This window comes from Hyla sarda, unplaced genomic scaffold (assembly GCF_029499605.1).
Source record: "Hyla sarda isolate aHylSar1 unplaced genomic scaffold, aHylSar1.hap1 scaffold_376, whole genome shotgun sequence".
Taxonomy (NCBI): domain Eukaryota; kingdom Metazoa; phylum Chordata; class Amphibia; order Anura; family Hylidae; genus Hyla; species Hyla sarda.
The window spans coordinates 1-56,907 of record NW_026610395.1 but is presented as its reverse complement, the minus strand read 5'-3'; the positions used below and the strand labels follow the sequence as shown (position 1 = coordinate 56,907).

General features: G+C 45.3%; 22 non-coding genes and 1 pseudogene across 22 annotated transcripts; all 23 read right to left on the bottom strand.

The window, feature by feature from the left end:
* Positions 1 to 416: 416 nt before the first annotated feature.
* LOC130332323 (U2 spliceosomal RNA) lies at positions 417 to 607 on the bottom strand. Its single transcript, XR_008875031.1, has one exon. It is a non-coding gene; the product is annotated as a U2 spliceosomal RNA (small nuclear RNA).
* Positions 608 to 2,701: 2,094 nt separating this feature from the next.
* Positions 2,702 to 2,892, bottom strand: LOC130332418 (U2 spliceosomal RNA). Its single transcript, XR_008875112.1, has one exon. It is a non-coding gene; the product is annotated as a U2 spliceosomal RNA (small nuclear RNA).
* Positions 2,893 to 4,981: 2,089 nt separating this feature from the next.
* On the bottom strand, positions 4,982 to 5,172 carry LOC130332417 (U2 spliceosomal RNA). The gene has a single exon (XR_008875111.1). It is a non-coding gene; the product is annotated as a U2 spliceosomal RNA (small nuclear RNA).
* A 2,092-nt stretch (positions 5,173 to 7,264) lies between these two features.
* On the bottom strand, positions 7,265 to 7,455 carry LOC130332416 (U2 spliceosomal RNA). The gene has a single exon (XR_008875110.1). It is a non-coding gene; the product is annotated as a U2 spliceosomal RNA (small nuclear RNA).
* Positions 7,456 to 9,547: 2,092 nt separating this feature from the next.
* On the bottom strand, positions 9,548 to 9,738 carry LOC130332415 (U2 spliceosomal RNA). Its single transcript, XR_008875109.1, has one exon. It is a non-coding gene; the product is annotated as a U2 spliceosomal RNA (small nuclear RNA).
* A 2,076-nt stretch (positions 9,739 to 11,814) lies between these two features.
* On the bottom strand, positions 11,815 to 11,990 carry LOC130332397 (U2 spliceosomal RNA; annotated as a pseudogene).
* A 6,797-nt stretch (positions 11,991 to 18,787) lies between these two features.
* Positions 18,788 to 18,978, bottom strand: LOC130332413 (U2 spliceosomal RNA). The gene has a single exon (XR_008875108.1). It is a non-coding gene; the product is annotated as a U2 spliceosomal RNA (small nuclear RNA).
* Positions 18,979 to 21,075: 2,097 nt separating this feature from the next.
* Positions 21,076 to 21,266, bottom strand: LOC130332412 (U2 spliceosomal RNA). Its single transcript, XR_008875107.1, has one exon. It is a non-coding gene; the product is annotated as a U2 spliceosomal RNA (small nuclear RNA).
* A 2,080-nt stretch (positions 21,267 to 23,346) lies between these two features.
* Positions 23,347 to 23,537, bottom strand: LOC130332411 (U2 spliceosomal RNA). The gene has a single exon (XR_008875106.1). It is a non-coding gene; the product is annotated as a U2 spliceosomal RNA (small nuclear RNA).
* Positions 23,538 to 25,632: 2,095 nt separating this feature from the next.
* On the bottom strand, positions 25,633 to 25,823 carry LOC130332409 (U2 spliceosomal RNA). The gene has a single exon (XR_008875104.1). It is a non-coding gene; the product is annotated as a U2 spliceosomal RNA (small nuclear RNA).
* A 2,082-nt stretch (positions 25,824 to 27,905) lies between these two features.
* On the bottom strand, positions 27,906 to 28,096 carry LOC130332408 (U2 spliceosomal RNA). Its single transcript, XR_008875103.1, has one exon. It is a non-coding gene; the product is annotated as a U2 spliceosomal RNA (small nuclear RNA).
* A 2,082-nt stretch (positions 28,097 to 30,178) lies between these two features.
* On the bottom strand, positions 30,179 to 30,369 carry LOC130332407 (U2 spliceosomal RNA). The gene has a single exon (XR_008875102.1). It is a non-coding gene; the product is annotated as a U2 spliceosomal RNA (small nuclear RNA).
* Positions 30,370 to 32,441: 2,072 nt separating this feature from the next.
* On the bottom strand, positions 32,442 to 32,632 carry LOC130332404 (U2 spliceosomal RNA). Its single transcript, XR_008875101.1, has one exon. It is a non-coding gene; the product is annotated as a U2 spliceosomal RNA (small nuclear RNA).
* Positions 32,633 to 34,718: 2,086 nt separating this feature from the next.
* On the bottom strand, positions 34,719 to 34,909 carry LOC130332391 (U2 spliceosomal RNA). Its single transcript, XR_008875092.1, has one exon. It is a non-coding gene; the product is annotated as a U2 spliceosomal RNA (small nuclear RNA).
* Positions 34,910 to 36,994: 2,085 nt separating this feature from the next.
* Positions 36,995 to 37,185, bottom strand: LOC130332379 (U2 spliceosomal RNA). Its single transcript, XR_008875081.1, has one exon. It is a non-coding gene; the product is annotated as a U2 spliceosomal RNA (small nuclear RNA).
* Positions 37,186 to 39,259: 2,074 nt separating this feature from the next.
* LOC130332367 (U2 spliceosomal RNA) lies at positions 39,260 to 39,450 on the bottom strand. The gene has a single exon (XR_008875070.1). It is a non-coding gene; the product is annotated as a U2 spliceosomal RNA (small nuclear RNA).
* A 2,094-nt stretch (positions 39,451 to 41,544) lies between these two features.
* Positions 41,545 to 41,735, bottom strand: LOC130332355 (U2 spliceosomal RNA). The gene has a single exon (XR_008875059.1). It is a non-coding gene; the product is annotated as a U2 spliceosomal RNA (small nuclear RNA).
* A 2,085-nt stretch (positions 41,736 to 43,820) lies between these two features.
* LOC130332390 (U2 spliceosomal RNA) lies at positions 43,821 to 44,011 on the bottom strand. The gene has a single exon (XR_008875091.1). It is a non-coding gene; the product is annotated as a U2 spliceosomal RNA (small nuclear RNA).
* A 2,091-nt stretch (positions 44,012 to 46,102) lies between these two features.
* On the bottom strand, positions 46,103 to 46,293 carry LOC130332343 (U2 spliceosomal RNA). Its single transcript, XR_008875048.1, has one exon. It is a non-coding gene; the product is annotated as a U2 spliceosomal RNA (small nuclear RNA).
* A 2,088-nt stretch (positions 46,294 to 48,381) lies between these two features.
* Positions 48,382 to 48,572, bottom strand: LOC130332330 (U2 spliceosomal RNA). Its single transcript, XR_008875037.1, has one exon. It is a non-coding gene; the product is annotated as a U2 spliceosomal RNA (small nuclear RNA).
* A 2,079-nt stretch (positions 48,573 to 50,651) lies between these two features.
* Positions 50,652 to 50,842, bottom strand: LOC130332446 (U2 spliceosomal RNA). Its single transcript, XR_008875138.1, has one exon. It is a non-coding gene; the product is annotated as a U2 spliceosomal RNA (small nuclear RNA).
* A 2,084-nt stretch (positions 50,843 to 52,926) lies between these two features.
* LOC130332434 (U2 spliceosomal RNA) lies at positions 52,927 to 53,117 on the bottom strand. The gene has a single exon (XR_008875127.1). It is a non-coding gene; the product is annotated as a U2 spliceosomal RNA (small nuclear RNA).
* Positions 53,118 to 55,194: 2,077 nt separating this feature from the next.
* Positions 55,195 to 55,385, bottom strand: LOC130332422 (U2 spliceosomal RNA). Its single transcript, XR_008875116.1, has one exon. It is a non-coding gene; the product is annotated as a U2 spliceosomal RNA (small nuclear RNA).
* Between the last annotated feature and the right edge of the window lie 1,522 nt (positions 55,386 to 56,907).

Here is a 56,907-nt window from a genome sequence, read left to right as displayed (position 1 = left end):
TCCATCAAGTTCAACCAGGGAATTAAGGGGTAGGGGTGTGGCGCGATATTGGGGAAGGGATGAGATTTTATATTTCTTCATAAGCATTAATCTTATTTTGTCAATTAGGAACATTCAGCACCCACCCGCTATCAAGGCAGCTGCCTATCATGTCATGCCCTACCTGCACAGGTGTGCTGGCTACTCAAATGATCCAATTAAGGAGGCCATTTAGTCAGCAGCAGCAGAAGTCCTGTGCCTGGACGCTCCAACAGCGGCCAGACACAAGCAGAAGCAGCAGAAGCAGCAGCAGCACCACCTTTTGTTTTTTGGCTGCAGCAGCAGCAGCAGCAGCAAGGCCCACAGGGCTGGCTAGCTGGCTAGCCAGCAAGCAGGTAGCAATGAAAGTAGGAATCTTTCTTTTTAACCCTGTAAGGGGGTGGTGCACTGTACCCGAAGATACTGCCATATCGGGTCAATGCATAGGGCGACGGAAGCAAGCTTCGAAATTGGCCCCCGTTCTCAAAAATCCATTTAATATATGGTCCCCAGATAGGGGACGTATCAGATATTAAACTGATAAGAACAGATACTACACTTGATCTTAGCCAAAAGGCCGAGAAGCGATAACCGTGAAAGGGGCGGGCCCAACAAGGTCCCCTTCATGGGCACTATCACTGCTTGCTGTCAGGGAGGCTGCCAGACAATTTTCCATGCACACTCTGGGCTGGGGGGCAGTCAACCACCAGTACACACAGCAGAACCTAAACCCATACCATTATTGCTAAGCAGCAAGACAGGGGCCCATTGCACTCCCACGGGGCCTTTTTAAATGCAATCCATAACCCGGATTTGCCAGGAACCCTTCTTACTCCTCCTACTTGCATGTGACACTGGGCTTAGGATCTGCATAGGAAACACACACACAAGCACACACCTACCTTTGTTGCCTGCAGATGCCTCCTTGGCTGTCCCCAAACGGTATCAAACCAACACCCACGGGAAGCTGTAAGCATAGAGGACATGCCTGCACCCCATTGGACTTACCTGTGTGGGTTAAATCCGGGTTATTTGACAACCTATGGCGGTGATGGTTCTGCTCAGGCAGAGCAGTGCTGATGCTCCTCATAAAGCTGTCGCTGCTGTGAAGGTTCTAGGTGACATCACAATCCCTATGGTTACATACACAACAAAGCTGGGTTGTTGTTGTTTACACTCTGCAAGGCCTGTGGAAGTGAGTGACATCATAGCACTGTAGTTCTGAGGGTTCTAGATGGATGCAACAATCTCCTGTTGCTTCTATGAAGGCCATAATAGACGACATCACCAAACAGCTCCATAGTCACATACACAGCAAAGGAGAGATGTTGTTTACACCTAGTGATGTCAGTGGTATTGAGTGACATCACAGCACAGTGCTAAGGCTCCTGGGCCTGGACACAGCAGCGGCTGCAATATCTCAACGGAGAATACGTTTATATATATGTGTGTGTGTGCGCGTATATATATATATATATATATATATATATATATATATATATATATATATATATATATATTTCTCCGCCGAAATCACTTTTAAACCCATTTCCACCTTTTTTTCCCTTCTCTTCCTCTTACTTTTTTTTCACGTTTTTTTACGTTTTTCTCCTTTTCGCCTCTTTTCTGGGCGTATTATTCTTCTTTTTCTTCTTTTTTTTCGTCTAATGCATACCCCATCAGTGCAGCAATGCTTATTCAATACCGCCAGCAGATGGAGACACTGGGGGATAATTTTCTAAGGATTTATACTGATTTTTCCTGTCTGAATTTGTCGCACAGAAAGTTGCAGGCCAAATATGTGTGACATTTCTGCGACTTTAGCTTCTAGAGCATTTTTACAACATTATACATAGGTGCTGAATACATAAAAAGCGACTGTTCAGCGACAGACAAGTCGCATCGGCTGAAAGTAGGCCAGAATGTCAGTCCATGTTGGAGCAGGTTTAGATACAGTCTAAAGCATAGATCTCAAAGTCTGTGCACAGAATTTAGCAAGGGCCTCGCACCTTCTGATGCATCAGGTAGGTGCACTATAGCATAGCCTAACCCTCTGTACTTTGGTCTATATTGATGCGGGACATAGACAGCCAGCTGATGACCAATCCATTAGTGCAATGGATGGCTGGAAGCATTTGTCTTTGCCTTTGCAATACCACAGAAGCAATGCATGGTCAATGTACAGCAATGACACACCTGTGTGAACAGCCAGGAGACCCCCCCATGTTATGTTACATAGTTACATAGTTAGTACGGTCGAAAAAAGACATATGTCCATCAAGTTCAACCAGGGAATTAAGGGGTAGGGGTGTGGCGCGATATTGGGGAAGGGATGAGATTTTATATTTCTTCATAAGCATTAATCTTATTTTGTCAATTAGGAACATTCAGCACCCACCCGCTATCAAGGCAGCTGCCTATCATGTCATGCCCTACCTGCACAGGTGTGCTGGCTACTCAAATGATCCAATTAAGGAGGCCATTTAGTCAGCAGCAGCAGAAGTCCTGTGCCTGGACGCTCCAACAGCGGCCAGACACAAGCAGAAGCAGCAGAAGCAGCAGCAGCACCACCTTTTGTTTTTTGGCTGCAGCAGCAGCAGCAAGGCCCACAGGGCTGGCTAGCTGGCTAGCCAGCAAGCAGGTAGCAATGAAAGTAGGAATCTTTCTTTTTAACCCTGTAAGGGGGTGGTGCACTGTACCCGAAGATACTGCCATATCGGGTCAATGCATAGGGCGACGGAAGCAAGCTTCGAAATCGGCCCCCGTTCTCAAAAATCCATTTAATATATGGTCCCCAGATAGGGGACGTATCAGATATTAAACTGATAAGAACAGATACTACACTTGATCTTAGCCAAAAGGCCGAGAAGCGATAACCGTGAAAGGGGCGGGCCCAACAAGGTCCCCTTCATGGGCACTATCACTGCTTGCTGTCAGGGAGGCTGCCAGACAATTTTCCATGCACACTCTGGGCTGGGGGGCAGTCAACCACCAGTACACACAGCAGAACCTAAACCCATACCATTATTGCTAAGCAGCAAGACAGGGGCCCATTGCACTCCCACGGGGCCTTTTTAAATGCAATCCATAACCCGGATTTGCCAGGAACCCTTCTTACTCCTCCTACTTGCATGTGACACTGGGCTTAGGATCTGCATAGGAAACACACACACAAGCACACACCTACCTTTGTTGCCTGCAGATGCCTCCTTGGCTGTCCCCAAACGGTATCAAACCAACACCCACGGGAAGCTGTAAGCATAGAGGACATGCCTGCACCCCATTGGACTTACCTGTGTGGGTTAAATCCGGGTTATTTGACAACCTATGGCGGTGATGGTTCTGCTCAGGCAGAGCAGTGCTGATGCTCCTCATAAAGCTGTCGCTGCTGTGAAGGTTCTAGGTGACATCACAATCCCTATGGTTACATACACAACAAAGCTGGGTTGTTGTTGTTTACACTCTGCAAGGCCTGTGGAAGTGAGTGACATCATAGCACTGTAGTTCTGAGGGTTCTAGATGGATGCAACAATCTCCTGTTGCTTCTATGAAGGCCATAATAGACGACATCACCAAACAGCTCCATAGTCACATACACAGCAAAGGAGAGATGTTGTTTACACCTAGTGATGTCAGTGGTATTGAGTGACATCACAGCACAGTGCTAAGGCTCCTGGGCCTGGACACAGCAGCGGCTGCAATATCTCAACGGAGAATACGTTTATATATATGTGTGTGTGTGCGCGTATATATATATATATATATATATATATATATATATATATATATATTTCTCCGCCGAAATCACTTTTAAACCCATTTCCACCTTTTTTTCCCTTCTCTTCCTCTTACTTTTTTTTCACGTTTTTTTACGTTTTTCTCCTTTTCGCCTCTTTTCTGGGCGTATTATTCTTCTTTTTCTTCTTTTTTTTCGTCTAATGCATACCCCATCAGTGCAGCAATGCTTATTCAATACCGCCAGCAGATGGAGACACTGGGGGATAATTTTCTAAGGATTTATACTGATTTTTCCTGTCTGAATTTGTCGCACAGAAAGTTGCAGGCCAAATATGTGTGACATTTCTGCGACTTTAGCTTCTAGAGCATTTTTACAACATTATACATAGGTGCTGAATACATAAAAAGCGACTGTTCAGCGACAGACAAGTCGCATCGGCTGAAAGTAGGCCAGAATGTCAGTCCATGTTGGAGCAGGTTTAGATACAGTCTAAAGCATAGATCTCAAAGTCTGTGCACAGAATTTAGCAAGGGCCTCGCACCTTCTGATGCATCAGGTAGGTGCACTATAGCATAGCCTAACCCTCTGTACTTTGGTCTATATTGATGCGGGACATAGACAGCCAGCTGATGACCAATCCATTAGTGCAATGGATGGCTGGAAGCATTTGTCTTTGCCTTTGCAATACCACAGAAGCAATGCATGGTCAATGTACAGCAATGACACACCTGTGTGAACAGCCAGGAGACCCCCCCATGTTATGTTACATAGTTACATAGTTAGTACGGTCGAAAAAAGACATATGTCCATCAAGTTCAACCAGGGAATTAAGGGGTAGGGGTGTGGCGCGATATTGGGGAAGGGATGAGATTTTATATTTCTTCATAAGCATTAATCTTATTTTGTCAATTAGGAACATTCAGCACCCACCCGCTATCAAGGCAGCTGCCTATCATGTCATGCCCTACCTGCACAGGTGTGCTGGCTACTCAAATGATCCAATTAAGGAGGCCATTTAGTCAGCAGCAGCAGAAGTCCTGTGCCTGGACGCTCCAACAGCGGCCAGACACAAGCAGAAGCAGCAGAAGCAGCAGCAGCACCACCTTTTGTTTTTTGGCTGCAGCAGCAGCAGCAGCAGCAGCAAGGCCCACAGGGCTGGCTAGCTGGCTAGCCAGCAAGCAGGTAGCAATGAAAGTAGGAATCTTTCTTTTTAACCCTGTAAGGGGGTGGTGCACTGTACCCGAAGATACTGCCATATCGGGTCAATGCATAGGGCGACGGAAGCAAGCTTCGAAATCGGCCCCCGTTCTCAAAAATCCATTTAATATATGGTCCCCAGATAGGGGACGTATCAGATATTAAACTGATAAGAACAGATACTACACTTGATCTTAGCCAAAAGGCCGAGAAGCGATAACCGTGAAAGGGGCGGGCCCAACAAGGTCCCCTTCATGGGCACTATCACTGCTTGCTGTCAGGGAGGCTGCCAGACAATTTTCCATGCACACTCTGGGCTGGGGGGCAGTCAACCACCAGTACACACAGCAGAACCTAAACCCATACCATTATTGCTAAGCAGCAAGACAGGGGCCCATTGCACTCCCACGGGGCCTTTTTAAATGCAATCCATAACCCGGATTTGCCAGGAACCCTTCTTACTCCTCCTACTTGCATGTGACACTGGGCTTAGGATCTGCATAGGAAACACACACACAAGCACACACCTACCTTTGTTGCCTGCAGATGCCTCCTTGGCTGTCCCCAAACGGTATCAAACCAACACCCACGGGAAGCTGTAAGCATAGAGGACATGCCTGCACCCCATTGGACTTACCTGTGTGGGTTAAATCCGGGTTATTTGACAACCTATGGCGGTGATGGTTCTGCTCAGGCAGAGCAGTGCTGATGCTCCTCATAAAGCTGTCGCTGCTGTGAAGGTTCTAGGTGACATCACAATCCCTATGGTTACATACACAACAAAGCTGGGTTGTTGTTGTTTACACTCTGCAAGGCCTGTGGAAGTGAGTGACATCATAGCACTGTAGTTCTGAGGGTTCTAGATGGATGCAACAATCTCCTGTTGCTTCTATGAAGGCCATAATAGACGACATCACCAAACAGCTCCATAGTCACATACACAGCAAAGGAGAGATGTTGTTTACACCTAGTGATGTCAGTGGTATTGAGTGACATCACAGCACAGTGCTAAGGCTCCTGGGCCTGGACACAGCAGCGGCTGCAATATCTCAACGGAGAATACGTTTATATATATGTGTGTGTGTGCGCGTATATATATATATATATATATATATATATATATATATATATATATATTTCTCCGCCGAAATCACTTTTAAACCCATTTCCACCTTTTTTTCCCTTCTCTTCCTCTTACTTTTTTTTCACGTTTTTTTTACGTTTTTCTCCTTTTCGCCTCTTTTCTGGGCGTATTATTCTTCTTTTTCTTCTTTTTTTTCGTCTAATGCATACCCCATCAGTGCAGCAATGCTTATTCAATACCGCCAGCAGATGGAGACACTGGGGGATAATTTTCTAAGGATTTATACTGATTTTTCCTGTCTGAATTTGTCGCACAGAAAGTTGCAGGCCAAATATGTGTGACATTTCTGCGACTTTAGCTTCTAGAGCATTTTTACAACATTATACATAGGTGCTGAATACATAAAAAGCGACTGTTCAGCGACAGACAAGTCGCATCGGCTGAAAGTAGGCCAGAATGTCAGTCCATGTTGGAGCAGGTTTAGATACAGTCTAAAGCATAGATCTCAAAGTCTGTGCACAGAATTTAGCAAGGGCCTCGCACCTTCTGATGCATCAGGTAGGTGCACTATAGCATAGCCTAACCCTCTGTACTTTGGTCTATATTGATGCGGGACATAGACAGCCAGCTGATGACCAATCCATTAGTGCAATGGATGGCTGGAAGCATTTGTCTTTGCCTTTGCAATACCACAGAAGCAATGCATGGTCAATGTACAGCAATGACACACCTGTGTGAACAGCCAGGAGACCCCCCCATGTTATGTTACATAGTTACATAGTTAGTACGGTCGAAAAAAGACATATGTCCATCAAGTTCAACCAGGGAATTAAGGGGTAGGGGTGTGGCGCGATATTGGGGAAGGGATGAGATTTTATATTTCTTCATAAGCATTAATCTTATTTTGTCAATTAGGAACATTCAGCACCCACCCGCTATCAAGGCAGCTGCCTATCATGTCATGCCCTACCTGCACAGGTGTGCTGGCTACTCAAATGATCCAATTAAGGAGGCCATTTAGTCAGCAGCAGCAGAAGTCCTGTGCCTGGACGCTCCAACAGCGGCCAGACACAAGCAGAAGCAGCAGAAGCAGCAGCAGCACCACCTTTTGTTTTTTGGCTGCAGCAGCAGCAGCAGCAGCAGCAAGGCCCACAGGGCTGGCTAGCTGGCTAGCCAGCAAGCAGGTAGCAATGAAAGTAGGAATCTTTCTTTTTAACCCTGTAAGGGGGTGGTGCACTGTACCCGAAGATACTGCCATATCGGGTCAATGCATAGGGCGACGGAAGCAAGCTTCGAAATCGGCCCCCGTTCTCAAAAATCCATTTAATATATGGTCCCCAGATAGGGGACGTATCAGATATTAAACTGATAAGAACAGATACTACACTTGATCTTAGCCAAAAGGCCGAGAAGCGATAACCGTGAAAGGGGCGGGCCCAACAAGGTCCCCTTCATGGGCACTATCACTGCTTGCTGTCAGGGAGGCTGCCAGACAATTTTCCATGCACACTCTGGGCTGGGGGGCAGTCAACCACCAGTACACACAGCAGAACCTAAACCCATACCATTATTGCTAAGCAGCAAGACAGGGGCCCATTGCACTCCCACGGGGCCTTTTTAAATGCAATCCATAACCCGGATTTGCCAGGAACCCTTCTTACTCCTCCTACTTGCATGTGACACTGGGCTTAGGATCTGCATAGGAAACACACACACAAGCACACACCTACCTTTGTTGCCTGCAGATGCCTCCTTGGCTGTCCCCAAACGGTATCAAACCAACACCCACGGGAAGCTGTAAGCATAGAGGACATGCCTGCACCCCATTGGACTTACCTGTGTGGGTTAAATCCGGGTTATTTGACAACCTATGGCGGTGATGGTTCTGCTCAGGCAGAGCAGTGCTGATGCTCCTCATAAAGCTGTCGCTGCTGTGAAGGTTCTAGGTGACATCACAATCCCTATGGTTACATACACAACAAAGCTGGGTTGTTGTTGTTTACACTCTGCAAGGCCTGTGGAAGTGAGTGACATCATAGCACTGTAGTTCTGAGGGTTCTAGATGGATGCAACAATCTCCTGTTGCTTCTATGAAGGCCATAATAGACGACATCACCAAACAGCTCCATAGTCACATACACAGCAAAGGAGAGATGTTGTTTACACCTAGTGATGTCAGTGGTATTGAGTGACATCACAGCACAGTGCTAAGGCTCCTGGGCCTGGACACAGCAGCGGCTGCAATATCTCAACGGAGAATACGTTTATATATATGTGTGTGTGTGCGCGTATATATATATATATATATATATATATATATATATATATATATATATATATTTCTCCGCCGAAATCACTTTTAAACCCATTTCCACCTTTTTTTCCCTTCTCTTCCTCTTACTTTTTTTTCACGTTTTTTTACGTTTTTCTCCTTTTCGCCTCTTTTCTGGGCGTATTATTCTTCTTTTTCTTCTTTTTTTTCGTCTAATGCATACCCCATCAGTGCAGCAATGCTTATTCAATACCGCCAGCAGATGGAGACACTGGGGGATAATTTTCTAAGGATTTATACTGATTTTTCCTGTCTGAATTTGTCGCACAGAAAGTTGCAGGCCAAATATGTGTGACATTTCTGCGACTTTAGCTTCTAGAGCATTTTTACAACATTATACATAGGTGCTGAATACATAAAAAGCGACTGTTCAGCGACAGACAAGTCGCATCGGCTGAAAGTAGGCCAGAATGTCAGTCCATGTTGGAGCAGGTTTAGATACAGTCTAAAGCATAGATCTCAAAGTCTGTGCACAGAATTTAGCAAGGGCCTCGCACCTTCTGATGCATCAGGTAGGTGCACTATAGCATAGCCTAACCCTCTGTACTTTGGTCTATATTGATGCGGGACATAGACAGCCAGCTGATGACCAATCCATTAGTGCAATGGATGGCTGGAAGCATTTGTCTTTGCCTTTGCAATACCACAGAAGCAATGCATGGTCAGTGTACAGCAATGACACACCTGTGTGAACAGCCAGGAGACCCCCCCATGTTATGTTACATAGTTACATAGTTAGTACGGTCGAAAAAAGACATATGTCCATCAAGTTCAACCAGGGAATTAAGGGGTAGGGGTGTGGCGCGATATTGGGGAAGGGATGAGATTTTATATTTCTTCATAAGCATTAATCTTATTTTGTCAATTAGGAACATTCAGCACCCACCCGCTATCAAGGCAGCTGCCTATCATGTCATGCCCTACCTGCACAGGTGTGCTGGCTACTCAAATGATCCAATTAAGGAGGCCATTTAGTCAGCAGCAGCAGAAGTCCTGTGCCTGGACGCTCCAACAGCGGCCAGACACAAGCAGAAGCAGCAGAAGCAGCAGCAGCACCACCTTTTGTTTTTTGGCTGCAGCAGCAGCAGCAGCAGCAAGGCCCACAGGGCTGGCTAGCTGGCTAGCCAGCAAGCAGGTAGCAATGAAAGTAGGAATCTTTCTTTTTAACCCTGTAAGGGGGTGGTGCACTGTACCCGAAGATACTGCCATATCGGGTCAATGCATAGGGCGACGGAAGCAAGCTTCGAAATCGGCCCCCGTTCTCAAAAATCCATTTAATATATGGTCCCCAGATAGGGGACGTATCAGATATTAAACTGATAAGAACAGATACTACACTTGATCTTAGCCAAAAGGCCGAGAAGCGATAACCGTGAAAGGGGCGGGCCCAACAAGGTCCCCTTCATGGGCACTATCACTGCTTGCTGTCAGGGAGGCTGCCAGACAATTTTCCATGCACACTCTGGGCTGGGGGGCAGTCAACCACCAGTACACACAGCAGAACCTAAACCCATACCATTATTGCTAAGCAGCAAGACAGGGGCCCATTGCACTCCCACGGGGCCTTTTTAAATGCAATCCATAACCCGGATTTGCCAGGAACCCTTCTTACTCCTCCTACTTGCATGTGACACTGGGCTTAGGATCTGCATAGGAAACACACACACAAGCACACACCTACCTTTGTTGCCTGCAGATGCCTCCTTGGCTGTCCCCAAACGGTATCAAACCAACACCCACGGGAAGCTGTAAGCATAGAGGACATGCCTGCACCCCATTGGACTTACCTGTGTGGGTTAAATCCGGGTTATTTGACAACCTATGGCGGTGATGGTTCTGCTCAGGCAGAGCAGTGCTGATGCTCCTCATAAAGCTGTCGCTGCTGTGAAGGTTCTAGGTGACATCACAATCCCTATGGTTACATACACAACAAAGCTGGGTTGTTGTTGTTTACACTCTGCAAGGCCTGTGGAAGTGAGTGACATCATAGCACTGTAGTTCTGAGGGTTCTAGATGGATGCAACAATCTCCTGTTGCTTCTATGAAGGCCATAATAGACGACATCACCAAACAGCTCCATAGTCACATACACAGCAAAGGAGAGATGTTGTTTACACCTAGTGATGTCAGTGGTATTGAGTGACATCACAGCACAGTGCTAAGGCTCCTGGGCCTGGACACAGCAGCGGCTGCAATATCTCAACGGAGAATACGTTTATATATATGTGTGTGTGTGCGCGTATATATATATATATATATATATATATATATATATTTCTCCGCCGAAATCACTTTTAAACCCATTTCCACCTTTTTTTCCCTTCTCTTCCTCTTACTTTTTTTTCACGTTTTTTTACGTTTTTCTCCTTTTCGCCTCTTTTCTGGGCGTATTATTCTTCTTTTTCTTCTTTTTTTTCGTCTAATGCATACCCCATCAGTGCAGCAATGCTTATTCAATACCGCCAGCAGATGGAGACACTGGGGGATAATTTTCTAAGGATTTATACTGATTTTTCCTGTCTGAATTTGTCGCACAGAAAGTTGCAGGCCAAATATGTGTGACATTTCTGCGACTTTAGCTTCTAGAGCATTTTTACAACATTATACATAGGTGCTGAATACATAAAAAGCGACTGTTCAGCGACAGACAAGTCGCATCGGCTGAAAGTAGGCCAGAATGTCAGTCCATGTTGGAGCAGGTTTAGATACAGTCTAAAGCATAGATCTCAAAGTCTGTGCACAGAATTTAGCAAGGGCCTCGCACCTTCTGATGCATCAGGTAGGTGCACTATAGCATAGCCTAACCCTCTGTACTTTGGTCTATATTGATGCGGGACATAGACAGCCAGCTGATGACCAATCCATTAGTGCAATGGATGGCTGGAAGCATTTGTCTTTGCCTTTGCAATACCACAGAAGCAATGCATGGTCAATGTACAGCAATGACACACCTGTGTGAACAGCCAGGAGACCCCCCCATGTTATGTTACATAGTTACATAGTTAGTACGGTCGAAAAAAGACATATGTCCATCAAGTTCAACCAGGGAATTAAGGGGTAGGGGTGTGGCGCGATATTGGGGAAGGGATGAGATTTTATATTTCTTCATAAGCATTAATCTTATTTTGTCAATTAGGAACATTCAGCACCCACCCGCTATCAAGGCAGCTGCCTATCATGTCATGCCCTACCTGCACAGGTGTGCTGGCTACTCAAATGATCCAATTAAGGAGGCCATTTAGTCAGCACAAGCAGAAGTCCTGTGCCTGGACGCTCCAACAGCGGCCAGACACAAGCAGAAGCAGCAGAAGCAGCAGCAGCACCACCTTTTGTTTTTTGGCTGCAGCAGCAGCAGCAGCAGCAAGGCCCACAGGGCTGGCTAGCTGGCTAGCCAGCAAGCAGGTAGCAATGAAAGTAGGAATCTTTCTTTTTAACCCTGTAAGGGGGTGGTGCACTGTACCCGAAGATACTGCCATATCGGGTCAATGCATAGGGCGACGGAAGCAAGCTTCGAAATCGGCCCCCGTTCTCAAAAATCCATTTAATATATGGTCCCCAGATAGGGGACGTATCAGATATTAAACTGATAAGAACAGATTTTTTACTTTTAGATATAATATTCTTAGACTAAAAGACCTTACGCAGTCCAGATTATACTTAGTCTGCTAAAAGCATATTCCACAGATGTAGATTCCAAAGACTTTTAGCCACTTTGTGACCTAATCTTTTTTTATCCAATAAATAGAAAACATACATCTCACTAAGAGCTAGGCGAACACAATCTTTAGAGGTAATAGTGTCTCTTTTAAAAAGAAGAATATTCCTCGTCTTCCATAGTGCAATTTTAATACAATTTATACTAATCCACAAAACCCGAGACTTTTCCACAGATAAAACATTATAAAATCCATATAAAATAACTTCATGATTTAAAAAATTAAGATCAGAAATGAATTTTAGTAAGGGTCCTATCAAATGCCATATCTCTTGGGCGTAAAAACAGTTCCAAAAAAGGTGTAAAACTGTTTCCTCACTAGGACACCCCATTCTCGGGCACTTTGCACTACGACACAATCCTCTTCTGTGTTGGAATTCTCTGGTAGGCAAACATTGATGTGCTATCTGCCAGGCCAGATCTTTTAAGTCATTAGATAAGAATCCCATATTCACCATCCTCCAAACTCTTAGAGATTTCTCAGTGGAATAATTAGATATTAAGCAAATCTGTTCTATCTTCCTGATTTCAGGAACTAATTTTCGTGCATTACTACAAATTTCTTGACTAAAATTAGCAATGCCATAAATACGAATAATCTTTTCTAAAACCACATAGTGCGCTGGGGGAATAAATAAGATTGGGGACGTTAAAGGTAAGGTTATCCACTTTCTTTTTCTAAAAATGTGACCTGCAGCATATTTTAAAAAATAAGACCAATAACAGTTTCTTTGCAAGCCATTAAAACACATAGAAAAAAAGTGAATATATAAAAACCTTTTTAAATCAGGCACATCCTTACCCCCCAATTTCTTTGTCTTCATCATTACATCTCTCCTGAGTTTATCCATTTTAGACCCCCATAAAAAATGAAAGCAAATCTTGTTTAAAAACTTTAAGGTGCGTTCACTCGGTGGGAAAACCAAGCTTAAATATAGCATGATAGGTAGCAACAAAGCTTTCATTATCAGTACTTTTCCTTCTATTGTTAATTTCCTCATTTTCCAAAAACTTATTTTCTTTTGCACTTTCTCTTTGACGATGGACCAGCTTTCCTCTCCATTATTTTCATTGTCAAAGATGACACCCAAGATTTTGATTTTATCATATTGCACATTCACCTCCGTATTGCCCCAATTCCCTATTGCAAAGCAATCACATTTATTTTTATTTAATTTGAAGCCAGAGCCCTCACAAAAAAATTCTGTCTGTCTGATAGCACGTTTCAGGGATGGTTCATCTGGACATAGAATATTAACATCATCCATGTATGCTATCGTCTTTACGCTCTGTCCTCCACTTCCAGGGATTGGCACTCCTCTAATGAGCTTATCTTTTCTCAAAACATTCAACAGAGGTTCTATTGCACATATGAAAAGAATGGGTGATAGGGGGCACCCCTGTTTCACCCCAGACTGTAAACATACCTCTTGGGATAAAAAACCGTTAATTAAAATACGACTAAAACAGTTTTTATATAAAAGTGCAATTTTTCCAACAATAAAATCAGGAAAATTCATTTTCTTTAAAACCAACCATAAAAAATCATGAGAAACACGGTCATAAGCCTTTTGAAAATCCAAGGATAAAATTGCCAATTTCTGATCACATTGTTTCTGATACCATAAAACATCTTTTACAAGGTTTAGATGATCACTTATTTTCCTTCCAGGTACTCCGCATACTTGGTCACTGTGTATAACCTTAGAAATTACCTGCTTGAGCCTATTTGCTAAAATTTTTGCTAAAACCTTATAGTCTGTATTTAGCAGGGTAATAGGCCTCCAATTTTCTAATTTAGAGATGTCTCCTTTTTTAAAAATCAGAGTAACAACACCATCTCTCCAGGACGCAGGTAAAATCTCAGATTTAAAAGCACAGTTAAAAATACCTAAAAGATCATCTTTTAAAATGGACCAAAAACACAGATAAAATTCAACTGGCAACCCATCCGAACCAGGTGTTTTACCATTTAAAAAACTCTTAAAAGTGCTTAAAAGTTCAGGTAAAAAGATTTCATCACAAAGGCTCTCTTGGTCAGTTTTGTCAAGTTTTGAATCCAAGGTATCTAAAACATCATTAGTAAAGGAAATATCAATATCTTTTTTATTAAAAAGCTCCTGATAAAATACTTGTGCTTCTCGCAACATCTCTTCATTAGTTATCTTCCCTTCTATTACAGATATCATTTCTTTCTTTCCCACCACCTTCTTAAAAAAGAATCTCGAACACTTTTCATCATTCTCCAGACATTGCACCTTGCTGTTAAAAATCATTTCTTTTCCTTTTTGACTAATGGCATTTTTTATTTCATTCTTTGTCTGAGCAATAACATCATCCATCTCAAGCCCGGCTTGCTTTAGTTTATAATATGTTTGGATTTTAGTGTTTAACATTTTAAACCATAACTTTTTCTCCTTAGCCTTTTGGATGCCCACACGGATAAAAAACAGTTTAGTCCACTTTTTAACATCCTCCCACCAATCCAAAATATTTTTATATTGGGATTGACGCAATCTCCATTTGTTATAAGCAGCAATAAAATCATTTTTTGTTTTCATGTCCTCTAATAAAGTAGTGTTGAGCTTCCAAACGCCTCTGCCTTTCTCTAGGCCAGGTAAAGTGACATGTGCATGTAATAACTTATGATCAGAGAAAATATTCGATAAAAGAGAAACCTCAACTAGATTAAAACTTTCCGATAAAAAAATAAAATCAATCCTGGATTTGCAGACATTATTTTCCCATGTGTAACCAGGGTCGTCTGGGTATTTTCTCCTCCAGACATCGGTAAAGTTAAAATCCTCAGTCATACTCTTAATCTGTTTCTCTGTTTTATCCACTCTGACATGCACACTTCCACTCTCACGATGATCACCACTCATACAACAATTAAAATCTCCAGCCATTAAAATAGGTGTTGAACCTGGGATAAAAGCCTGAATATCATTAATCAAGTCGGCTCTCTCATTTTTTTCAGGAGAAGCATAGATGTTAAAAAGCTTAATCTCTGAGCCATTGTACTTAATATTAACTAATAGCGCTCTACCAGGTATAATTTCTAAGAAGGACAAAACTTGTACATCTGAACCTCTAAACAAGATCCCAACACCTGAAGATCTGTTCAGATTGTCACCCGACCAGACCGATGGTCCCAAAGTCCAGCTACGACAAAGGTCCTCATAATTTGGACTATGTTCAATTCCACATTCTTGTAAAAAGAACAGAGAACAGTCCAAGGTCTCTAAAAAACTAAACAAAGCAGCCCTTCTCGTAGGGCTCTTTAGACCTCTCACATTAAGAGAGGAGCACTTTAAGGAAGCTATTCGCTACTGGAGTTTGAGTCCGATATGAAACCCACAGGTGACTCCGGGCTTTCGAACTCTTTGATATTTTTTGGATCGGACGCTGATCTTATAGAAGGCCTCCATGCATGTTGACTGTCCTCACATTCGTCTGAGCTTTTTTTGACAGGCCGTTTAATGCCAAGTTGTGGCTCATCTCCAAGTTCCTTCTTCCGCTTGATCTCCTTCACGCCAACCTCCATGGCTTCACTGCTCACTAGTGACCCTCCACCACCAGAACCCTCCACAGAAGGTCTCCCCTCTGTCTCAGGCACAGCAGAAAGGTCCATAAGCTCCGCCACGACATGAGAAGTTACAGCCGGCTTTTCTGAAGGCGCCTCAGACCGCTGGGGTGCTTTCGCAGGTGGTACTTCAGCTTGCACTACACCCACTCTCCCCGCTACACGGTCAGCCCACGATCTAGCTACACTGGAACGGAGACTGCAATCTTTAAAGGCATGGCCTTCTTCACCACAAATGTTGCAGACGATTTTAGCACAGTCCTTAGAAACATGGCCTTCTTGATTGCACCGACCACAGCGAACTGTAGTGTCCGTGCAAACTTCCATAGTATGTCCGAATTTCTTACATTTCCTACAAAAAGTAGGCATCTCGGGATAAAACAAATAGCCCTTATCCCGACCGATAGAAAAGTTGGAGGGTGGATGACACAACCCTCCAATGCCAGTAGCATCCTCCTTCATTTTCACAAAAAACTTATGTTTCCCCGTCCATAGGTCTTCTGAATTCATCACCTTATGGGAATACTTAACAGAACTGCAGTATTTCCCCAAAAAGAGCTCAATATGGGACACAGTCACAAAGGGATTGTGCATACACACAACTAGAGGAATATCGCCTCCAGTATACAACACTGTGACCGTGATCCCATCAAGCTCAGCAAGGTCTTGATTGCTTTTCAGCTTCTCAAAAAGATTCTGGCATGCATAAGCAGAGTCCAGAGTTAGGATGAAGCTGCCCTTCCGAGGATCTCTGAGACAGACGATGTTCTCTTTCTTCACCCCAAGAAGCTTGTAGAGAGTTTCTTTCACAAAATAAGAAAGTTGGACGAGTTCTTGCTTGTCTTCATCAACATCAAAGCGAAAGGAAAAACGAATCCGCGTTTCACCGGATGTAAGGTAACGGATGCGAACACCCATCTTGTCGATCGCCTTTTCGGTTCCTCGTAGCAGCCCCCCTTGGAAAAGGTAGGACAAACTCCCAGGATCCTCCTGACCAGACACTTGATCTAGCCAAAAGGCCGAGAAGCGATAACCGTGAAAGGGGCGGGCCCAACAAGGTCCCCTTCATGGGCACTATCACTGCTTGCTGTCAGGGAGGCTGCCAGACAATTTTCCATGCACACTCTGGGCTGGGGGGCAGTCAACCACCAGTACACACAGCAGAACCTAAACCCATACCATTATTGCTAAGCAGCAAGACAGGGGCCCATTGCACTCCCACGGGGCCTTTTTAAATGCAATCCATAACCCGGATTTGCCAGGAACCCTTCTTACTCCTCCTACTTGCATGTGACACTGGGCTTAGGATCTGCATAGGAAACACACACACAAGCACACACCTACCTTTGTTGCCTGCAGATGCCTCCTTGGCTGTCCCCAAACGGTATCAAACCAACACCCACGGGAAGCTGTAAGCATAGAGGACATGCCTGCACCCCATTGGACTTACCTGTGTGGGTTAAATCCGGGTTATTTGACAACCTATGGCGGTGATGGTTCTGCTCAGGCAGAGCAGTGCTGATGCTCCTCATAAAGCTGTCGCTGCTGTGAAGGTTCTAGGTGACATCACAATCCCTATGGTTACATACACAACAAAGCTGGGTTGTTGTTGTTTACACTCTGCAAGGCCTGTGGAAGTGAGTGACATCATAGCACTGTAGTTCTGAGGGTTCTAGATGGATGCAACAATCTCCTGTTGCTTCTATGAAGGCCATAATAGACGACATCACCAAACAGCTCCATAGTCACATACACAGCAAAGGAGAGATGTTGTTTACACCTAGTGATGTCAGTGGTATTGAGTGACATCACAGCACAGTGCTAAGGCTCCTGGGCCTGGACACAGCAGCGGCTGCAATATCTCAACGGAGAATACGTTTATATATATGTGTGTGTGTGCGCGTATATATATATATATATATATATATATATATATATATATATATTTCTCCGCCGAAATCACTTTTAAACCCATTTCCACCTTTTTTTCCCTTCTCTTCCTCTTACTTTTTTTTCACGTTTTTTTTACGTTTTTCTCCTTTTCGCCTCTTTTCTGGGCGTATTATTCTTCTTTTTCTTCTTTTTTTTCGTCTAATGCATACCCCATCAGTGCAGCAATGCTTATTCAATACCGCCAGCAGATGGAGACACTGGGGGATAATTTTCTAAGGATTTATACTGATTTTTCCTGTCTGAATTTGTCGCACAGAAAGTTGCAGGCCAAATATGTGTGACATTTCTGCGACTTTAGCTTCTAGAGCATTTTTACAACATTATACATAGGTGCTGAATACATAAAAAGCGACTGTTCAGCGACAGACAAGTCGCATCGGCTGAAAGTAGGCCAGAATGTCAGTCCATGTTGGAGCAGGTTTAGATACAGTCTAAAGCATAGATCTCAAAGTCTGTGCACAGAATTTAGCAAGGGCCTCGCACCTTCTGATGCATCAGGTAGGTGCACTATAGCATAGCCTAACCCTCTGTACTTTGGTCTATATTGATGCGGGACATAGACAGCCAGCTGATGACCAATCCATTAGTGCAATGGATGGCTGGAAGCATTTGTCTTTGCCTTTGCAATACCACAGAAGCAATGCATGGTCAATGTACAGCAATGACACACCTGTGTGAACAGCCAGGAGACCCCCCCATGTTATGTTACATAGTTACATAGTTAGTACGGTCGAAAAAAGACATATGTCCATCAAGTTCAACCAGGGAATTAAGGGGTAGGGGTGTGGCGCGATATTGGGGAAGGGATGAGATTTTATATTTCTTCATAAGCATTAATCTTATTTTGTCAATTAGGAACATTCAGCACCCACCCGCTATCAAGGCAGCTGCCTATCATGTCATGCCCTACCTGCACAGGTGTGCTGGCTACTCAAATGATCCAATTAAGGAGGCCATTTAGTCAGCAGCAGCAGAAGTCCTGTGCCTGGACGCTCCAACAGCGGCCAGACACAAGCAGAAGCAGCAGAAGCAGCAGCAGCACCACCTTTTGTTTTTTGGCTGCAGCAGCAGCAGCAGCAGCAAGGCCCACAGGGCTGGCTAGCTGGCTAGCCAGCAAGCAGGTAGCAATGAAAGTAGGAATCTTTCTTTTTAACCCTGTAAGGGGGTGGTGCACTGTACCCGAAGATACTGCCATATCGGGTCAATGCATAGGGCGACGGAAGCAAGCTTCGAAATCGGCCCCCGTTCTCAAAAATCCATTTAATATATGGTCCCCAGATAGGGGACGTATCAGATATTAAACTGATAAGAACAGATACTACACTTGATCTTAGCCAAAAGGCCGAGAAGCGATAACCGTGAAAGGGGCGGGCCCAACAAGGTCCCCTTCATGGGCACTATCACTGCTTGCTGTCAGGGAGGCTGCCAGACAATTTTCCATGCACACTCTGGGCTGGGGGGCAGTCAACCACCAGTACACACAGCAGAACCTAAACCCATACCATTATTGCTAAGCAGCAAGACAGGGGCCCATTGCACTCCCACGGGGCCTTTTTAAATGCAATCCATAACCCGGATTTGCCAGGAACCCTTCTTACTCCTCCTACTTGCATGTGACACTGGGCTTAGGATCTGCATAGGAAACACACACACAAGCACACACCTACCTTTGTTGCCTGCAGATGCCTCCTTGGCTGTCCCCAAACGGTATCAAACCAACACCCACGGGAAGCTGTAAGCATAGAGGACATGCCTGCACCCCATTGGACTTACCTGTGTGGGTTAAATCCGGGTTATTTGACAACCTATGGCGGTGATGGTTCTGCTCAGGCAGAGCAGTGCTGATGCTCCTCATAAAGCTGTCGCTGCTGTGAAGGTTCTAGGTGACATCACAATCCCTATGGTTACATACACAACAAAGCTGGGTTGTTGTTGTTTACACTCTGCAAGGCCTGTGGAAGTGAGTGACATCATAGCACTGTAGTTCTGAGGGTTCTAGATGGATGCAACAATCTCCTGTTGCTTCTATGAAGGCCATAATAGACGACATCACCAAACAGCTCCATAGTCACATACACAGCAAAGGAGAGATGTTGTTTACACCTAGTGATGTCAGTGGTATTGAGTGACATCACAGCACAGTGCTAAGGCTCCTGGGCCTGGACACAGCAGCGGCTGCAATATCTCAACGGAGAATACGTTTATATATATGTGTGTGTGTGCGCGTATATATATACATATATATATATATATATATATATATATATATATATATATATTTCTCCGCCGAAATCACTTTTAAACCCATTTCCACCTTTTTTTCCCTTCTCTTCCTCTTACTTTTTTTTCACGTTTTTTTACGTTTTTCTCCTTTTCGCCTCTTTTCTGGGCGTATTATTCTTCTTTTTCTTCTTTTTTTTCGTCTAATGCATACCCCATCAGTGCAGCAATGCTTATTCAATACCGCCAGCAGATGGAGACACTGGGGGATAATTTTCTAAGGATTTATACTGATTTTTCCTGTCTGAATTTGTCGCACAGAAAGTTGCAGGCCAAATATGTGTGACATTTCTGCGACTTTAGCTTCTAGAGCATTTTTACAACATTATACATAGGTGCTGAATACATAAAAAGCGACTGTTCAGCGACAGACAAGTCGCATCGGCTGAAAGTAGGCCAGAATGTCAGTCCATGTTGGAGCAGGTTTAGATACAGTCTAAAGCATAGATCTCAAAGTCTGTGCACAGAATTTAGCAAGGGCCTCGCACCTTCTGATGCATCAGGTAGGTGCACTATAGCATAGCCTAACCCTCTGTACTTTGGTCTATATTGATGCGGGACATAGACAGCCAGCTGATGACCAATCCATTAGTGCAATGGATGGCTGGAAGCATTTGTCTTTGCCTTTGCAATACCACAGAAGCAATGCATGGTCAATGTACAGCAATGACACACCTGTGTGAACAGCCAGGAGACCCCCCCATGTTATGTTACATAGTTACATAGTTAGTACGGTCGAAAAAAGACATATGTCCATCAAGTTCAACCAGGGAATTAAGGGGTAGGGGTGTGGCGCGATATTGGGGAAGGGATGAGATTTTATATTTCTTCATAAGCATTAATCTTATTTTGTCAATTAGGAACATTCAGCACCCACCCGCTATCAAGGCAGCTGCCTATCATGTCATGCCCTACCTGCACAGGTGTGCTGGCTACTCAAATGATCCAATTAAGGAGGCCATTTAGTCAGCAGCAGCAGAAGTCCTGTGCCTGGACGCTCCAACAGCGGCCAGACACAAGCAGAAGCAGCAGAAGCAGCAGCAGCACCACCTTTTGTTTTTTGGCTGCAGCAGCAGCAGCAGCAGCAGCAAGGCCCACAGGGCTGGCTAGCTGGCTAGCCAGCAAGCAGGTAGCAATGAAAGTAGGAATCTTTCTTTTTAACCCTGTAAGGGGGTGGTGCACTGTACCCGAAGATACTGCCATATCGGGTCAATGCATAGGGCGACGGAAGCAAGCTTCGAAATCGGCCCCCGTTCTCAAAAATCCATTTAATATATGGTCCCCAGATAGGGGACGTATCAGATATTAAACTGATAAGAACAGATACTACACTTGATCTTAGCCAAAAGGCCGAGAAGCGATAACCGTGAAAGGGGCGGGCCCAACAAGGTCCCCTTCATGGGCACTATCACTGCTTGCTGTCAGGGAGGCTGCCAGACAATTTTCCATGCACACTCTGGGCTGGGGGGCAGTCAACCACCAGTACACACAGCAGAACCTAAACCCATACCATTATTGCTAAGCAGCAAGACAGGGGCCCATTGCACTCCCACGGGGCCTTTTTAAATGCAATCCATAACCCGGATTTGCCAGGAACCCTTCTTACTCCTCCTACTTGCATGTGACACTGGGCTTAGGATCTGCATAGGAAACACACACACAAGCACACACCTACCTTTGTTGCCTGCAGATGCCTCCTTGGCTGTCCCCAAACGGTATCAAACCAACACCCACGGGAAGCTGTAAGCATAGAGGACATGCCTGCACCCCATTGGACTTACCTGTGTGGGTTAAATCCGGGTTATTTGACAACCTATGGCGGTGATGGTTCTGCTCAGGCAGAGCAGTGCTGATGCTCCTCATAAAGCTGTCGCTGCTGTGAAGGTTCTAGGTGACATCACAATCCCTATGGTTACATACACAACAAAGCTGGGTTGTTGTTGTTTACACTCTGCAAGGCCTGTGGAAGTGAGTGACATCATAGCACTGTAGTTCTGAGGGTTCTAGATGGATGCAACAATCTCCTGTTGCTTCTATGAAGGCCATAATAGACGACATCACCAAACAGCTCCATAGTCACATACACAGCAAAGGAGAGATGTTGTTTACACCTAGTGATGTCAGTGGTATTGAGTGACATCACAGCACAGTGCTAAGGCTCCTGGGCCTGGACACAGCAGCGGCTGCAATATCTCAACGGAGAATACGTTTATATATATGTGTGTGTGTGCGCGTATATATATATATATATATATATATATATATATATATATTTCTCCGCCGAAATCACTTTTAAACCCATTTCCACCTTTTTTTCCCTTCTCTTCCTCTTACTTTCTTTTCACGTTTTTTTACGTTTTTCTCCTTTTCGCCTCTTTTCTGGGCGTATTATTCTTCTTTTTCTTCTTTTTTTTCGTCTAATGCATACCCCATCAGTGCAGCAATGCTTATTCAATACCGCCAGCAGATGGAGACACTGGGGGATAATTTTCTAAGGATTTATACTGATTTTTCCTGTCTGAATTTGTCGCACAGAAAGTTGCAGGCCAAATATGTGTGACATTTCTGCGACTTTAGCTTCTAGAGCATTTTTACAACATTATACATAGGTGCTGAATACATAAAAAGCGACTGTTCAGCGACAGACAAGTCGCATCGGCTGAAAGTAGGCCAGAATGTCAGTCCATGTTGGAGCAGGTTTAGATACAGTCTAAAGCATAGATCTCAAAGTCTGTGCACAGAATTTAGCAAGGGCCTCGCACCTTCTGATGCATCAGGTAGGTGCACTATAGCATAGCCTAACCCTCTGTACTTTGGTCTATATTGATGCGGGACATAGACAGCCAGCTGATGACCAATCCATTAGTGCAATGGATGGCTGGAAGCATTTGTCTTTGCCTTTGCAATACCACAGAAGCAATGCATGGTCAATGTACAGCAATGACACACCTGTGTGAACAGCCAGGAGACCCCCCCATGTTATGTTACATAGTTACATAGTTAGTACGGTCGAAAAAAGACATATGTCCATCAAGTTCAACCAGGGAATTAAGGGGTAGGGGTGTGGCGCGATATTGGGGAAGGGATGAGATTTTATATTTCTTCATAAGCATTAATCTTATTTTGTCAATTAGGAACATTCAGCACCCACCCGCTATCAAGGCAGCTGCCTATCATGTCATGCCCTACCTGCACAGGTGTGCTGGCTACTCAAATGATCCAATTAAGGAGGCCATTTAGTCAGCACAAGCAGAAGTCCTGTGCCTGGACGCTCCAACAGCGGCCAGACACAAGCAGAAGCAGCAGAAGCAGCAGCAGCACCACCTTTTGTTTTTTGGCTGCAGCAGCAGCAGCAGCAGCAAGGCCCACAGGGCTGGCTAGCTGGCTAGCCAGCAAGCAGGTAGCAATGAAAGTAGGAATCTTTCTTTTTAACCCTGTAAGGGGGTGGTGCACTGTACCCGAAGATACTGCCATATCGGGTCAATGCATAGGGCGACGGAAGCAAGCTTCGAAATCGGCCCCCGTTCTCAAAAATCCATTTAATATATGGTCCCCAGATAGGGGACGTATCAGATATTAAACTGATAAGAACAGATACTACACTTGATCTTAGCCAAAAGGCCGAGAAGCGATAACCGTGAAAGGGGCGGGCCCAACAAGGTCCCCTTCATGGGCACTATCACTGCTTGCTGTCAGGGAGGCTGCCAGACAATTTTCCATGCACACTCTGGGCTGGGGGGCAGTCAACCACCAGTACACACAGCAGAACCTAAACCCATACCATTATTGCTAAGCAGCAAGACAGGGGCCCATTGCACTCCCACGGGGCCTTTTTAAATGCAATCCATAACCCGGATTTGCCAGGAACCCTTCTTACTCCTCCTACTTGCATGTGACACTGGGCTTAGGATCTGCATAGGAAACACACACACAAGCACACACCTACCTTTGTTGCCTGCAGATGCCTCCTTGGCTGTCCCCAAACGGTATCAAACCAACACCCACGGGAAGCTGTAAGCATAGAGGACATGCCTGCACCCCATTGGACTTACCTGTGTGGGTTAAATCCGGGTTATTTGACAACCTATGGCGGTGATGGTTCTGCTCAGGCAGAGCAGTGCTGATGCTCCTCATAAAGCTGTCGCTGCTGTGAAGGTTCTAGGTGACATCACAATCCCTATGGTTACATACACAACAAAGCTGGGTTGTTGTTGTTTACACTCTGCAAGGCCTGTGGAAGTGAGTGACATCATAGCACTGTAGTTCTGAGGGTTCTAGATGGATGCAACAATCTCCTGTTGCTTCTATGAAGGCCATAATAGACGACATCACCAAACAGCTCCATAGTCACATACACAGCAAAGGAGAGATGTTGTTTACACCTAGTGATGTCAGTGGTATTGAGTGACATCACAGCACAGTGCTAAGGCTCCTGGGCCTGGACACAGCAGCGGCTGCAATATCTCAACGGAGAATACGTTTATATATATGTGTGTGTGTGCGCGTATATATATATATATATATATATATATATATATATATATATATATATATTTCTCCGCCGAAATCACTTTTAAACCCATTTCCACCTTTTTTTCCCTTCTCTTCCTCTTACTTTTTTTTCACGTTTTTTTTACGTTTTTCTCCTTTTCGCCTCTTTTCTGGGCGTATTATTCTTCTTTTTCTTCTTTTTTTTCGTCTAATGCATACCCCATCAGTGCAGCAATGCTTATTCAATACCGCCAGCAGATGGAGACACTGGGGGATAATTTTCTAAGGATTTATACTGATTTTTCCTGTCTGAATTTGTCGCACAGAAAGTTGCAGGCCAAATATGTGTGACATTTCTGCGACTTTAGCTTCTAGAGCATTTTTACAACATTATACATAGGTGCTGAATACATAAAAAGCGACTGTTCAGCGACAGACAAGTCGCATCGGCTGAAAGTAGGCCAGAATGTCAGTCCATGTTGGAGCAGGTTTAGATACAGTCTAAAGCATAGATCTCAAAGTCTGTGCACAGAATTTAGCAAGGGCCTCGCACCTTCTGATGCATCAGGTAGGTGCACTATAGCATAGCCTAACCCTCTGTACTTTGGTCTATATTGATGCGGGACATAGACAGCCAGCTGATGACCAATCCATTAGTGCAATGGATGGCTGGAAGCATTTGTCTTTGCCTTTGCAATACCACAGAAGCAATGCATGGTCAATGTACAGCAATGACACACCTGTGTGAACAGCCAGGAGACCCCCCCCATGTTATGTTACATAGTTACATAGTTAGTACGGTCGAAAAAAGACATATGTCCATCAAGTTCAACCAGGGAATTAAGGGGTAGGGGTGTGGCGCGATATTGGGGAAGGGATGAGATTTTATATTTCTTCATAAGCATTAATCTTATTTTGTCAATTAGGAACATTCAGCACCCACCCGCTATCAAGGCAGCTGCCTATCATGTCATGCCCTACCTGCACAGGTGTGCTGGCTACTCAAATGATCCAATTAAGGAGGCCATTTAGTCAGCAGCAGCAGAAGTCCTGTGCCTGGACGCTCCAACAGCGGCCAGACACAAGCAGAAGCAGCAGAAGCAGCAGCAGCACCACCTTTTGTTTTTTGGCTGCAGCAGCAGCAGCAGCAGCAGCAAGGCCCACAGGGCTGGCTAGCTGGCTAGCCAGCAAGCAGGTAGCAATGAAAGTAGGAATCTTTCTTTTTAACCCTGTAAGGGGGTGGTGCACTGTACCCGAAGATACTGCCATATCGGGTCAATGCATAGGGCGACGGAAGCAAGCTTCGAAATCGGCCCCCGTTCTCAAAAATCCATTTAATATATGGTCCCCAGATAGGGGACGTATCAGATATTAAACTGATAAGAACAGATACTACACTTGATCTTAGCCAAAAGGCCGAGAAGCGATAACCGTGAAAGGGGCGGGCCCAACAAGGTCCCCTTCATGGGCACTATCACTGCTTGCTGTCAGGGAGGCTGCCAGACAATTTTCCATGCACACTCTGGGCTGGGGGGCAGTCAACCACCAGTACACACAGCAGAACCTAAACCCATACCATTATTGCTAAGCAGCAAGACAGGGGCCCATTGCACTCCCACGGGGCCTTTTTAAATGCAATCCATAACCCGGATTTGCCAGGAACCCTTCTTACTCCTCCTACTTGCATGTGACACTGGGCTTAGGATCTGCATAGGAAACACACACACAAGCACACACCTACCTTTGTTGCCTGCAGATGCCTCCTTGGCTGTCCCCAAACAGTATCAAACCAACACCCACGGGAAGCTGTAAGCATAGAGGACATGCCTGCACCCCATTGGACTTACCTGTGTGGGTTAAATCCGGGTTATTTGACAACCTATGGCGGTGATGGTTCTGCTCAGGCAGAGCAGTGCTGATGCTCCTCATAAAGCTGTCGCTGCTGTGAAGGTTCTAGGTGACATCACAATCCCTATGGTTACATACACAACAAAGCTGGGTTGTTGTTGTTTACACTCTGCAAGGCCTGTGGAAGTGAGTGACATCATAGCACTGTAGTTCTGAGGGTTCTAGATGGATGCAACAATCTCCTGTTGCTTCTATGAAGGCCATAATAGACGACATCACCAAACAGCTCCATAGTCACATACACAGCAAAGGAGAGATGTTGTTTACACCTAGTGATGTCAGTGGTATTGAGTGACATCACAGCACAGTGCTAAGGCTCCTGGGCCTGGACACAGCAGCGGCTGCAATATCTCAACGGAGAATACGTTTATATATATGTGTGTGTGTGCGCGTATATATATATATATATATATATATATATATATATATATATTTCTCCGCCGAAATCACTTTTAAACCCATTTCCACCTTTTTTTCCCTTCTCTTCCTCTTACTTTTTTTTCACGTTTTTTTACGTTTTTCTCCTTTTCGCCTCTTTTCTGGGCGTATTATTCTTCTTTTTCTTCTTTTTTTTCGTCTAATGCATACCCCATCAGTGCAGCAATGCTTATTCAATACCGCCAGCAGATGGAGACACTGGGGGATAATTTTCTAAGGATTTATACTGATTTTTCCTGTCTGAATTTGTCGCACAGAAAGTTGCAGGCCAAATATGTGTGACATTTCTGCGACTTTAGCTTCTAGAGCATTTTTACAACATTATACATAGGTGCTGAATACATAAAAAGCGACTGTTCAGCGACAGACAAGTCGCATCGGCTGAAAGTAGGCCAGAATGTCAGTCCATGTTGGAGCAGGTTTAGATACAGTCTAAAGCATAGATCTCAAAGTCTGTGCACAGAATTTAGCAAGGGCCTCGCACCTTCTGATGCATCAGGTAGGTGCACTATAGCATAGCCTAACCCTCTGTACTTTGGTCTATATTGATGCGGGACATAGACAGCCAGCTGATGACCAATCCATTAGTGCAATGGATGGCTGGAAGCATTTGTCTTTGCCTTTGCAATACCACAGAAGCAATGCATGGTCAATGTACAGCAATGACACACCTGTGTGAACAGCCAGGAGACCCCCCCATGTTATGTTACATAGTTACATAGTTAGTACGGTCGAAAAAAGACATATGTCCATCAAGTTCAACCAGGGAATTAAGGGGTAGGGGTGTGGCGCGATATTGGGGAAGGGATGAGATTTTATATTTCTTCATAAGCATTAATCTTATTTTGTCAATTAGGAACATTCAGCACCCACCCGCTATCAAGGCAGCTGCCTATCATGTCATGCCCTACCTGCACAGGTGTGCTGGCTACTCAAATGATCCAATTAAGGAGGCCATTTAGTCAGCACAAGCAGAAGTCCTGTGCCTGGACGCTCCAACAGCGGCCAGACACAAGCAGAAGCAGCAGAAGCAGCAGCAGCACCACCTTTTGTTTTTTGGCTGCAGCAGCAGCAGCAGCAGCAAGGCCCACAGGGCTGGCTAGCTGGCTAGCCAGCAAGCAGGTAGCAATGAAAGTAGGAATCTTTCTTTTTAACCCTGTAAGGGGGTGGTGCACTGTACCCGAAGATACTGCCATATCGGGTCAATGCATAGGGCGACGGAAGCAAGCTTCGAAATCGGCCCCCGTTCTCAAAAATCCATTTAATATATGGTCCCCAGATAGGGGACGTATCAGATATTAAACTGATAAGAACAGATACTACACTTGATCTTAGCCAAAAGGCCGAGAAGCGATAACCGTGAAAGGGGCGGGCCCAACAAGGTCCCCTTCATGGGCACTATCACTGCTTGCTGTCAGGGAGGCTGCCAGACAATTTTCCATGCACACTCTGGGCTGGGGGGCAGTCAACCACCAGTACACACAGCAGAACCTAAACCCATACCATTATTGCTAAGCAGCAAGACAGGGGCCCATTGCACTCCCACGGGGCCTTTTTAAATGCAATCCATAACCCGGATTTGCCAGGAACCCTTCTTACTCCTCCTACTTGCATGTGACACTGGGCTTAGGATCTGCATAGGAAACACACACACAAGCACACACCTACCTTTGTTGCCTGCAGATGCCTCCTTGGCTGTCCCCAAACGGTATCAAACCAACACCCACGGGAAGCTGTAAGCATAGAGGACATGCCTGCACCCCATTGGACTTACCTGTGTGGGTTAAATCCGGGTTATTTGACAACCTATGGCGGTGATGGTTCTGCTCAGGCAGAGCAGTGCTGATGCTCCTCATAAAGCTGTCGCTGCTGTGAAGGTTCTAGGTGACATCACAATCCCTATGGTTACATACACAACAAAGCTGGGTTGTTGTTGTTTACACTCTGCAAGGCCTGTGGAAGTGAGTGACATCATAGCACTGTAGTTCTGAGGGTTCTAGATGGATGCAACAATCTCCTGTTGCTTCTATGAAGGCCATAATAGACGACATCACCAAACAGCTCCATAGTCACATACACAGCAAAGGAGAGATGTTGTTTACACCTAGTGATGTCAGTGGTATTGAGTGACATCACAGCACAGTGCTAAGGCTCCTGGGCCTGGACACAGCAGCGGCTGCAATATCTCAACGGAGAATACGTTTATATATATGTGTGTGTGTGCGCGTATATATATATATATATATATATATATATATATATATATATTTCTCCGCCGAAATCACTTTTAAACCCATTTCCACCTTTTTTTCCCTTCTCTTCCTCTTACTTTTTTTTCACGTTTTTTTACGTTTTTCTCCTTTTCGCCTCTTTTCTGGGCGTATTATTCTTCTTTTTCTTCTTTTTTTTCGTCTAATGCATACCCCATCAGTGCAGCAATGCTTATTCAATACCGCCAGCAGATGGAGACACTAAGGGATAATTTTCTAAGGATTTATACTGATTTTTCCTGTCTGAATTTGTCGCACAGAAAGTTGCAGGCCAAATATGTGTGACATTTCTGCGACTTTAGCTTCTAGAGCATTTTTACAACATTATACATAGGTGCTGAATACATAAAAAGCGACTGTTCAGCGACAGACAAGTCGCATCGGCTGAAAGTAGGCCAGAATGTCAGTCCATGTTGGAGCAGGTTTAGATACAGTCTAAAGCATAGATCTCAAAGTCTGTGCACAGAATTTAGCAAGGGCCTCGCACCTTCTGATGCATCAGGTAGGTGCACTATAGCATAGCCTAACCCTCTGTACTTTGGTCTATATTGATGCGGGACATAGACAGCCAGCTGATGACCAATCCATTAGTGCAATGGATGGCTGGAAGCATTTGTCTTTGCCTTTGCAATACCACAGAAGCAATGCATGGTCAATGTACAGCAATGACACACCTGTGTGAACAGCCAGGAGACCCCCCCATGTTATGTTACATAGTTACATAGTTAGTACGGTCGAAAAAAGACATATGTCCATCAAGTTCAACCAGGGAATTAAGGGGTAGGGGTGTGGCGCGATATTGGGGAAGGGATGAGATTTTATATTTCTTCATAAGCATTAATCTTATTTTGTCAATTAGGAACATTCAGCACCCACCCGCTATCAAGGCAGCTGCCTATCATGTCATGCCCTACCTGCACAGGTGTGCTGGCTACTCAAATGATCCAATTAAGGAGGCCATTTAGTCAGCAGCAGCAGAAGTCCTGTGCCTGGACGCTCCAACAGCGGCCAGACACAAGCAGAAGCAGCAGAAGCAGCAGCAGCACCACCTTTTGTTTTTTGGCTGCAGCAGCAGCAGCAGCAGCAAGGCCCACAGGGCTGGCTAGCTGGCTAGCCAGCAAGCAGGTAGCAATGAAAGTAGGAATCTTTCTTTTTAACCCTGTAAGGGGGTGGTGCACTGTACCCGAAGATACTGCCATATCGGGTCAATGCATAGGGCGACGGAAGCAAGCTTCGAAATCGGCCCCCGTTCTCAAAAATCCATTTAATATATGGTCCCCAGATAGGGGACGTATCAGATATTAAACTGATAAGAACAGATACTACACTTGATCTTAGCCAAAAGGCCGAGAAGCGATAACCGTGAAAGGGGCGGGCCCAACAAGGTCCCCTTCATGGGCACTATCACTGCTTGCTGTCAGGGAGGCTGCCAGACAATTTTCCATGCACACTCTGGGCTGGGGGGCAGTCAACCACCAGTACACACAGCAGAACCTAAACCCATACCATTATTGCTAAGCAGCAAGACAGGGGCCCATTGCACTCCCACGGGGCCTTTTTAAATGCAATCCATAACCCGGATTTGCCAGGAACCCTTCTTACTCCTCCTACTTGCATGTGACACTGGGCTTAGGATCTGCATAGGAAACACACACACAAGCACACACCTACCTTTGTTGCCTGCAGATGCCTCCTTGGCTGTCCCCAAACGGTATCAAACCAACACCCACGGGAAGCTGTAAGCATAGAGGACATGCCTGCACCCCATTGGACTTACCTGTGTGGGTTAAATCCGGGTTATTTGACAACCTATGGCGGTGATGGTTCTGCTCAGGCAGAGCAGTGCTGATGCTCCTCATAAAGCTGTCGCTGCTGTGAAGGTTCTAGGTGACATCACAATCCCTATGGTTACATACACAACAAAGCTGGGTTGTTGTTGTTTACACTCTGCAAGGCCTGTGGAAGTGAGTGACATCATAGCACTGTAGTTCTGAGGGTTCTAGATGGATGCAACAATCTCCTGTTGCTTCTATGAAGGCCATAATAGACGACATCACCAAACAGCTCCATAGTCACATACACAGCAAAGGAGAGATGTTGTTTACACCTAGTGATGTCAGTGGTATTGAGTGACATCACAGCACAGTGCTAAGGCTCCTGGGCCTGGACACAGCAGCGGCTGCAATATCTCAACGGAGAATACGTTTATATATATGTGTGTGTGTGCGCGTATATATATATATATATATATATATATATTTCTCCGCCGAAATCACTTTTAAACCCATTTCCACCTTTTTTTCCCTTCTCTTCCTCTTACTTTTTTTTCACGTTTTTTTTTACGTTTTTCTCCTTTTCGCCTCTTTTCTGGGCGTATTATTCTTCTTTTTCTTCTTTTTTTTCGTCTAATGCATACCCCATCAGTGCAGCAATGCTTATTCAATACCGCCAGCAGATGGAGACACTGGGGGATAATTTTCTAAGGATTTATACTGATTTTTCCTGTCTGAATTTGTCGCACAGAAAGTTGCAGGCCAAATATGTGTGACATTTCTGCGACTTTAGCTTCTAGAGCATTTTTACAACATTATACATAGGTGCTGAATACATAAAAAGCGACTGTTCAGCGACAGACAAGTCGCATCGGCTGAAAGTAGGCCAGAATGTCAGTCCATGTTGGAGCAGGTTTAGATACAGTCTAAAGCATAGATCTCAAAGTCTGTGCACAGAATTTAGCAAGGGCCTCGCACCTTCTGATGCATCAGGTAGGTGCACTATAGCATAGCCTAACCCTCTGTACTTTAGTCTATATTGATGCGGGACATAGACAGCCAGCTGATGACCAATCCATTAGTGCAATGGATGGCTGGAAGCATTTGTCTTTGCCTTTGCAATACCACAGAAGCAATGCATGGTCAATGTACAGCAATGACACACCTGTGTGAACAGCCAGAAGACCCCCCCATGTTATGTTACATAGTTACATAGTTAGTACGGTCGAAAAAAGACATATGTCCATCAAGTTCAACCAGGGAATTAAGGGGTAGGGGTGTGGCGCGATATTGGGGAAGGGATGAGATTTTATATTTCTTCATAAGCATTAATCTTATTTTGTCAATTAGGAACATTCAGCACCCACCCGCTATCAAGGCAGCTGCCTATCATGTCATGCCCTACCTGCACAGGTGTGCTGGCTACTCAAATGATCCAATTAAGGAGGCCATTTAGTCAGCAGCAGCAGAAGTCCTGTGCCTGGACGCTCCAACAGCGGCCAGACACAAGCAGAAGCAGCAGAAGCAGCAGCAGCACCACCATTTGTTTTTTGGCTGCAGCAGCAGCAGCAGCAGCAAGGCCCACAGGGCTGGCTAGCTGGCTAGCCAGCAAGCAGGTAGCAATGAAAGTAGGAATCTTTCTTTTTAACCCTGTAAGGGGGTGGTGCACTGTACCCGAAGATACTGCCATATCGGGTCAATGCATAGGGCGACGGAAGCAAGCTTCGAAATCGGCCCCCGTTCTCAAAAATCCATTTAATATATGGTCCCCAGATAGGGGACGTATCAGATATTAAACTGATAAGAACAGATACTACACTTGATCTTAGCCAAAAGGCCGAGAAGCGATAACCGTGAAAGGGGCGGGCCCAACAAGGTCCCCTTCATGGGCACTATCACTGCTTGCTGTCAGGGAGGCTGCCAGACAATTTTCCATGCACACTCTGGGCTGGGGGGCAGTCAACCACCAGTACACACAGCAGAACCTAAACCCATACCATTATTGCTAAGCAGCAAGACAGGGGCCCATTGCACTCCCACGGGGCCTTTTTAAATGCAATCCATAACCCGGATTTGCCAGGAACCCTTCTTACTCCTCCTACTTGCATGTGACACTGGGCTTAGGATCTGCATAGGAAACACACACACAAGCACACACCTACCTTTGTTGCCTGCAGATGCCTCCTTGGCTGTCCCCAAACGGTATCAAACCAACACCCACGGGAAGCTGTAAGCATAGAGGACATGCCTGCACCCCATTGGACTTACCTGTGTGGGTTAAATCCGGGTTATTTGACAACCTATGGCGGTGATGGTTCTGCTCAGGCAGAGCAGTGCTGATGCTCCTCATAAAGCTGTCGCTGCTGTGAAGGTTCTAGGTGACATCACAATCCCTATGGTTACATACACAACAAAGCTGGGTTGTTGTTGTTTACACTCTGCAAGGCCTGTGGAAGTGAGTGACATCATAGCACTGTAGTTCTGAGGGTTCTAGATGGATGCAACAATCTCCTGTTGCTTCTATGAAGGCCATAATAGACGACATCACCAAACAGCTCCATAGTCACATACACAGCAAAGGAGAGATGTTGTTTACACCTAGTGATGTCAGTGGTATTGAGTGACATCACAGCACAGTGCTAAGGCTCCTGGGCCTGGACACAGCAGCGGCTGCAATATCTCAACGGAGAATACGTTTATATATATGTGTGTGTGTGCGCGTATATATATATATATATATATATATATATATATATATATATATTTCTCCGCCGAAATCACTTTTAAACCCATTTCCACCTTTTTTTCCCTTCTCTTCCTCTTACTTTTTTTTCACGTTTTTTTTTACGTTTTTCTCCTTTTCGCCTCTTTTCTGGGCGTATTATTCTTCTTTTTCTTCTTTTTTTTCGTCTAATGCATACCCCATCAGTGCAGCAATGCTTATTCAATACCGCCAGCAGATGGAGACACTGGGGGATAATTTTCTAAGGATTTATACTGATTTTTCCTGTCTGAATTTGTCGCACAGAAAGTTGCAGGCCAAATATGTGTGACATTTCTGCGACTTTAGCTTCTAGAGCATTTTTACAACATTATACATAGGTGCTGAATACATAAAAAGCGACTGTTCAGCGACAGACAAGTCGCATCGGCTGAAAGTAGGCCAGAATGTCAGTCCATGTTGGAGCAGGTTTAGATACAGTCTAAAGCATAGATCTCAAAGTCTGTGCACAGAATTTAGCAAGGGCCTCGCACCTTCTGATGCATCAGGTAGGTGCACAATAGCATAGCCTAACCCTCTGTACTTTAGTCTATATTGATGCGGGACATAGACAGCCAGCTGATGACCAATCCATTAGTGCAATGGATGGCTGGAAGCATTTGTCTTTGCCTTTGCAATACCACAGAAGCAATGCATGGTCAATGTACAGCAATGACACACCTGTGTGAACAGCCAGGAGACCCCCCCATGTTATGTTACATAGTTACATAGTTAGTACGGTCGAAAAAAGACATATGTCCATCAAGTTCAACCAGGGAATTAAGGGGTAGGGGTGTGGCGCGATATTGGGGAAGGGATGAGATTTTATATTTCTTCATAAGCATTAATCTTATTTTGTCAATTAGGAACATTCAGCACCCACCCGCTATCAAGGCAGCTGCCTATCATGTCATGCCCTACCTGCACAGGTGTGCTGGCTACTCAAATGATCCAATTAAGGAGGCCATTTAGTCAGCAGCAGCAGAAGTCCTGTGCCTGGACGCTCCAACAGCGGCCAGACACAAGCAGAAGCAGCAGAAGCAGCAGCAGCACCACCATTTGTTTTTTGGCTGCAGCAGCAGCAGCAGCAGCAAGGCCCACAGGGCTGGCTAGCTGGCTAGCCAGCAAGCAGGTAGCAATGAAAGTAGGAATCTTTCTTTTTAACCCTGTAAGGGGGTGGTGCACTGTACCCGAAGATACTGCCATATCGGGTCAATGCATAGGGCGACGGAAGCAAGCTTCGAAATCGGCCCCCGTTCTCAAAAATCCATTTAATATATGGTCCCCAGATAGGGGACGTATCAGATATTAAACTGATAAGAACAGATACTACACTTGATCTTAGCCAAAAGGCCGAGAAGCGATAACCGTGAAAGGGGCGGGCCCAACAAGGTCCCCTTCATGGGCACTATCACTGCTTGCTGTCAGGGAGGCTGCCAGACAATTTTCCATGCACACTCTGGGCTGGGGGGCAGTCAACCACCAGTACACACAGCAGAACCTAAACCCATACCATTATTGCTAAGCAGCAAGACAGGGGCCCATTGCACTCCCACGGGGCCTTTTTAAATGCAATCCATAACCCGGATTTGCCAGGAACCCTTCTTACTCCTCCTACTTGCATGTGACACTGGGCTTAGGATCTGCATAGGAAACACACACACAAGCACACACCTACCTTTGTTGCCTGCAGATGCCTCCTTGGCTGTCCCCAAACGGTATCAAACCAACACCCACGGGAAGCTGTAAGCATAGAGGACATGCCTGCACCCCATTGGACTTACCTGTGTGGGTTAAATCCGGGTTATTTGACAACCTATGGCGGTGATGGTTCTGCTCAGGCAGAGCAGTGCTGATGCTCCTCATAAAGCTGTCGCTGCTGTGAAGGTTCTAGGTGACATCACAATCCCTATGGTTACATACACAACAAAGCTGGGTTGTTGTTGTTTACACTCTGCAAGGCCTGTGGAAGTGAGTGACATCATAGCACTGTAGTTCTGAGGGTTCTAGATGGATGCAACAATCTCCTGTTGCTTCTATGAAGGCCATAATAGACGACATCACCAAACAGCTCCATAGTCACATACACAGCAAAGGAGAGATGTTGTTTACACCTAGTGATGTCAGTGGTATTGAGTGACATCACAGCACAGTGCTAAGGCTCCTGGGCCTGGACACAGCAGCGGCTGCAATATCTCAACGGAGAATACGTTTATATATATGTGTGTGTGTGCGCGTATATATATATATATATATATATATATATATATATATATATATTTCTCCGCCGAAATCACTTTTAAACCCATTTCCACCTTTTTTTCCCTTCTCTTCCTCTTACTTTTTTTTCACGTTTTTTTTACGTTTTTCTCCTTTTCGCCTCTTTTCTGGGCGTATTATTCTTCTTTTTCTTCTTTTTTTTCGTCTAATGCATACCCCATCAGTGCAGCAATGCTTATTCAATACCGCCAGCAGATGGAGACACTGGGGGATAATTTTCTAAGGATTTATACTGATTTTTCCTGTCTGAATTTGTCGCACAGAAAGTTGCAGGCCAAATATGTGTGACATTTCTGCGACTTTAGCTTCTAGAGCATTTTTACAACATTATACATAGGTGCTGAATACATAAAAAGCGACTGTTCAGCGACAGACAAGTCGCATCGGCTGAAAGTAGGCCAGAATGTCAGTCCATGTTGGAGCAGGTTTAGATACAGTCTAAAGCATAGATCTCAAAGTCTGTGCACAGAATTTAGCAAGGGCCTCGCACCTTCTGATGCATCAGGTAGGTGCACTATAGCATAGCCTAACCCTCTGTACTTTGGTCTATATTGATGCGGGACATAGACAGCCAGCTGATGACCAATCCATTAGTGCAATGGATGGCTGGAAGCATTTGTCTTTGCCTTTGCAATACCACAGAAGCAATGCATGGTCAATGTACAGCAATGACACACCTGTGTGAACAGCCAGGAGACCCCCCCATGTTATGTTACATAGTTACATAGTTAGTACGGTCGAAAAAAGACATATGTCCATCAAGTTCAACCAGGGAATTAAGGGGTAGGGGTGTGGCGCGATATTGGGGAAGGGATGAGATTTTATATTTCTTCATAAGCATTAATCTTATTTTGTCAATTAGGAACATTCAGCACCCACCCGCTATCAAGGCAGCTGCCTATCATGTCATGCCCTACCTGCACAGGTGTGCTGGCTACTCAAATGATCCAATTAAGGAGGCCATTTAGTCAGCAGCAGCAGAAGTCCTGTGCCTGGACGCTCCAACAGCGGCCAGACACAAGCAGAAGCAGCAGAAGCAGCAGCAGCACCACCTTTTGTTTATTGGCTGCAGCAGCAGCAGCAGCAGCAAGGCCCACAGGGCTGGCTAGCTGGCTAGCCAGCAAGCAGGTAGCAATGAAAGTAGGAATCTTTCTTTTTAACCCTGTAAGGGGGTGGTGCACTGTACCCGAAGATACTGCCATATCGGGTCAATGCATAGGGCGACGGAAGCAAGCTTCGAAATCGGCCCCCGTTCTCAAAAATCCATTTAATATATGGTCCCCAGATAGGGGACGTATCAGATATTAAACTGATAAGAACAGATACTACACTTGATCTTAGCCAAAAGGCCGAGAAGCGATAACCGTGAAAGGGGCGGGCCCAACAAGGTCCCCTTCATGGGCACTATCACTGCTTGCTGTCAGGGAGGCTGCCAGACAATTTTCCATGCACACTCTGGGCTGGGGGGCAGTCAACCACCAGTACACACAGCAGAACCTAAACCCATACCATTATTGCTAAGCAGCAAGACAGGGGCCCATTGCACTCCCACGGGGCCTTTTTAAATGCAATCCATAACCCGGATTTGCCAGGAACCCTTCTTACTCCTCCTACTTGCATGTGACACTGGGCTTAGGATCTGCATAGGAAACACACACACAAGCACACACCTACCTTTGTTGCCTGCAGATGCCTCCTTGGCTGTCCCCAAACGGTATCAAACCAACACCCACGGGAAGCTGTAAGCATAGAGGACATGCCTGCACCCCATTGGACTTACCTGTGTGGGTTAAATCCGGGTTATTTGACAACCTATGGCGGTGATGGTTCTGCTCAGGCAGAGCAGTGCTGATGCTCCTCATAAAGCTGTCGCTGCTGTGAAGGTTCTAGGTGACATCACAATCCCTATGGTTACATACACAACAAAGCTGGGTTGTTGTTGTTTACACTCTGCAAGGCCTGTGGAAGTGAGTGACATCATAGCACTGTAGTTCTGAGGGTTCTAGATGGATGCAACAATCTCCTGTTGCTTCTATGAAGGCCATAATAGACGACATCACCAAACAGCTCCATAGTCACATACACAGCAAAGGAGAGATGTTGTTTACACCTAGTGATGTCAGTGGTATTGAGTGACATCACAGCACAGTGCTAAGGCTCCTGGGCCTGGACACAGCAGCGGCTGCAATATCTCAACGGAGAATACGTTTATATATATGTGTGTGTGTGCGCGTATATATATATATATATATATATATATATATTTCTCCGCCGAAATCACTTTTAAACCCATTTCCACCTTTTTTTCCCTTCTCTTCCTCTTACTTTTTTTTCACGTTTTTTTTTACGTTTTTCTCCTTTTCGCCTCTTTTCTGGGCGTATTATTCTTCTTTTTCTTCTTTTTTTTCGTCTAATGCATACCCCATCAGTGCAGCAATGCTTATTCAATACCGCCAGCAGATGGAGACACTGGGGGATAATTTTCTAAGGATTTATACTGATTTTTCCTGTCTGAATTTGTCGCACAGAAAGTTGCAGGCCAAATATGTGTGACATTTCTGCGACTTTAGCTTCTAGAGCATTTTTACAACATTATACATAGGTGCTGAATACATAAAAAGCGACTGTTCAGCGACAGACAAGTCGCATCGGCTGAAAGTAGGCCAGAATGTCAGTCCATGTTGGAGCAGGTTTAGATACAGTCTAAAGCATAGATCTCAAAGTCTGTGCACAGAATTTAGCAAGGGCCTCGCACCTTCTGATGCATCAGGTAGGTGCACTATAGCATAGCCTAACCCTCTGTACTTTAGTCTATATTGATGCGGGACATAGACAGCCAGCTGATGACCAATCCATTAGTGCAATGGATGGCTGGAAGCATTTGTCTTTGCCTTTGCAATACCACAGAAGCAATGCATGGTCAATGTACAGCAATGACACACCTGTGTGAACAGCCAGGAGACCCCCCCATGTTATGTTACATAGTTACATAGTTAGTACGGTCGAAAAAAGACATATGTCCATCAAGTTCAACCAGGGAATTAAGGGGTAGGGGTGTGGCGCGATATTGGGGAAGGGATGAGATTTTATATTTCTTCATAAGCATTAATCTTATTTTGTCAATTAGGAACATTCAGCACCCACCCGCTATCAAGGCAGCTGCCTATCATGTCATGCCCTACCTGCACAGGTGTGCTGGCTACTCAAATGATCCAATTAAGGAGGCCATTTAGTCAGCAGCAGCAGAAGTCCTGTGCCTGGACGCTCCAACAGCGGCCAGACACAAGCAGAAGCAGCAGAAGCAGCAGCAGCACCACCATTTGTTTTTTGGCTGCAGCAGCAGCAGCAGCAGCAAGGCCCACAGGGCTGGCTAGCTGGCTAGCCAGCAAGCAGGTAGCAATGAAAGTAGGAATCTTTCTTTTTAACCCTGTAAGGGGGTGGTGCACTGTACCCGAAGATACTGCCATATCGGGTCAATGCATAGGGCGACGGAAGCAAGCTTCGAAATCGGCCCCCGTTCTCAAAAATCCATTTAATATATGGTCCCCAGATAGGGGACGTATCAGATATTAAACTGATAAGAACAGATACTACACTTGATCTTAGCCAAAAGGCCGAGAAGCGATAACCGTGAAAGGGGCGGGCCCAACAAGGTCCCCTTCATGGGCACTATCACTGCTTGCTGTCAGGGAGGCTGCCAGACAATTTTCCATGCACACTCTGGGCTGGGGGGCAGTCAACCACCAGTACACACAGCAGAACCTAAACCCATACCATTATTGCTAAGCAGCAAGACAGGGGCCCATTGCACTCCCACGGGGCCTTTTTAAATGCAATCCATAACCCGGATTTGCCAGGAACCCTTCTTACTCCTCCTACTTGCATGTGACACTGGGCTTAGGATCTGCATAGGAAACACACACACAAGCACACACCTACCTTTGTTGCCTGCAGATGCCTCCTTGGCTGTCCCCAAACGGTATCAAACCAACACCCACGGGAAGCTGTAAGCATAGAGGACATGCCTGCACCCCATTGGACTTACCTGTGTGGGTTAAATCCGGGTTATTTGACAACCTATGGCGGTGATGGTTCTGCTCAGGCAGAGCAGTGCTGATGCTCCTCATAAAGCTGTCGCTGCTGTGAAGGTTCTAGGTGACATCACAATCCCTATGGTTACATACACAACAAAGCTGGGTTGTTGTTGTTTACACTCTGCAAGGCCTGTGGAAGTGAGTGACATCATAGCACTGTAGTTCTGAGGGTTCTAGATGGATGCAACAATCTCCTGTTGCTTCTATGAAGGCCATAATAGACGACATCACCAAACAGCTCCATAGTCACATACACAGCAAAGGAGAGATGTTGTTTACACCTAGTGATGTCAGTGGTATTGAGTGACATCACAGCACAGTGCTAAGGCTCCTGGGCCTGGACACAGCAGCGGCTGCAATATCTCAACGGAGAATACGTTTATATATATGTGTGTGTGTGCGCGTATATATATATATATATATATATATATATATATATATATATATATATATATATTTCTCCACCGAAATCACTTTTAAACCCATTTCCACCTTTTTTTCCCTTCTCTTCCTCTTACTTTTTTTTCACGTTTTTTTACGTTTTTCTCCTTTTCGCCTCTTTTCTGGGCGTATTATTCTTCTTTTTCTTCTTTTTTTTCGTCTAATGCATACCCCATCAGTGCAGCAATGCTTATTCAATACCGCCAGCAGATGGAGACACTGGGGGATAATTTTCTAAGGATTTATACTGATTTTTCCTGTCTGAATTTGTCGCACAGAAAGTTGCAGGCCAAATATGTGTGACATTTCTGCGACTTTAGCTTCTAGAGCATTTTTACAACATTATACATAGGTGCTGAATACATAAAAAGCGACTGTTCAGCGACAGACAAGTCGCATCGGCTGAAAGTAGGCCAGAATGTCAGTCCATGTTGGAGCAGGTTTAGATACAGTCTAAAGCATAGATCTCAAAGTCTGTGCACAGAATTTAGCAAGGGCCTCGCACCTTCTGATGCATCAGGTAGGTGCACTATAGCATAGCCTAACCCTCTGTACTTTGGTCTATATTGATGCGGGACATAGACAGCCAGCTGATGACCAATCCATTAGTGCAATGGATGGCTGGAAGCATTTGTCTTTGCCTTTGCAATACCACAGAAGCAATGCATGGTCAATGTACAGCAATGACACACCTGTGTGAACAGCCAGGAGACCCCCCCATGTTATGTTACATAGTTACATAGTTAGTACGGTCGAAAAAAGACATATGTCCATCAAGTTCAACCAGGGAATTAAGGGGTAGGGGTGTGGCGCGATATTGGGGAAGGGATGAGATTTTATATTTCTTCATAAGCATTAATCTTATTTTGTCAATTAGGAACATTCAGCACCCACCCGCTATCAAGGCAGCTGCCTATCATGTCATGCCCTACCTGCACAGGTGTGCTGGCTACTCAAATGATCCAATTAAGGAGGCCATTTAGTCAGCAGCAGCAGAAGTCCTGTGCCTGGACGCTCCAACAGCGGCCAGACACAAGCAGAAGCAGCAGAAGCAGCAGCAGCACCACCTTTTGTTTTTTGGCTGCAGCAGCAGCAGCAGCAGCAAGGCCCACAGGGCTGGCTAGCTGGCTAGCCAGCAAGCAGGTAGCAATGAAAGTAGGAATCTTTCTTTTTAACCCTGTAAGGGGGTGGTGCACTGTACCCGAAGATACTGCCATATCGGGTCAATGCATAGGGCGACGGAAGCAAGCTTCGAAATCGGCCCCCGTTCTCAAAAATCCATTTAATATATGGTCCCCAGATAGGGGACGTATCAGATATTAAACTGATAAGAACAGATACTACACTTGATCTTAGCCAAAAGGCCGAGAAGCGATAACCGTAAAAGGGGCGGGCCCAACAAGGTCCCCTTCATGGGCACTATCACTGCTTGCTGTCAGGGAGGCTGCCAGACAATTTTCCATGCACACTCTGGGCTGGGGGGCAGTCAACCACCAGTACACACAGCAGAACCTAAACCCATACCATTATTGCTAAGCAGCAAGACAGGGGCCCATTGCACTCCCACGGGGCCTTTTTAAATGCAATCCATAACCCGGATTTGCCAGGAACCCTTCTTACTCCTCCTACTTGCATGTGACACTGGGCTTAGGATCTGCATAGGAAACACACACACAAGCACACACCTACCTTTGTTGCCTGCAGATGCCTCCTTGGCTGTCCCCAAACGGTATCAAACCAACACCCACGGGAAGCTGTAAGCATAGAGGACATGCCTGCACCCCATTGGACTTACCTGTGTGGGTTAAATCCGGGTTATTTGACAACCTATGGCGGTGATGGTTCTGCTCAGGCAGAGCAGTGCTGATGCTCCTCATAAAGCTGTCGCTGCTGTGAAGGTTCTAGGTGACATCACAATCCCTATGGTTACATACACAACAAAGCTGGGTTGTTGTTGTTTACACTCTGCAAGGCCTGTGGAAGTGAGTGACATCATAGCACTGTAGTTCTGAGGGTTCTAGATGGATGCAACAATCTCCTGTTGCTTCTATGAAGGCCATAATAGACGACATCACCAAACAGCTCCATAGTCACATACACAGCAAAGGAGAGATGTTGTTTACACCTAGTGATGTCAGTGGTATTGAGTGACATCACAGCACAGTGCTAAGGCTCCTGGGCCTGGACACAGCAGCGGCTGCAATATCTCAACGGAGAATACGTTTATATATATGTGTGTGTGTGCGCGTATATATATATATATATATATATATATATATATATATATATTTCTCCGCCGAAATCACTTTTAAACCCATTTCCACCTTTTTTTCCCTTCTCTTCCTCTTACTTTTTTTTCACGTTTTTTTAAGTTTTTCTCCTTTTCGCCTCTTTTCTGGGCGTATTATTCTTCTTTTTCTTCTTTTTTTTCGTCTAATGCATACCCCATCAGTGCAGCAATGCTTATTCAATACCGCCAGCAGATGGAGACACTGGGGGATAATTTTCTAAGGATTTATACTGATTTTTCCTGTCTGAATTTGTCGCACAGAAAGTTGCAGGCCAAATATGTGTGACATTTCTGCGACTTTAGCTTCTAGAGCATTTTTACAACATTATACATAGGTGCTGAATACATAAAAAGCGACTGTTCAGCGACAGACAAGTCGCATCGGCTGAAAGTAGGCCAGAATGTCAGTCCATGTTGGAGCAGGTTTAGATACAGTCTAAAGCATAGATCTCAAAGTCTGTGCACAGAATTTAGCAAGGGCCTCGCACCTTCTGATGCATCAGGTAGGTGCACTATAGCATAGCCTAACCCTCTGTACTTTAGTCTATATTGATGCGGGACATAGACAGCCAGCTGATGACCAATCCATTAGTGCAATGGATGGCTGGAAGCATTTGTCTTTGCCTTTGCAATACCACAGAAGCAATGCATGGTCAATGTACAGCAATGACACACCTGTGTGAACAGCCAGGAGACCCCCCCATGTTATGTTACATAGTTACATAGTTAGTACGGTCGAAAAAAGACATATGTCCATCAAGTTCAACCAGGGAATTAAGGGGTAGGGGTGTGGCGCGATATTGGGGAAGGGATGAGATTTTATATTTCTTCATAAGCATTAATCTTATTTTGTCAATTAGGAACATTCAGCACCCACCCGCTATCAAGGCAGCTGCCTATCATGTCATGCCCTACCTGCACAGGTGTGCTGGCTACTCAAATGATCCAATTAAGGAGGCCATTTAGTCAGCAGCAGCAGAAGTCCTGTGCCTGGACGCTCCAACAGCGGCCAGACACAAGCAGAAGCAGCAGAAGCAGCAGCAGCACCACCTTTTGTTTTTTGGCTGCAGCAGCAGCAGCAGCAGCAGCAAGGCCCACAGGGCTGGCTAGCTGGCTAGCCAGCAAGCAGGTAGCAATGAAAGTAGGAATCTTTCTTTTTAACCCTGTAAGGGGGTGGTGCACTGTACCCGAAGATACTGCCATATCGGGTCAATGCATAGGGCGACGGAAGCAAGCTTCGAAATCGGCCCCCGTTCTCAAAAATCCATTTAATATATGGTCCCCAGATAGGGGACGTATCAGATATTAAACTGATAAGAATAGATACTACACTTGATCTTAGCCAAAAGGCCGAGAAGCGATAACCGTGAAAGGGGCGGGCCCAACAAGGTCCCCTTCATGGGCACTATCACTGCTTGCTGTCAGGGAGGCTGCCAGACAATTTTCCATGCACACTCTGGGCTGGGGGGCAGTCAACCACCAGTACACACAGCAGAACCTAAACCCATACCATTATTGCTAAGCAGCAAGACAGGGGCCCATTGCACTCCCACGGGGCCTTTTTAAATGCAATCCATAACCCGGATTTGCCAGGAACCCTTCTTACTCCTCCTACTTGCATGTGACACTGGGCTTAGGATCTGCATAGGAAACACACACACAAGCACACACCTACCTTTGTTGCCTGCAGATGCCTCCTTGGCTGTCCCCAAACGGTATCAAACCAACACCCACGGGAAGCTGTAAGCATAGAGGACATGCCTGCACCCCATTGGACTTACCTGTGTGGGTTAAATCCGGGTTATTTGACAACCTATGGCGGTGATGGTTCTGCTCAGGCAGAGCAGTGCTGATGCTCCTCATAAAGCTGTCGCTGCTGTGAAGGTTATAGGTGACATCACAATCCCTATGGTTACATACACAACAAAGCTGGGTTGTTGTTGTTTACACTCTGCAAGGCCTGTGGAAGTGAGTGACATCATAGCACTGTAGTTCTGAGGGTTCTAGATGGATGCAACAATCTCCTGTTGCTTCTATGAAGGCCGTAATAGACGACATCACCAAACAGCTCCATAGTCACATACACAGCAAAGGAGAGATGTTGTTTACACCTAGTGATGTCAGTGGTATTGAGTGACATCACAGCACAGTGCTAAGGCTCCTGGGCCTGGACACAGCAGCGGCTGCAATATCTCAACGGAGAATACGTTTATATATATGTGTGTGTGTGCGCGTATATATATATATATATATATATATATATATATATATATATATATATTTCTCCGCCGAAATCACTTTTAAACCCATTTCCACCTTTTTTTCCCTTCTCTTCCTCTTACTTTTTTTTCACGTTTTTTTACGTTTTTCTCCTTTTCGCCTCTTTTCTGGGCGTATTATTCTTCTTTTTCTTCTTTTTTTTCGTCTAATGCATACCCCATCAGTGCAGCAATGCTTATTCAATACCGCCAGCAGATGGAGACACTGGGGGATAATTTTCTAAGGATTTATACTGATTTTTCCTGTCTGAATTTGTCGCACAGAAAGTTGCAGGCCAAATATGTGTGACATTTCTGCGACTTTAGCTTCTAGAGCATTTTTACAACATTATACATAGGTGCTGAATACATAAAAAGCGACTGTTCAGCGACAGACAAGTCGCATCGGCTGAAAGTAGGCCAGAATGTCAGTCCATGTTGGAGCAGGTTTAGATACAGTCTAAAGCATAGATCTCAAAGTCTGTGCACAGAATTTAGCAAGGGCCTCGCACCTTCTGATGCATCAGGTAGGTGCACTATAGCATAGCCTAACCCTCTGTACTTTAGTCTATATTGATGCGGGACATAGACAGCCAGCTGATGACCAATCCATTAGTGCAATGGATGGCTGGAAGCATTTGTCTTTGCCTTTGCAATACCACAGAAGCAATGCATGGTCAATGTACAGCAATGACACACCTGTGTGAACAGCCAGGAGACCCCCCCATGTTATGTTACATAGTTACATAGTTAGTACGGTCGAAAAAAGACATATGTCCATCAAGTTCAACCAGGGAATTAAGGGGTAGGGGTGTGGCGCGATATTGGGGAAGGGATGAGATTTTATATTTCTTCATAAGCATTAATCTTATTTTGTCAATTAGGAACATTCAGCACCCACCCGCTATCAAGGCAGCTGCCTATCATGTCATGCCCTACCTGCACAGGTGTGCTGGCTACTCAAATGATCCAATTAAGGAGGCCATTTAGTCAGCAGCAGCAGAAGTCCTGTGCCTGGACGCTCCAACAGCGGCCAGACACAAGCAGAAGCAGCAGAAGCAGCAGCAGCACCACCTTTTGTTTTTTGGCTGCAGCAGCAGCAGCAGCAGCAGCAAGGCCCACAGGGCTGGCTAGCTGGCTAGCCAGCAAGCAGGTAGCAATGAAAGTAGGAATCTTTCTTTTTAACCCTGTAAGGGGGTGGTGCACTGTACCCGAAGATACTGCCATATCGGGTCAATGCATAGGGCGACGGAAGCAAGCTTCGAAATCGGCCCCCGTTCTCAAAAATCCATTTAATATATGGTCCCCAGATAGGGGACGTATCAGATATTAAACTGATAAGAACAGATACTACACTTGATCTTAGCCAAAAGGCCGAGAAGCGATAACCGTGAAAGGGGCGGGCCCAACAAGGTCCCCTTCATGGGCACTATCACTGCTTGCTGTCAGGGAGGCTGCCAGACAATTTTCCATGCACACTCTGGGCTGGGGGGCAGTCAACCACCAGTACACACAGCAGAACCTAAACCCATACCATTATTGCTAAGCAGCAAGACAGGGGCCCATTGCACTCCCACGGGGCCTTTTTAAATGCAATCCATAACCCGGATTTGCCAGGAACCCTTCTTACTCCTCCTACTTGCATGTGACACTGGGCTTAGGATCTGCATAGGAAACACACACACAAGCACACACCTACCTTTGTTGCCTGCAGATGCCTCCTTGGCTGTCCCCAAACGGTATCAAACCAACACCCACGGGAAGCTGTAAGCATAGAGGACATGCCTGCACCCCATTGGACTTACCTGTGTGGGTTAAATCCGGGTTATTTGACAACCTATGGCGGTGATGGTTCTGCTCAGGCAGAGCAGTGCTGATGCTCCTCATAAAGCTGTCGCTGCTGTGAAGGTTATAGGTGACATCACAATCCCTATGGTTACATACACAACAAAGCTGGGTTGTTGTTGTTTACACTCTGCAAGGCCTGTGGAAGTGAGTGACATCATAGCACTGTAGTTCTGAGGGTTCTAGATGGATGCAACAATCTCCTGTTGCTTCTATGAAGGCCATAATAGACGACATCACCAAACAGCTCCATAGTCACATACACAGCAAAGGAGAGATGTTGTTTACACCTAGTGATGTCAGTGGTATTGAGTGACATCACAGCACAGTGCTAAGGCTCCTGGGCCTGGACACAGCAGCGGCTGCAATATCTCAACGGAGAATACGTTTATATATATGTGTGTGTGTGCGCGTATATATATATATATATATATATATATATATATATATATATATATATTTCTCCGCCGAAATCACTTTTAAACCCATTTCCACCTTTTTTTCCCTTCTCTTCCTCTTACTTTTTTTTCACGTTTTTTTACGTTTTTCTCCTTTTCGCCTCTTTTCTGGGCGTATTATTCTTCTTTTTCTTCTTTTTTTTCGTCTAATGCATACCCCATCAGTGCAGCAATGCTTATTCAATACCGCCAGCAGATGGAGACACTGGGGGATAATTTTCTAAGGATTTATACTGATTTTTCCTGTCTGAATTTGTCGCACAGAAAGTTGCAGGCCAAATATGTGTGACATTTCTGCGACTTTAGCTTCTAGAGCATTTTTACAACATTATACATAGGTGCTGAATACATAAAAAGCGACTGTTCAGCGACAGACAAGTCGCATCGGCTGAAAGTAGGCCAGAATGTCAGTCCATGTTGGAGCAGGTTTAGATACAGTCTAAAGCATAGATCTCAAAGTCTGTGCACAGAATTTAGCAAGGGCCTCGCACCTTCTGATGCATCAGGTAGGTGCACTATAGCATAGCCTAACCCTCTGTACTTTGGTCTATATTGATGCGGGACATAGACAGCCAGCTGATGACCAATCCATTAGTGCAATGGATGGCTGGAAGCATTTGTCTTTGCCTTTGCAATACCACAGAAGCAATGCATGGTCAAGGTACAGCAATGACACACCTGTGTGAACAGCCAGGAGACCCCCCCATGTTATGTTACATAGTTACATAGTTAGTACGGTCGAAAAAAGACATATGTCCATCAAGTTCAACCAGGGAATTAAGGGGTAGGGGTGTGGCGCGATATTGGGGAAGGGATGAGATTTTATATTTCTTCATAAGCATTAATCTTATTTTGTCAATTAGGAACATTCAGCACCCACCCGCTATCAAGGCAGCTGCCTATCATGTCATGCCCTACCTGCACAGGTGTGCTGGCTACTCAAATGATCCAATTAAGGAGGCCATTTAGTCAGCAGCAGCAGAAGTCCTGTGCCTGGACGCTCCAACAGCGGCCAGACACAAGCAGAAGCAGCAGAAGCAGCAGCAGCACCACCTTTTGTTTTTTGGCTGCAGCAGCAGCAGCAGCAGCAAGGCCCACAGGGCTGGCTAGCTGGCTAGCCAGCAAGCAGGTAGCAATGAAAGTAGGAATCTTTCTTTTTAACCCTGTAAGGGGGTGGTGCACTGTACCCGAAGATACTGCCATATCGGGTCAATGCATAGGGCGACGGAAGCAAGCTTCGAAATCGGCCCCCGTTCTCAAAAATCCATTTAATATATGGTCCCCAGATAGGGGACGTATCAGATATTAAACTGATAAGAACAGATACTACACTTGATCTTAGCCAAAAGGCCGAGAAGCGATAACCGTAAAAGGGGCGGGCCCAACAAGGTCCCCTTCATGGGCACTATCACTGCTTGCTGTCAGGGAGGCTGCCAGACAATTTTCCATGCACACTCTGGGCTGGGGGCAGTCAACCACCAGTACACACAGCAGAACCTAAACCCATACCATTATTGCTAAGCAGCAAGACAGGGGCCCATTGCACTCCCACGGGGCCTTTTTAAATGCAATCCATAACCCGGATTTGCCAGGAACCCTTCTTACTCCTCCTACTTGCATGTGACACTGGGCTTAGGATCTGCATAGGAAACACACACACAAGCACACACCTACCTTTGTTGCCTGCAGATGCCTCCTTGGCTGTCCCCAAACGGTATCAAACCAACACCCACGGGAAGCTGTAAGCATAGAGGACATGCCTGCACCCCATTGGACTTACCTGTGTGGGTTAAATCCGGGTTATTTGACAACCTATGGCGGTGATGGTTCTGCTCAGGCAGAGCAGTGCTGATGCTCCTCATAAAGCTGTCGCTGCTGTGAAGGTTCTAGGTGACATCACAATCCCTATGGTTACATACACAACAAAGCTGGGTTGTTGTTGTTTACACTCTGCAAGGCCTGTGGAAGTGAGTGACATCATAGCACTGTAGTTCTGAGGGTTCTAGATGGATGCAACAATCTCCTGTTGCTTCTATGAAGGCCATAATAGACGACATCACCAAACAGCTCCATAGTCACATACACAGCAAAGGAGAGATGTTGTTTACACCTAGTGATGTCAGTGGTATTGAGTGACATCACAGCACAGTGCTAAGGCTCCTGGGCCTGGACACAGCAGCGGCTGCAATATCTCAACGGAGAATACGTTTATATATATGTGTGTGTGTGCGCGTATATATATATATATATATATATATATATATATATATATTTCTCCGCCGAAATCACTTTTAAACCCATTTCCACCTTTTTTTCCCTTCTCTTCCTCTTACTTTTTTTTCACGTTTTTTTACGTTTTTCTCCTTTTCGCCTCTTTTCTGGGCGTATTATTCTTCTTTTTCTTCTTTTTTTTCGTCTAATGCATACCCCATCAGTGCAGCAATGCTTATTCAATACCGCCAGCAGATGGAGACACTGGGGGATAATTTTCTAAGGATTTATACTGATTTTTCCTGTCTGAATTTGTCGCACAGAAAGTTGCAGGCCAAATATGTGTGACATTTCTGCGACTTTAGCTTCTAGAGCATTTTTACAACATTATACATAGGTGCTGAATACATAAAAAGCGACTGTTCAGCGACAGACAAGTCGCATCGGCTGAAAGTAGGCCAGAATGTCAGTCCATGTTGGAGCAGGTTTAGATACAGTCTAAAGCATAGATCTCAAAGTCTGTGCACAGAATTTAGCAAGGGCCTCGCACCTTCTGATGCATCAGGTAGGTGCACTATAGCATAGCCTAACCCTCTGTACTTTGGTCTATATTGATGCGGGACATAGACAGCCAGCTGATGACCAATCCATTAGTGCAATGGATGGCTGGAAGCATTTGTCTTTGCCTTTGCAATACCACAGAAGCAATGCATGGTCAATGTACAGCAATGACACACCTGTGTGAACAGCCAGGAGACCCCCCCATGTTATGTTACATAGTTACATAGTTAGTACGGTCGAAAAAAGACATATGTCCATCAAGTTCAACCAGGGAATTAAGGGGTAGGGGTGTGGCGCGATATTGGGGAAGGGATGAGATTTTATATTTCTTCATAAGCATTAATCTTATTTTGTCAATTAGGAACATTCAGCACCCACCCGCTATCAAGGCAGCTGCCTATCATGTCATGCCCTACCTGCACAGGTGTGCTGGCTACTCAAATGATCCAATTAAGGAGGCCATTTAGTCAGCAGCAGCAGAAGTCCTGTGCCTGGACGCTCCAACAGCGGCCAGACACAAGCAGAAGCAGCAGAAGCAGCAGCAGCACCACCTTTTGTTTTTTGGCTGCAGCAGCAGCAGCAGCAGCAAGGCCCACAGGGCTGGCTAGCTGGCTAGCCAGCAAGCAGGTAGCAATGAAAGTAGGAATCTTTCTTTTTAACCCTGTAAGGGGGTGGTGCACTGTACCCGAAGATACTGCCATATCGGGTCAATGCATAGGGCGACGGAAGCAAGCTTCGAAATCGGCCCCCGTTCTCAAAAATCCATTTAATATATGGTCCCCAGATAGGGGACGTATCAGATATTAAACTGATAAGAACAGATACTACACTTGATCTTAGCCAAAAGGCCGAGAAGCGATAACCGTGAAAGGGGCGGGCCCAACAAGGTCCCCTTCATGGGCACTATCACTGCTTGCTGTCAGGGAGGCTGCCAGACAATTTTCCATGCACACTCTGGGCTGGGGGGCAGTCAACCACCAGTACACACAGCAGAACCTAAACCCATACCATTATTGCTAAGCAGCAAGACAGGGGCCCATTGCACTCCCACGGGGCCTTTTTAAATGCAATCCATAACCCGGATTTGCCAGGAACCCTTCTTACTCCTCCTACTTGCATGTGACACTGGGCTTAGGATCTGCATAGGAAACACAGACACAAGCACACACCTACCTTTGTTGCCTGCAGATGCCTCCTTGGCTGTCCCCAAACGGTATCAAACCAACACCCACGGGAAGCTGTAAGCATAGAGGACATGCCTGCACCCCATTGGACTTACCTGTGTGGGTTAAATCCGGGTTATTTGACAACCTATGGCGGTGATGGTTCTGCTCAGGCAGAGCAGTGCTGATGCTCCTCATAAAGCTGTCGCTGCTGTGAAGGTTCTAGGTGACATCACAATCCCTATGGTTACATACACAACAAAGCTGGGTTGTTGTTGTTTACACTCTGCAAGGCCTGTGGAAGTGAGTGACATCATAGCACTGTAGTTCTGAGGGTTCTAGATGGATGCAACAATCTCCTGTTGCTTCTATGAAGGCCATAATAGACGACATCACCAAACAGCTCCATAGTCACATACACAGCAAAGGAGAGATGTTGTTTACACCTAGTGATGTCAGTGGTATTGAGTGACATCACAGCACAGTGCTAAGGCTCCTGGGCCTGGACACAGCAGCGGCTGCAATATCTCAACGGAGAATACGTTTATATATATGTGTGTGTGTGCGCGTATATATATATATATATATATATATATATATATATATATATATTTCTCCGCCGAAATCACTTTTAAACCCATTTCCACCTTTTTTTCCCTTCTCTTCCTCTTACTTTTTTTTCACGTTTTTTTACGTTTTTCTCCTTTTCGCCTCTTTTCTGGGCGTATTATTCTTCTTTTTCTTCTTTTTTTTCGTCTAATGCATACCCCATCAGTGCAGCAATGCTTATTCAATACCGCCAGCAGATGGAGACACTGGGGGATAATTTTCTAAGGATTTATACTGATTTTTCCTGTCTGAATTTGTCGCACAGAAAGTTGCAGGCCAAATATGTGTGACATTTCTGCGACTTTAGCTTCTAGAGCATTTTTACAACATTATACATAGGTGCTGAATACATAAAAAGCGACTGTTCAGCGACAGACAAGTCGCATCGGCTGAAAGTAGGCCAGAATGTCAGTCCATGTTGGAGCAGGTTTAGATACAGTCTAAAGCATAGATCTCAAAGTCTGTGCACAGAATTTAGCAAGGGCCTCGCACCTTCTGATGCATCAGGTAGGTGCACTATAGCATAGCCTAACCCTCTGTACTTTGGTCTATATTGATGCGGGACATAGACAGCCAGCTGATGACCAATCCATTAGTGCAATGGATGGCTGGAAGCATTTGTCTTTGCCTTTGCAATACCACAGAAGCAATGCATGGTCAATGTACAGCAATGACACACCTGTGTGAACAGCCAGGAGACCCCCCCATGTTATGTTACATAGTTACATAGTTAGTACGGTCGAAAAAAGACATATGTCCATCAAGTTCAACCAGGGAATTAAGGGGTAGGGGTGTGGCGCGATATTGGGGAAGGGATGAGATTTTATATTTCTTCATAAGCATTAATCTTATTTTGTCAATTAGGAACATTCAGCACCCACCCGCTATCAAGGCAGCTGCCTATCATGTCATGCCCTACCTGCACAGGTGTGCTGGCTACTCAAATGATCCAATTAAGGAGGCCATTTAGTCAGCAGCAGCAGAAGTCCTGTGCCTGGACGCTCCAACAGCGGCCAGACACAAGCAGAAGCAGCAGAAGCAGCAGCAGCACCACCTTTTGTTTTTTGGCTGCAGCAGCAGCAGCAGCAGCAAGGCCCACAGGGCTGGCTAGCTGGCTAGCCAGCAAGCAGGTAGCAATGAAAGTAGGAATCTTTCTTTTTAACCCTGTAAGGGGGTGGTGCACTGTACCCGAAGATACTGCCATATCGGGTCAATGCATAGGGCGACGGAAGCAAGCTTCGAAATCGGCCCCCGTTCTCAAAAATCCATTTAATATATGGTCCCCAGATAGGGGACGTATCAGATATTAAACTGATAAGAACAGATACTACACTTGATCTTAGCCAAAAGGCCGAGAAGCGATAACCGTAAAAGGGGCGGGCCCAACAAGGTCCCCTTCATGGGCACTATCACTGCTTGCTGTCAGGGAGGCTGCCAGACAATTTTCCATGCACACTCTGGGCTGGGGGCAGTCAACCACCAGTACACACAGCAGAACCTAAACCCATACCATTATTGCTAAGCAGCAAGACAGGGGCCCATTGCACTCCCACGGGGCCTTTTTAAATGCAATCCATAACCCGGATTTGCCAGGAACCCTTCTTACTCCTCCTACTTGCATGTGACACTGGGCTTAGGATCTGCATAGGAAACACACACACAAGCACACACCTACCTTTGTTGCCTGCAGATGCCTCCTTGGCTGTCCCCAAACGGTATCAAACCAACACCCACGGGAAGCTGTAAGCATAGAGGACATGCCTGCACCCCATTGGACTTACCTGTGTGGGTTAAATCCGGGTTATTTGACAACCTATGGCGGTGATGGTTCTGCTCAGGCAGAGCAGTGCTGATGCTCCTCATAAAGCTGTCGCTGCTGTGAAGGTTCTAGGTGACATCACAATCCCTATGGTTACATACACAACAAAGCTGGGTTGTTGTTGTTTACACTCTGCAAGGCCTGTGGAAGTGAGTGACATCATAGCACTGTAGTTCTTAGGGTTCTAGATGGATGCAACAATCTCCTGTTGCTTCTATGAAGGCCATAATAGACGACATCACCAAACAGCTCCATAGTCACATACACAGCAAAGGAGAGATGTTGTTTACACCTAGTGATGTCAGTGGTATTGAGTGACATCACAGCACAGTGCTAAGGCTCCTGGGCCTGGACACAGCAGCGGCTGCAATATCTCAACGGAGAATACGTTTATATATATGTGTGTGTGTGCGCGTATATATATATATATATATATATATATATATATATATTTCTCCGCCGAAATCACTTTTAAACCCATTTCCACCTTTTTTTCCCTTCTCTTCCTCTTACTTTTTTTTCACGTTTTTTTACGTTTTTCTCCTTTTCGCCTCTTTTCTGGGCGTATTATTCTTCTTTTTCTTCTTTTTTTTCGTCTAATGCATACCCCATCAGTGCAGCAATGCTTATTCAATACCGCCAGCAGATGGAGACACTGGGGGATAATTTTCTAAGGATTTATACTGATTTTTCCTGTCTGAATTTGTCGCACAGAAAGTTGCAGGCCAAATATGTGTGACATTTCTGCGACTTTAGCTTCTAGAGCATTTTTACAACATTATACATAGGTGCTGAATACATAAAAAGCGACTGTTCAGCGACAGACAAGTCGCATCGGCTGAAAGTAGGCCAGAATGTCAGTCCATGTTGGAGCAGGTTTAGATACAGTCTAAAGCATAGATCTCAAAGTCTGTGCACAGAATTTAGCAAGGGCCTCGCACCTTCTGATGCATCAGGTAGGTGCACTATAGCATAGCCTAACCCTCTGTACTTTGGTCTATATTGATGCGGGACATAGACAGCCAGCTGATGACCAATCCATTAGTGCAATGGATGGCTGGAAGCATTTGTCTTTGCCTTTGCAATACCACAGAAGCAATGCATGGTCAATGTACAGCAATGACACACCTGTGTGAACAGCCAGGAGACCCCCCCATGTTATGTTACATAGTTACATAGTTAGTACGGTCGAAAAAAGACATATGTCCATCAAGTTCAACCAGGGAATTAAGGGGTAGGGGTGTGGCGCGATATTGGGGAAGGGATGAGATTTTATATTTCTTCATAAGCATTAATCTTATTTTGTCAATTAGGAACATTCAGCACCCACCCGCTATCAAGGCAGCTGCCTATCATGTCATGCCCTACCTGCACAGGTGTGCTGGCTACTCAAATGATCCAATTAAGGAGGCCATTTAGTCAGCAGCAGCAGAAGTCCTGTGCCTGGACGCTCCAACAGCGGCCAGACACAAGCAGAAGCAGCAGAAGCAGCAGCAGCACCACCTTTTGTTTTTTGGCTGCAGCAGCAGCAGCAGCAGCAAGGCCCACAGGGCTGGCTAGCTGGCTAGCCAGCAAGCAGGTAGCAATGAAAGTAGGAATCTTTCTTTTTAACCCTGTAAGGGGGTGGTGCACTGTACCCGAAGATACTGCCATATCGGGTCAATGCATAGGGCGACGGAAGCAAGCTTCGAAATCGGCCCCCGTTCTCAAAAATCCATTTAATATATGGTCCCCAGATAGGGGACGTATCAGATATTAAACTGATAAGAACAGATACTACACTTGATCTTAGCCAAAAGGCCGAGAAGCGATAACCGTGAAAGGGGCGGGCCCAACAAGGTCCCCTTCATGGGCACTATCACTGCTTGCTGTCAGGGAGGCTGCCAGACAATTTTCCATGCACACTCTGGGCTGGGGGGCAGTCAACCACCAGTACACACAGCAGAACCTAAACCCATACCATTATTGCTAAGCAGCAAGACAGGGGCCCATTGCACTCCCACGGGGCCTTTTTAAATGCAATCCATAACCCGGATTTGCCAGGAACCCTTCTTACTCCTCCTACTTGCATGTGACACTGGGCTTAGGATCTGCATAGGAAACACAGACACAAGCACACACCTACCTTTGTTGCCTGCAGATGCCTCCTTGGCTGTCCCCAAACGGTATCAAACCAACACCCACGGGAAGCTGTAAGCATAGAGGACATGCCTGCACCCCATTGGACTTACCTGTGTGGGTTAAATCCGGGTTATTTGACAACCTATGGCGGTGATGGTTCTGCTCAGGCAGAGCAGTGCTGATGCTCCTCATAAAGCTGTCGCTGCTGTGAAGGTTCTAGGTGACATCACAATCCCTATGGTTACATACACAACAAAGCTGGGTTGTTGTTGTTTACACTCTGCAAGGCCTGTGGAAGTGAGTGACATCATAGCACTGTAGTTCTGAGGGTTCTAGATGGATGCAACAATCTCCTGTTGCTTCTATGAAGGCCATAATAGACGACATCACCAAACAGCTCCATAGTCACATACACAGCAAAGGAGAGATGTTGTTTACACCTAGTGATGTCAGTGGTATTGAGTGACATCACAGCACAGTGCTAAGGCTCCTGGGCCTGGACACAGCAGCGGCTGCAATATCTCAACGGAGAATACGTTTATATATATGTGTGTGTGTGCGCGTATATATATATATATATATATATATATATATATATATATATATATATTTCTCCGCCGAAATCACTTTTAAACCCATTTCCACCTTTTTTTCCCTTCTCTTCCTCTTACTTTTTTTTCACGTTTTTTTACGTTTTTCTCCTTTTCGCCTCTTTTCTGGGCGTATTATTCTTCTTTTTCTTCTTTTTTTTCGTCTAATGCATACCCCATCAGTGCAGCAATGCTTATTCAATACCGCCAGCAGATGGAGACACTGGGGGATAATTTTCTAAGGATTTATACTGATTTTTCCTGTCTGAATTTGTCGCACAGAAAGTTGCAGGCCAAATATGTGTGACATTTCTGCGACTTTAGCTTCTAGAGCATTTTTACAACATTATACATAGGTGCTGAATACATAAAAAGCGACTGTTCAGCGACAGACAAGTCGCATCGGCTGAAAGTAGGCCAGAATGTCAGTCCATGTTGGAGCAGGTTTAGATACAGTCTAAAGCATAGATCTCAAAGTCTGTGCACAGAATTTAGCAAGGGCCTCGCACCTTCTGATGCATCAGGTAGGTGCACTATAGCATAGCCTAACCCTCTGTACTTTGGTCTATATTGATGCGGGACATAGACAGCCAGCTGATGACCAATCCATTAGTGCAATGGAT